This window comes from Anolis sagrei, chromosome 4 (genome assembly GCF_037176765.1).
Source record: "Anolis sagrei isolate rAnoSag1 chromosome 4, rAnoSag1.mat, whole genome shotgun sequence".
Taxonomy (NCBI): domain Eukaryota; kingdom Metazoa; phylum Chordata; class Lepidosauria; order Squamata; family Dactyloidae; genus Anolis; species Anolis sagrei.
In genome coordinates, this window is record NC_090024.1 from 2,986,159 (window position 1) to 3,058,247 (window position 72,089).

The window sequence follows — 72,089 nt, forward strand, 5'->3', positions numbered from 1 at the left end:
ATGCCTACATACATGGCATGCCTACATACATGGCACTAGGGAACTCGACTAGATGGCCTGTGGGGGCCCCTTCAACAGTGTTCTTAGATCTTTACATAGTGATCACATGGGTATCTTTTGGGAGTGCTTGAGTTGGGCATACCTACATGCATGGCACTAGAGGGCTGGACTATAGTGCCATTTAAGATTACAAGATTCCACAGTGTTCTTAGATCTTTAGAAAAGATGGACATCTTTTGGGAGTGCTTGAGTTGGGCATGTCTGCTTACATGACACTAGATGGTCTTTGGAGGACCCATCCAACTACAAGATTGCAAGACTCCTCAGTGTTCATAGGCCTTTATATACAGGTCAGATGGGCATCTTTTGGGAGTGCTTGAATTGGGCATACCTGCATGCATGGCACTAGGGATCTCGACTAGATGGCCTTGGGAGCTGTAAGATCCCAAGACTCAACAATGTTCTTAGATCTTTACAAAAGATGGGCATCTTTTGGGAGTGCTTGAGTTGGGCATACCTGCATGCATGGCACTAGAGGGCTGGACTAGATGGTCTTTGGAGGCCCCATCCAACTATAAGATTGCAAGACTCCACAGTGTTCTTAGGTCTTTATATAGAGGTCAGATGGGCATCTTTTGGGAGTGCTTGAGTTGGGCATACCTGCATGCATGGCACTAGAGGGCTGGACTAGATGGTCTTTGGAGGCCCCATCCAACTATAAGATTGCAAGACTCCACAGTGTTCTTAGGTCTTTATATAGAGGTCAGATGGGCATCTTTTGGGAGTGCTTGAGTTGGGCATGCCTGCATGCATGGCACTAGAAGGCTGGACTAGATGGTCTTTGGAGACCCCTTCCAACTATAAGATTGCAAGACTTGGCAATGTTCTTAGATCTTTATATAGGGATCAGATGGGCATCTTATGAGAGTGCTTGAGTTGTGCGTGCCTGCATGGCATAAGGGGGGTGGACTAGATGGCCATTGGAGGACCTTCCCAGCCCAAGGATTCTCGACAAGGCACTCTTTTGCCTGGGCAGAGTCAAATGGAGCAGTAGAGGTGCATAATATCCGTGAGAGTCGTGCCCCTTTGGTGGCCCACTCCCTCCGCTCTGCTTAGTCAATGGGCCGGAAGGTGAGCAAAGGGGGCTTCTCCGGCATCAGGATGAACCTGTAGACCGTGTTCAGATCCGCCTTGGAGACCGTGTCGATCTTGAAGTTGCGCAGGACCTGAATGAGAGAAAGAGAGGGGCCCAATTAGCCTATGAAGGTGCCAATCAAGGGGTGCCATGGCTCAATAACCACTTGAATTGCCATGGCTCAATGCTATGGCACCCTGGGAGTTGTGAGATCGGAGGTGACACCCCCCCCCTCTCCAGGACTCTGTAAAAGATAGTTCAAAATCAGAGAATTCATAGTTTTGCCAAGGACACCAGATTGGAATGATCCCATAATCCCCTATCTCTCCCCCATGTGGGAACCTAAGGCTTTTTCCATGGCCCCATGGCCCAACTCTTATGGACTTTCCATGAACTTTCATGAACTTTATAGGAACTCTTGCCAAACTTTATGAACTTTTATGGACTTTGCGGGGCTGACGTGACTTTCCCTTAGACCCTGCATGATTCTCCCTCTCTTCCTATGAATTCCTTGTATGTTCCCTCACCCCATTCCCCATCCCCTATGTGTCTGTGTGTTGTGACAGTGCGAGTGGTGCCACCTGTGTGTAGAACTTTAAAGTGCAAAGGTTTAAACTGTATAACATGCCCATACTTGCTTACTTTGTCAATGTATAGTTGGATTGATAGGTTATTTGTAGCTGTCAATCAATGTTGTTTGCATCTGTTGAATTGCCTCCCTGGCTTAATTGTTTGGCTCCTCCCCTTCCTGGGGAAGAGGGCAGGGCTTTCTTTTCATTCTACCATCAAACTTTCTATCGGATGGACGTGAGAGAGAGACTTGGCTCTAAAGTCCTTAATTAAGTTACTTCTCATCATGTTGAATTGCCTCCCTGCTTAATTGTTTGGCTCCTCCCCTTCCTGGGGAAGAGGGCAGGGCCTTCTTTTCATTCTACCATCAAACTTTCTATCGGATGGACGTGAGAGAGAGACTTGTCTCTGAAGCCCTTGATTAAGTTACCTCTCATCACCAATTCTAAGGTTTTTACCCTTGGGACTCATACTTCATGCCCAGATCGCCCTGGACAACGTTGAGGAGACCCAAGCGCCTTCAAACCGGTCCTTTGGCATCAAAAGGAAGACTTTGTGCCTTCAACATAGGCCATTGGACTGGGGGTTGTGTTTGTTCCGACCTTCACAGCCATTGAGAAAAGAGGGAACAGGAAAAGCTTCTCAGCTGCGAAATCTCCTTGGACCCAAGACAACCAGAGACTGTAATGTATATTTCCTTTACCCCTTTGAAACTTCCAGCTTATTGCCTTAAAGGAATAACTCTTTGTGAACAATAAAACCTATTTTGAGTTATCTACAGTGTTTTGGTCCTTGGGAGTTCCAGTTCTTAAAGGAAGGCAAGAAGCAATCCCCTGGGGGGAAGATGTCATGTCTATGTCTCTTTCACTAAGAGTTTTATAGCCCCCAGGCACGGCGGCATATGTGTTTATATGAAAAAAACCAGCAACTCTCATGGCTCAGGAAGTCCCTTCACGGCTCCTGAGCTGGTAATCCCTTAACAAATGGTTTCACCAAGCCCACTTGCATGGACAATAAGAATAAATGCTCTTATCAGACCAGATCTCGGTGGGCAAAAGGCTAGACCATCTGGAAAGAGAAGACCTATGGCAATGGTTCTCAACCTTCCTAATACCGCAACTCTTTAATACAGTTCCTCATATTTGTGGTGACCCACAACCATATAAATTATTTTCATTGCTACTTCATAACTGTAATTTTACTACTGTTATGAATCGCCATGTAAATATCTGATATACAGGATGTATTTTCATTCACTGGACCAAATTTGGCACAAATACCCATTATGTCAAAATTTGAATACTAATGGGGTTGGAGGGGGGGGGGAGGATTGATTTTTGTCATTTGGGAGTTGTAGTTGTTGGGATTTATAGTTAACCTACAATCAAAGAGCATGAGTTTTGGAGTTGTAGTTCACCTACATCCAGAGAGCACTGTCGTCTCAAACAAGGATGGATCTGGACCTAACTTGGCACAGATACTCAATATGGCCAAATGTGGAGTTTGGGGAAAATAGACATTGACATTTGGGAGTTGTGGTTGCTGGGATTTATAGTTCACCCACAATCAAAGAGCATTCTGAACCCCACCGACGATAGAATTGGGCCAAACTTCCCACACATAACCCCCATGACCAACAGAAAATACTGTGTTTTCTGATGGTCTTTGGTGACACCTCTGACACCCCCTGGTGACCTCCCCCAGGAGTCCCGACTCCCAGGTTGAGAAATGCTGACCTATGGACATTTGAATCACTCAACACAAAGGATGTCTTCCTATCTGCGAGGAACCAGGAATTTCACCACAGCCTTTCCATTGTATCAATCCCAACCGGCTGAGACCAACTTCAGCTTCATCCATGAACCCCATACCACAGGACTATGAAATAAAGGATCTAGTCCAGTGCTTCTCAACCTGGGGTCCCCAGATGTTTTTGGCCTACAACTCCCAGAAATCCTAACAGCTGATAAACTGGCTGAGGTTTCTGGGAGTTGTAGGCCAAAAACATCTGGGGACCCCAGGTTGAGAACCACTGATCTAACCCCTTGGGCGCTAGACAGAGATGATGATTCAAAAGATTAAAACAACAACTCAGATTCTGGCTTGAGAGCTAAGCTATCACTGTATCATTAGGCAAACATTGGCCACCTCAATCCTGACAAGTAGACATTTCTTCATTGTTTTCCTTGTTGACATTGGCTGAGAGGCCAAAGCAGGGCTTAGGCCACCATTGGCTCTCCTGCTGGTTTGCTGACATCACAGCCAATCATAACAAAGCCAGCTCGGAGAGGGGGGAGAAGGGTGGGCATGGGAACTTTTGAATCTGAATATTGTATAAATATTGTATCTTTTTGCCCAGTGGGCATGTCGATTTTGTTGGCAGATTACTGCAATCTTCATCCTTTTCAGCTGGAATGAAATAAATAACTTGGTGGTTTTCTCTTCAACTTGGTGAGATTAATTCTATAATATTGGCTTCTCTTTCTCACCAGGCAACCCACAATGGCTTGGGCCCATCCACAGCCATTCTAAATTGCTTGACAACAGTTGCAGCTTTGCAAGGTCTTCTCCTTGCAAAGAAGGCAGGTGCCTCTCCAAACCAGATGTCCATTGCAGAGCCAGGGCAGTGCAAGGCTGTTTGGTGCTCCCTCCATGCCCACAGGGACTCACGTGCATCAGGAAGAGCATCATCTCCGATTCGGCCAACCGCCGGCCAATGCACTGGCGTGACCCGAAGCCGAAGGAGAGGGCCTTGAAGTGATTGTCCTCCTTGCCCAGCCAGCGGGTTGGGTCGTAGCGCTCCGGGTGGCTGAAGACCTCAGGGCTCCGGCCTAGGACATACAGCCCCACCTGGCACAAGGTCTGCAGAAAGATACATGAAACAGGGATCAGTGGGGCCCCAAGGGACATCTAGTCCAACTCCCAATGCCAAGCACTCCCAAAAGATGCACATCTGACCTCTATTTGAGGATCCAGGAACATATTCTTGGAAGGGACCTCCAAAGGCCATCTAGTCCAGCCCCTAATGCATGCAGACATGCCCAACATAAGCACTCCTGACAGGTGGTCATCTGATCTCCAGTTAAAGGCCCAGGAACACAGTATTAGAAGCTTAGAACTGGAAGGAACCCCAAGGGCCATCTAGTCCAACTCCCCAATGTCATGTAGTGATGCCCAACTCAAGCACTCCAGACAAATCGCCATCTGACCTCTATTTAAAGCTCTAGGAATATAGTGAGGTCATAGATTCTTGGAAGAGACCTCCAAGGGTCATCTAGTCCAGTCCCTAATGCTATGCAGTCATGCCCAACTCAAGCACTCCAGACAAATGGCCATCTCACCTCTATTGAAAGCTATAGGAACACTGTGGAGTCATAAAATCTTGGAAGGGACCTCCAAAGGTCATCTAGACCAGTCCCTAATGCCATGCAGACATGCCCAACTCAAGCACTCCAGACCAATTGCCACCTGGCCTCTATTTGAAGATACAGGAATACTATGGAGTCATAGAATCCTGGAAGGGACCTCCAAAGACCATCTAGTCCAGACACCAATGCCATGAAGGCATGCCCAACGCAAACACTCCTGGCAGGTGGCCACCTGACCTCTATTTGAAGATACAGGACCACTGTGGAGTCATAGAATCTTGGAAGGTACCTCCAAGGGTCATCTAGTCCAGCCTCTAATGTTGTGTAGACATGCCCATCAGAAGCACTCCTGACAGAAGGCGATCTGACCTCGAGTTAAAAGCCTAGGAACAGATGTTGAGTCTTGGAATTTTAGTCTAATCTCTGAGTATCATGCAGCAAAGGCATTCCTGAAACTTGCCCATCCAATCTCTGCTTGAAGACACTTTAGAGTCATCAGGGACCCCCCCCCCCCCCCCGGGCCATCTACTTGAGTCCCTAATGCCCAAATAAAATACTCAAGACAGATGTCCATCTGTCCTCTATTTGAAAACCGAGGAACACTGTGGAGTCATAGAATCTTGGAAGGGATCTCCAAAGGCCATCTAGTCCAGACACCAATTCCATGCAGACATGCTCAACTCAAGCACTCCTGACAGATGGTCATGTGACCTTTAGCGAAAATCCTAGGAACACTGGAGTATGAGAAGTTTAAAGCTGGAAGGAACCCCAAGGGCCATCTAGTCTGACCCGCTAATGTCATGTAGTTATGCCCAACCGAAACACTGCCGAATCCAGCTTGCCACATCCTCCTCCAGATATTGGATTACAATTCCTGTATTGCCCATTACTAAACATCACGGCCAGAGAGGATGGGAGTTGTGATATTGTAACACCTGGGGGGCTGCAGTTTGTTCTGTTGAGTCAGGAGAGTGGAGTTTGAATTGCAGCAGCCATTGGCATTGATAGAGCTGAGGAAAGACTTCAAAAACACCTCCTTCTGTGAAATACTGACCCCGGCAGGTACACAGTAATTCTGGAGCACCATGTCTTGGGTCAGATGCCGCTGGACGGTGATGCCCACTGGGTACAGCCTGCAAGAGAGAAAACGGTCACAATGGAGATGGAAAGGGATCAAGGAGTTTGGGGGCCTGTTTTATACCAAAGAGGGACACACCCTTTCCTTGCCTCTTGAGACATTTGGTTGCCCATTTCATAGGATCCTAGGATCCTAGAGTTGGGACCGAGTCCAAAAGCTATGTAGGGTAACTTCCTTCTGCCACACAAAAAGACATCAACAGATGGCCATCCAGCCTCTGTTGAAAACCCTCTTGAGAAGAAGACTCCACCAGACTCCCATATTCCATTAATGAAGATCTCTTGGCATTGGGAGGTTCTTCTACATGTTGTGGTGGAATCTCTTTTCCTGCCAATTGAATCCATGGCTCCGTTGTGTCCCAGAAAACAAGCCTTGCCCCTTCCTTCTCAATGGGACCCTCTTCCCAATATTCAAACATGGCTCTCATGTTGCCTTCTCTCAACCTTCTCGTCTCCAGATGAAACATCCCTATCTCTTTCAGCCACTCCTCTTTAAGCCTTGGCCATTTGGGTCACCCTCCTCTGGACACTTTCCCTCTTGTTCACCTCCTTCCTGAATTGCTTTGCCCAGAACTGGACACTGAGTTATCACCCCAGGTGAGGTCTGACCTAAGGAGTCCACAGGCATTGCTTCTTGACCAAGCATGTAATGAAATACCTCTGTCTGTTGTAGAATCATAGAATCGTAGAGTTGGAAGAGACCTCCTGGGCCATCCAGTCCAACCCCATTCTGCCAAGAAGCAGGGATATTGCATTCAAAGCACCCCCAACAGATGGCCATCCAGCCTCTGTTTCAAAGCTTCCAAAGAAGGAGCCTCTGCCACAATCTGGAACAGAGAGTTCCACTGCTGAACAGCTCTCACAGTCAGGAAGCTCTTCCTAATGTTCTCCTTTCTAGTAGTTTGAAGCCACTGTTCCATTGCATCCTAGTGTCCAGCGCAGCAGAAATGAAGCCTGCTCCCTCCTCCCTATGACTTCCCCTAACATCTTGATCCATGGCCCTTATCATGTCTCCTCTCAGCCGTCTCTTCTTCAGGCTAACCATGCCCAGCTCTTTAAGCCGCTCCTCATAGGGCTTGTTCTGGACACATTCCAGCTTGTTGACATCTCCCTTCAATTGTGGTGCCCAGAATTGGACACAGTGTGATTGCAGGTGTGGCCTAACCAAGGCAGAGTAGAGCATGGGTAGTATGACTCCCCTGGATCTAGGCACTAGATGCCTATTGATATAGGCTAAAATCCCATTGGCTTTTTTTGCCACCGCATCACATCCCTGGCTCGTGTTTAACTTGTCCACGAGGACTCCAAGATCTTTTCCACACGTCCTGCTCTTGAGCCGGGCATCGCCCCACCCATTCTGTCTCTTTGCTTTTCCATTTCTTTTACCTAAGTGGAGTCTCTTGCATTTGTCCCTGTTGAACTTCATTGTGTTAGTTTTCGCCCATCATCTCTCTCATCTGTGAAGATTGTTTTGAACTCTGCTCCTGTCTTCTGGAGTATTGGCTCTCCCTCCCCATTTGGTGTCGGCTGCAAACTAGGTCACCCTCCTCTGTCCACCTCTTTCCTGAATTGCTTTGCCCAGAACTGGACACTAAGGAGGCCACAGGCTTTGCATCTTGGACAAGCGTGCAATAAAATGCCTCTGTCTACTGTCTTTGGTTCTAGGTGCGTCTTCGATTTGGAACTTTGGTGATTAATTTTGGTGAGCACCCTTGCCAGGCAGTTCACAACAGAGCTATTTTTCTCCCAATTGAAATCCATTGAGTGTGTTTTGGCCAGTCTGCTCTCTCACCCATGAAGGTTATTTGGATTCTGAGCCTGGAATATAGAATCCTAGAATCAAAGAGTTGGAAGAGACCTCATGGGCCATCCAGTCCAACCCCATTCTGCCAAGAAGCAGGAATATTGCATTCAAATCACCCCTGACAGATGGCCATCCAGCCTCTGCTTAAAAGCTTCCAAAGAAGGAGCCTCCACCACACTCCGGGGCAGAGAGTTCCACTGCTGAACGGCTCTCACAGTCAGGAAGTTCTTCCTCATGTTCAGATGGAATCTCCTCTCTTGTAGTTTGAAGCCATTGTTCCAATGCGTCCTAGTCTCCAAGGAAGCAGAAAACAAGCTTGCTCCCTCCTCCTCCCTGTGGCTTCCTCTCACATATTTATACATGGCTATCATCATATCTCCTCTCAGCCTTCTCTTCTTCAGGCTAAACATGCCCAGCTCCTTAAGCCGCTCCTCATAGGGCTTGTTCTCCAGACTCTTGATCATTTTAGTCACTCTCCTCTGGACACATTCCAGCTTGTCAATATCTCTCTTGAATTGCGGTGCCCAGAATTGGAGACAATATTCCAGGTGTGGTCTAACCAAAGCAGAATAGAGGGGTAGCATTACTTCCTTAGATCTAGACACTATGCTCCTATTGATGCAGGCCAATCTGGCATCACCCTGGGACCCCCGTTGCCCTTTGAATCCCCAAAGGCTTTCCCTCACCGCAGTGTCTCCTTGATGGCCCCTTTGAGCAGAGGCAGGCTGTTGAGGACCTTGGAGATCTCCCCGAAGCCCTGCTTCTCGGCCGCCTGGATCTCCTCCCGGATGGACGCCTGGACCTGGGGGTTGCGGGCCAGCTCAAAGAGCGAGAAGAGCAGCGGGACGGCCGTCTGGAGCCCAGAAAGGGAGACACAAAGCAAGACAAAGAAGGCAATGAGCATCAGTCCTGTTGAAGGCACCAACATCCCTTGCACCTGGGTGCATCTACACTTCGGACCTCTGTCCAGGTGTTTTGGACTGCAACTCCCACAATTGTGTTCTCTGTGGGAAGTTTGGCCAATTCTATTGTTGGTGGAATTCAAAATGCTCTTTGATTGTAGGTGAATGATAAATCCAAGTAACTACAACTCCCAAATGTCAGGGTCTATTTTCCACAAACTCCACCAGTATTATATTGTTGGAGGCTTTCATGGCCAGAATCACTGGGTTGTTGTGGGTTTTTTCGAGCTATATGGCCATGTTCTAGAGGCATTCTCTCCTGACGTTTCGCCTGCATCTATGGCAGTGGTTCTCAACCTGGTGTCCCCAGATGTTTTTGGCCTTCAACTTCCAGAAATCCTAACAGCTGCTAAACTGGCTGGGATTTCTGGGAGTTGTAGGTCAAAAACATCTGGGGACCCTAGGTTGAAAACCACTGATCTATGGCAAGCATCCTCAGAGGTAGTGAGGATGTACCTCACTACCTCTGAGGATGCTTGCCATAGATGCAGGCGAAATGTCAGGAGAGAATGCCTCTAGAATATGGCCATATAGCCCAAAAACAACCACAACAATCCACCAAGATGTCACATTTGGACATCTTGAGTATTCATGCCAAGTTTGGTCCAGATCCATCATGGTTTGAGTCCACTGTGCTCTCTAGATGTAGGTGAACTACAACTCCAAAACTCAAGGGAGTTCTGTGTGCCAAGTTTGGTTCAATTCCATCATTGGTGGAGTTCAGAATGCGCTTTGATGGTAGGCGAACTATAAATCCCAGCAACTACAACTCCCAAAGGACAAAACCAATCCCCCTTGTAATTGAACAATAAATCCCAGCAACTACAACTCCCAAATGATAAAATCAACCCCCACCTCAACCTCACTAGTATTGAAATTTGGGCGTATTGGGTTGTGCCAAATTTGGACCAATGAATGAAAATACATCCTACATATAAGATATTTACATTACAATTCATAACAGTAGCAAAATGACACTTCTGAAGTAGCAATGAAAATAATTTTATGTTTGGGAAGTCACCACAACATGAGGAACTGTAATGGACAAAGGTAGACTTGATTTTCTGTTTTGCATTGGCTTAGCCTTTGTCAGTGATGCATTAATTTGTGTTAATTCTATGTAATGTAAGTATATGAACATAATGTTATAGGTAAATTTCTGGTTTGTAAGGTAACCCTTTTATTCACCTCTACCATCTACCATTTATTTTTCAGTTATTGGTTTTGGGGGGGGGGGGCGCCAAAATACTGTTTGCTTACACTTGAAAATAAACTAGGGCCAACCCTGTGGGCATGTTACTGTTGCAACCCAGAGCAGGAAACTGGACCCTCAGACAACAATCCACCACACTTGACTTCAGGAAAACAATCCTTTTTTTGATGAAACATGAATACAAAATAGAAGAATTTTGCAAAGGTAAAGAGTCACAGTAAAAATCAGGAACAAGAAATGTCCACAAACCCACAAACAAAATCATGAAATCCACAGCAAAGTGCTGAATCCTGGAAACTGTTAGCAATGCACTAAGCATACTTGGTACAACTAGAAAACCTCCAAGGAACAAGGCCACTTGAATCAGGAGACCTGGAAAAGTTTGCACATGAATCTGAAATGATTCCTGGTCTGAAGCTGCATTCAGGCCAGGCATATTTAAGGCCGAGAAATCTATTGCGAGACACACCTGAAGATTTCATTTGCATTTCTCTCAATCTGGCTGACCTACGTAAACTTTGTGCTTCACCCCGGCTCTGCCAAATCTGCCCCCGCCTATCCTCATTAGGGAGACCAGGTGTCAGAATCTCTGGAGAACTAAGACTGGGAGGAAAAGGGCGTGAAACATCTCCACTCGGCTTGGAATGCATGTTCTCATGGGAATCTTGACTTTCACTTTCCAAGGCTGTAGGATTTTCACTACTCAAACCATCATCATCTAAATTGGCCTCAGAATTCACATTGACATCTACATGGGCTTCAGGAAATACAATCAGAGAATCAGGTTTAGGTTCACACACAGGCTGAACCCCAACAGTTACACAGAGTCCACTTTTTGCTGCTGCACACTACATTGGTCAGCAAATACTTTTTTGGTTATAGGGTTTTGAAAATTGAAGTGATCCTTAGATTTGATGGTGCATTAGGCTGGAGTAAATACAGGTATATTTGTTGTTATTCCAGGGAGATTTTGCCTCGCTTTCTTCTGAGGCTGAGAGAGTGTGACTCACACAAGGGAGGTCCGCTCACCGTGTCAACGCCACCGGCGGTGAACTCGGTCATGTTGGCCTTGATGGAGTCGAGGGACATTTCCTCCTGCAGCAGCAGTTCGGCCATGATCCCTGAATACTTGCGAGGCTGGCCCAGGCAGAACTCCTGGTAGATGTTCTGGATGCACTTGTCCGCTGGAGGAGGAGGCATAGGCAGGGCTCAAAAATCATTTCCATCTCCCATCCCATCATCTCCCATGCCCGCTTTCAGGCACACATAACCCAGGAACACTGGCTACTTGCTACCTCATCTTCCTTTACCTTGATACATTGCTTAATTATTTTAGTCACTGATCAAGTTGTTTGGCAGAAAAAATGAAATGCAAAGATACAGAATAGGGGACAGTGCCTGGCTCGAGAGCAGTACGTGTGAAAAAGATCTTGGAGTCCTCGTGGACAACAAGTTAAACATGAGCCAACAATGTGATGTGGCGGCAAAAAAAGCCAATGGGATTTTGGCCTGCATCAAGAGGAGCCTAGTGTCTAGATCTAAGGAAGTAATGATACCCCTCTATTCTGCTTTGGTTAGACCACATCTGGAATATTGTGTCCAATTCTGGGCACCACAATTCAAGAGAGATATTGACAAGCTGGAATGTGTCCAGAGAAAGAGGGCGACTCAAATGATCAAGGGTCTGGAGAACAAGCCCTATGAGGAGCGGCTTAGGGAACTGGGCATGTTTAGCCTGAAGAAGAGAAGGCTGAGAGGAGACATGATAGCCATGTATAAATATGTGAGAGGAAGCCACAGGGAGGAGGAGGGATCAAGCTTGTTTTCTGCTTCCTTGGAGACTAGGACGCATTGGAACAATGGCATCAAACTACAAGAGAGGAGATTCCATCTGAACATTAGGAAGAACTTCCTGACGGTGAGAGCTGTTCAGCAGTGGAACTCTCTTTTGGCCTGCATCAATAGGAGCATAGTGTCTAGATCTAAGGAAGTAATGCTACCCCTCTATTCTGCTTTGGTTAGACCATATCTGGAATATTGTGTCCAATTCTGGGCACCACAATTCAAGAGAGATATTGACAAACTGGAATGTGTCCAGAGGAGGGCGACTAAAATGATCAAGGGTCTGGAGAACAAGCCCTATGAGGAGCGGCTTAGGGAACTGGGCATGTTTAGCCTGAAGAAGAGAAGGCTGAGAGGAGACATGATAGCCATGTATAAATATGTGAGAGGAAGCCACAGGGAGGAGGAGGGAGCAAGCTTGTTTTCTGCTTCCTTGGAGACTAGGACGCAAGGGAACAATGGCTTCAAACTACAAGAGAGGAGATTCCATCTGAACATTAGGAAGAACTTCCTGACTGTGAGAGCCGTTCAGCAGTGGAACTCTCTGCCCCGGAGTGTGGTGGAGGCTCCTTCTTTGGAAGCTTTTAAGCAGAGGCTGGATGGCCATCTGTCAGGGGTGATTTGAATGCAATGTTCCTGCTTCTTGGCAGAATGGGGTTGGACTGGATGGCCCATGAGGTCTCTTCCAACTCTTTGATTCTATGATTCTATGATTCTATGCTGTCATATTTACTTATTTATTTATTTACAGTATTGATATTCCGCCCTTCTCACCCCGCAGGGGACTCAGGGCAAATCACAATGTCAACTGACCCATGGCCCACTGCTTGCCCTGACTGCCCCTTTGCTGACCGCTCACCCATGACCCTGACCGTGGGCAAAGATGGCGTCCCAGGCATCCATGTGGTCCTGCCAGAGCTTGGGGTTGACCCAGCGCACGACCCCCGGCGGGAGGAAGAGCAGGGGCAGTGTGGTCTGTAGCATGGTCTCCACCGCCACAATGAACTTCTGCGACTCCGGGTTGGGGTTCTCCTCCAAGAGTCCAAGGCGCTCCCCGTACAAGGCGTAGCTGCTGGCTGGCTCCGCAGGGAGGGCGTCCGGCAGGAGGGAAGTGGGAGAGAAGGAAGAGAAGGAGGGAGGGAGGGAAAAAACATCGCAATGAACATGCAGCAAAGGCAAGAGTTCGGAGGGGGGTCGCTCTCTATGTCTCCATTTTGCAATTTCAGTTCCCCAAATCGCAGGGTTCGGAAGCCCAGAGTGCTAAGCAGCCAGAAGGCCAAATCAGGACACAGTTGGGCATGAAGGCAAAAGCAGAGCTCTTTAAGTGATGAATGGATGGAATGAAATTGTACTGGGTTGCTGTGAGTTTTTCAAGCTGTAGGCCATGTTCCAGCAGCATTCTCTCCTGATGTTTTGCCTTCATCCGCGGCTAATGGCATCTTCAGAGGTTTGTTCAGAGGCCTGTTGGAAATGAGTCAAGTGGAGTGCACACACACACACACACACACACACACAGTATATATATATAATGTGTGTGTGTTTATTTATTTATTTAGTACACTTGTATACCGCTAATATACCGCTGTTGGAAATGAGTCAAGTGGAGTGCACACACACACACACACACACACACACACACACAGAGTATATATATATAATGTGTGTGTGTGTATGTGTATGGATTCCGAACACAATCGGGAAGTCTGATCTGGCCACAGTGGTCCATGCTCTTGTCACATCCCGTATAGACTACTGCAACGCACTCTACGTGGGGTTGCCCTTGAAGACTGTTCGGAAACTCCAACTGGTCCAACGAGCGGCAGCTAGACTGCTTACTGGAGCGACATACAGAGAACACACCACCCCCCTGTTATGCCAGCTCCACTGGCTGCCGATTCAGTTCCGAGCACAATTCAAGGTGCTGGTTTTGACCTACAAAACCCTTTACGGTTCCGGTCCAGCGTATCTGTCCGAACGTATCTCCCTCTACGTCCCATCTCGGAATCTGAGATCATCTGGGGAGGCCCTGCTCACGACCCCACCGCTATCACAAGTGAGGCTGGTGGGGACGAGGAGCAGGGCCTTCTCAGTGGTGGCCCCTCATCTGTGGAACTCACTCCCGGGGGAAATCAGGGCTTCAACTTCCCTCCTTGCCTTCAGGAGGAAGGTAAAGACGTGGCTCTGGGACCAGGCCTTTGGGCACCCTGACAATTAGATATGGAACCAGAATGATAGGACCGACAATGTGTGGAAAGTAGAACCTAACTATGAGTCGGTTAAATGCTGACCAGCAATGAGGTTTGTATTGTTTTTATTGTTTTAATTGTTTTTACGGGTTTATGGCTATTCCTGCCGATAATATTGATTGTTTACGTTAATTGTTATCAGTGTTATAATTATTGTTGTTATTGATGTTATGTTTTTGATGTTATGTTTCTGTAATACAGGCATCGAATTGTGCCTTGTGTGTGTAAGCCGCCCTGAGTCCCCCCGGGTGAGAAGGGCGGGGTATAAGCAACCGTAATCAATAAATAATAAATAAATAATGTCCAGGGTGGGAGAAAGAATCTTTATTTGTTTGAAGCAAGTGTGGTTGTTGTAATTAGCAAGCTTGATAAGTATTGAATACCCTTGCAGCTGCAAAGTCAATCAGTGAGAATGTAGTCGAAGGCTTTCATGGCCGGGATCACTGGGTTGTTGTAGGTTTTTTCGAGCTATATGGCCATGGTCTAGAGGCATTCTCTCCTGATGTTTCACCTGCATCTATGGCAAGCATCCTCAGAGGTTGTGAGGTCTGTTGGAACTAGGAAAATTGGAATGTCCAGGGTGGGAGAAAGAACTCTTGTCTGTTGGAGCTAGATGTGAATGTTTCAACACAGCTCCCAAACATGAATCAAGGAACATGAAAGGCGCTGCAGACTAAGTCAACCAGAGAAGTCAGCCATAGCAGAGCACCTGATGAACCAACCTGGACACAGCATATGATCTGAGAACACAGAAATGCTGGGCCACTCTCACAACCACCATGTCAGACTACACAGAGAAGCCACTGAAATCCACAAGAAGCATGTGGACAATTTCAACAGAAAGAAGGAAATCATGAAAATGAACACAATCTGGTTACCAGTATTAAAAAAACTCTAAAATTACAACAGCAAAACAACAGAGAGGAAACAATCAGGGGCATCTAATCACTGCTAATCAAGGTGGTCAGTTGAAACATTCACACCTAGCTCCAGCAGACAAGAGTCCTTTGTCCCACCCTGGTCATTCCACAGAGAAATCAACCCAATTTTCCCAGTTCCAACAGACCTCGCTACCTCTGAGGATGCTTGCCATAGATGCAGGTGAAATGTCAGGAGAAAATGCCTCTAGAACATAGCTGTATAGCCCGAAAAAACCTACAACAACCCAATCAGGGACATCTAATCACCTCTCAACAAAAGATTGCTCCAGGCACTGTCAGGCCATTATATCTAATCAAGGTGGTCAGTTGAAACATTCACACCTAGCTCCAGCAGACAAGAGTCCTTTGTCCCACCCTGTTCATTCCACAGATATATAAAACCTTTTTCCTAGTTCCAACAGACCTTACTACCTCTGAGGATGCTTGCCATAGATGCAGGCGAAACGTCAGGAGAGAATGCCTGTAGAACATGGCCATATAGCCTGAAAAAACCTACAACAACTCAATCAGTGAGGTTATTTGTTGGCTGCAAAGCCAACCCTCACTGATTGACTTTGCAATTGCAAGGCTACTCAATACTAATCAAGATTGCTAATTGCAACATCCACACTTGCTTCAAATAGACAAGGCCCTTGGTGTCTACCGGGGTCCCAGGATCGCCAAATCCATGGATGCTTAAATCTCATTATACGGAATATAGGAGGACAATGGCTCTGTGATGTCAAATTGCAAGATCAGAGCTTGTTTTTAAAAATATTTTTGAAGATATTTTCAAGCCATGGACGCAGAATCATGACTGAATAGGACAGAGGCCTGTGGAAAATCCTTGCTGCCTAAAGTCCAATGGCTCCAACAGCCAAAGGGGTTTCTGGGGCCACAGTCAATGTTTGTTTGGGGAGCCTTTCCTAGTCATTGCTTTGCCTACGAGGAACGAAAGAGGAGCACTGAGTGATTGAAAAGTGGATTTTGGCAAATAGTAGTCACCTTCCAGAGCAAAGCGGAAGAGGTCGTGGTAGAGGTCGACGGTCAGCGAGCGCCGGGCGTTCTTCCGGACCTGCCGGTGCATGAAGTCCACAAAGTCCTGAGCCACGGTGTTGAGGAAGGGCAGGAACTTGCGGGTTCCCAGCGGGCTGATCACCTCCTTGTTGAGGACCAGCCGGTCTGAGCGCCACTTCTCCCCATTCCTGCAAAGGAGGACATGCGCATGAGGAACCTCAAGGGGGTGCAGTTGTGATAAATACGATAAGTGGTTTGAGTGAAATTAAATGAAAAACGTATGGTTGGGGCCTTGAGATGCCAAGATGGAAGCCTAAAAAATTACAAAAGGAGAATTCATGAGCTGTAATTAAAAACTGCTGAACTGCTGACATGGATTTTTTTTTGTCGTGTCAGGAGCGACTTGAGAAACTGCAAGTCGCTTCTGGTGTGAGAGAATTGGCAGTCTGCAAGGACGTTGCCCAGGGGACGCCCGGATGATTTGATGTTTTTATCATCCTTGTGGGAGGCTTCTCTCATGTCCCCGCATGAGGAGCTGGAGCTGACAGAGGGAGCTCATCCGCCTCTCCCTGGATTCGAACCTGCGACCTGTTGGTCTTCAGTCCTGCCAGCACAGGGGTTTAACCCACTGCGCCACCGAGAGCTCCATTGCTGATATGGATGACCAGAGAGAAATGATTAACCGGGTTGTTGTAGGTTTTTTCGGGCTATATGGCCATGATTAACCCTTGGTGGAAAACAACATTTCTACATTACCAAAGACAATGGGTCTTTTAGTTAAGGAAGTGTTTACAAGGTTTCTTACATTAAGAAGGAATCAAAAGAAGCTCCTTAAGAAGGAGAACCAGTATCTGTCCAGGAATTGATAGAGTCAGGATGCTTCAGCTGGAAAACACCTGCCATTCATTTACAACTTTCATAACAACATCAGCAAGAAATATTCCTATATAAGAGACACTTTACTACTCCAAAAGTGTGGCAGATCAGAGGAGTGTGATCCACCCGCCATCTTCTGCAAGATACTCCACTTTGGCAGAAAAAATGAAATGCAAAGATACAGAATGGGGGACAAGGCCTGGCTCGAGAGCAGTACGCGTGAAAAAGATCTTGGAGTCCTCGTGGACAACAAGTTAAACATGAGCCAGGAATGTGATGTGGCGGCAAAAAAAGCCAATGGGATTTTGGCCTGCATCAATAGGAGCATAGTGTCTAGATCTAAGGAAGTCATGCTCCCCATGCTCTATTCTGCTTTGGTTAGACCACATCTGGAATATTGTGTCCAATTCTGGGCACCACAATTCAAGAGAGATATTGACAAGCTGGAATGTGTCCAGAGGAGGGCGACTAAAATGATCAAGGGTCTGGAGAACAAGCCCTATGAGGAGCGGCTTAGGGAACTGGGCATGTTTAGCCTGAAGAAGAGAAGGCTGAGAGGAGATATGATAGCCATGTATAAATATGTGAGAGGAAGCCACAGGGAGGAGGAGGGAGCAAGCTTGTTTTCTGCTTCCTTGGAGACTAGGACGCAATGGAACAATGGCTTCAAACTACAAGAGAGGAGATTCCATCTGAACATTAGGAAGAACTTCCTGACTGTGAGAGCCGTTCAGCAGTGGAACTCTCTGCCCCGGAGTGTGGTGGAGGCTCCCTCTTTGGAAGCTTTTAAGCAGAGGCTGGATGGCCATTTGTCAGGGGTGATTTGAATGCAATATTCCTGCCTCTTGGCAGAATGGGGTTGGACTGGATGGCCCTTGAGGTCTCTTCCAACTCTTTGATTCTATGATTCTATGATTCTATGATTCTCCAAAGGGATGGAGGAAGATGGTGTATTCACAGAATGGCAGATTTGCTGGGAACACAATTTGGCCTATGTTTGGCTCTATTTTTTCAGGAGAAGGAAGAAGAGATGGTAATGTACGTATGATGAATGAAAGTTTATATACCCTTGTACAGCAGAAATGGCATTGCAACCTCCGGCCACCAGGGGGAGCATGCTTCCAAACAAAAACTTTGCTAGGTCTTAATAATAATAATAATAATTAATAATAATAATAATAATAATATTTAATTAAAAATATTTAAAAATAATTAAAATATTATTATTATTAAAAATGGGAGCCCCCGATGGCGCAGTGGGTTAAAGCACTGAGCTGCTGAGCTTGTTGATCGAAAGCTCGCAGGTTCAATTCCGGGGAGCGGCGTGAGCTTCCGCTGTCAGCCCTAGCTTCTGCCAACCTAGCAGTTCGAAAACATGCAAATGTGAGTAGATCAATAGGTACCGCTCCGGCGGGAAGGTAACGGCGCTCCATGCAGTCATGCCGGCCACATGACCTTGGAGGTGTCTACGGACAATGCTGGCTCTTCGGCTTAGAAATGGAGATGAGCACCACACCCCAGAGTCAGACATGACTGGAGTTAATGTCAGGGGACTACCTTTACCTAATAATAATAATAATAATAATAATAATAATAATAAATAATAATACCTTGCCACCATCTCCCCCAATGGGGACTTGGGGCGGCTTACATGAGGCCAAGCCCGAACAACATATTACGGCAAAAAACCCAAAAACGTAACCAACAAGCAACATCATAATTACATTAAAAACATATGAATACATTAACAATATAACATTACAATAAACACAATCACAGTGACAGTGGGCGGGCCACATGCGCAGGACAAAATGTTAAAAAACTCGGGTGAGATAAGAAGAAGAGCATGTTATTTGCAAGAGGGAGCTCATGAAAAAAGGGTTATGGAACCAAGCTTTCCCACTTGGGGAGCGGGGGGTGTATTCCAGTGACAGAAGCATTGAGGGGAGCAGTAGTGTCATGTTGTGCACCTACTCACCAAAGGTGCAGCGGAAGAGCCAGGTTTTAAGGTTCCTTTTAAATGTTTCTAGGGTAGGAGCTTTCCTGATCTCTTGAGGTAATGAGTTCGAGAGTCAGGGAGCCACAGAGGAGAAGGCTCTCACCCTTGTGCCCGCAAGATGAGCTTGTGAAACTGCCAGGGGTGAAAGGAGGGCCTCCCCGAAGATTGAAGGGCCCGGGTTGTTTCATGGAGAGAGATACGGTCCCGAAGGTAGGTGGGTCCCAAACCATTTAGGGCTTTATAGGTGATAACCTGTACCTTGAATTGGGACTGGAAAATAAACGGCAGCCAGTGGAGCTCCTTAAACGGGGGATTGACTGCTCCCTGTAACTAACCTCAGTTATCAATCTGGCTGCCGAACGTTGGACAAGTTATTATTATTTATTTATTATTATTATTAACTTTATTTGTACCCCACTAACATCTCCCGAAGGACTCGATGCAGCTTACAAAGGCCAAGGCCCTTTAATAAAACAACAGCATAACAATGATATAACTCAAAGAAGGAGCCTCTACCACACTCCGGGGCAGAGAGTTCCACTGCTGAACAGCTCTCACAGTCAGGAAGTTCTTCCTCGTGTTCAGATGGAATCTCCTTTCCTGTAGTTAGAACGCGGAACAATGGCTTCAAACTACAGGAAAGGAGATTCCATCTGAACATGAGGAAGAACTTCCTGACTGTGAGAGCTGTTCAGCAGTGGAACTCTCTGCCCCGGAGTGTGGTGGAGGCTCCTTCTTTGGAAGCTTTTAAACAGAGGCTGGATGGCCATCTGTCAGGGGTGGTTTGAATGCAATATTCCTGCTTCTTGGTACAATGGGGTTGGACTGGATGGCCCAGGAGGTCTCTTCCAACTCTTTGATTCTATGATTCTATTCACGAGCAAACCAAAAACATTAAAGCAGTAACAGTAAAACAACAAAACAATACACCATGACACATTTAAAACTAGGGCTGGGCCAAATGTAATGGGTACAGTTAAAAGTGCTGGACATGACAGGTGAAGTGTAAGGATTCAAGGGTAGGTGCAATGTGCAAGCAATCTTACATCTCTAATAAAGTGCGTCTGGGACATGATGCTGGGAGTTTCCTATTCTGGGAAGGCACACCGGAACAGCCAAGTCTTCAAGCTCTTCCTAAAGACTGCCAATGTTGGGGCTTGTCTGATGTCCTTGGGGAGGGTGGTCCAGAGTTGGGGGGCCACCACAGAGAAGGCCTTGTCCCTTGTCCCCACCAAGTGCACTTGTGACGCAGGTGGGATCGCGAGTAGGGCCTCTCCTGATGAACGGAGGGAACGTGTGGGTTCATATACGGAGATGCGGTCATGCAGGTAAGCAGGTCCCAAACCGTTTAGGGCTTGTAGTTTCCGGGCCGTCTTCAAGGGTAGCCCCACGTAGAGTGCATTGCAGTAGTCCAGTCCAGAGGTAACTAAGGCATGGACCACCATGGTCAAGTCAGACTTCATGAGTTATGGTCACAGTTGGCGCACGGGTTACAATTGTGCAAAGGCCCTCCCGGCCACCGCCGATACCTGTGCATCAAGCGTCAGAGCTGAGTCCAAGAGGACCCCCAAACTGTGGACCTGTGTCTTCAGGGGGAGTGCAACCCCGTCCAGCACATGTTGCCACCCAACACCCCGGTCAGACGGGCAACTGACCTGGAGGACCTCTGTCTTGTCAGGATTGATCCTCAGCTTGTTCATCCTCATCCAGATTGTCACAGTGGCCAGGCACTGGTCCCGTATTGCAGGGGCTTCTTACTTTCAGGGGATGCCTTATATTTAGCAATTCAGCAAAACCTCTACTAGGTCTTATTTTCAGGGCATGTCTTATTTTCAGCAGTGGGTTAAAGCACTGAGCTGCTGAGCTTGTTGATCGAAAGCTCGCAGGTTCAATTCCGGGGAGCGGCGTGAGCTTCCGCTGTCAGCCCTAGCTTCTGCCAACCTAGCAGTTCGAAAACATGCAAATGTGAGTAGATCAATAGGTACCGCTCCGGCGGGAAGGTAACGGAGCTCCATGCAGTCATGCCGGCCACATGACCTTGGAGGTGTCTACGGACAATGCTGGCTCTTCGGCTTAGAAATGGAGATGAGCACCACACCCCAGAGTCAGACATGACTGGACTTAATGTCAGGGGACTACCTTTACCTAATAATAATAATAATAATAATAATAATAATAATAATAATAATTAATAATAATACCTTGCCACCATCTCCCCCAATGGGGACTCGGGGCGGCTTACATGAGGCCAAGCCCAAACAACATATTACAGCAAAATAAAACCAAAAACATAACCAACAAGCAACATCATAATTACATTAAAAACATATGAATACATTAACAATATAACATTACAATAAACACAATCACAGTGACAGTGGGCGGGCCACATGCGCAGGACAAAATGTTAAAAAAACTCGGGTGAGATAAGAAGAAGAGCATGTTATTTGCAAGAGGGAGCTCATGAAAAAAGGGTTATGGAACCAAGCTTTCCCACTTGGGGAGCGGGGGGTGTATTCCAGTGACAGAAGCATTGAGGGGAGCAGTAGTGTCATGTTGTGCACCTACTCACCAAAGGTGCAGCGGAAGAGCCAGGTTTTAAGGTTCTTTTTAAAGGTTTCTAGGGTAGGAGCTTTCCTGATCTCTCCAGGTAATGAGTTCCAGAGTCGGGGAGCCACAGAGGAGAAGGCTCTCACCCTTGTGCCCGCAAGGTGAGCTTGTGAACCTGGCAGGGGTGAAAGGAGGGCCTCCCCCGAAGATCGAAGGGTCCAGGTTGGTTCATGGAGAGAGATACGGTCATGAAGGTAGGTGGGTCCCAAACCGTTTTGCAGTACTTCTCAACCTGGGGTCCCCAGATGGTTTTGGCCTTCAACTCCCAGAAATCCTAACAGCGGTAAACTGGCTGGGATTTCTGGGAGTTGTAGGCCAAAAATATCTGGGGACCCCAGGTTGAGAAACACTGATTTAGGACTTTATAGGTGATAACCTGTACCTTGAATTGGGCCCAGAAAATAAACGGCAGCCAATGGAGCTCCTTAAACAGGGGGATTGACTGCTCCCTGTAACTAGCCCCGGTTATTAATCTGGCTGCCGAACGTTGGACAAGTTGTAGCTTCTGGGCTATCTTCAAGGGTAGCCCCATGTAGAGTGCATTGCAGTAGTCCAGTCCAGAGGTAATTAAGGCATGGACCACCATGGTCAAATCAGACTTCACGAGGTATGGTCGCAGTTGACACACAAGTTTCAATTGTGCGAAGGCCCTCCTGGCCACCACCGACACCTGCGCATCAAGCGTCAGCGCTGAATCCAGAAGGACCCCCAAACTGCGGACCTGTGACTTCAGGGGGAGTGCAACCCCATCCAGCACAGGTTGCCACCCAACACCCCGGTCAGATGGGCAACTGACCTGGAGGACCTCTGTCTTGTCAGGATTGATCCTCAGCTTGTTCATCCTCATCCAGATTGTCACAGCAGCCAGGCACTGGTCCCGTATCGGAGGGGCTTCTTACTTTTGGGGGATGCCTTATATTTAGCAATTCAGCAAAACCTCTACTAGGTCTTATTTTCAGGGCATGTCTTATTTTCAGCAGTGGGTTAAAGCACTGAGCTGCTGAGCTTGTTGATCGAAAGGTCGCAGGTTCGATTCCGGGGAGCGGCGTGAGCTTCCGTTGTCAGCCCTAGCTTCTGCCAACCTAGCAGTTCGAAAACATGCAAATGTGAGTAGATCAATAGGTACCGCTCCGGCGGGAAGGTAACAGCGCTCCATGCAGTCATGCCGGCCACATGACCTTGGAGGTGTCTACGGACAACGCTGGCTCTTCGGCTTAGAAATGGAGATGAGCACCACACCCCAGAGTCAGACATGACTGGACTTAATGTCAGGGGACTACCTTTACCTTTACCTTTTTAAGAAAATGTAGTTCCCTTTGTTTGTGTACTCAATGTAGCTAGAGTCGGTGTGTGTCTACTTTCTTTCTCTGTATGGCTCTGTAGTATTCTCTGTCTCAATGTGAACAAAATCAAAGAACCTTTTAAAGGCTTTCAAATGTTTCAAAAGTATTTATGACACGGTTGGGTCAGGGACCCTTTAGGGCACCTAGAATTACGGAGTCATTGATTGCAAAAAATCTCCGGAACAGCAGAAAACAAACCTTATAGAATCATAGAATCCTAGAGTTGGAAGAGACCTCCTGGGCCATCCAGTCCAACCCTATTCTGCCAAGAAGCAGGAATATTGCATTCAAAGCACCCCTGACAGATGGCCATCCAGCCTCTGCTTAAAAGCTTCCCAAGAAGGAGCCTCCACCACACACCGGGGCAGAGAGTTCCACTGCTGAACGGCTCTCACAGTCAGGAAGTTCTTCCTCGTGTTCAGATGGAATCTCCTCTCTTGTAGTTTGAAGCCATTCCCCCATTGCGTCCTAGTCTCCAAGGAAGCAGAAAACAAGCTTTCTCCCTCCTCCTCCCTGTGGCTTCCTCTCACATATTTATACATGGCTATCATATCTCCTCTCAGCCTTCTTTTCTTCAGGCTAAACATGCCCAGCTCCTTAAGCCGCTCCTCATAGGGCTTGTTCTCCAGACCCTTGATCATTTTAGTCGCCCTCCTCTGGACACATTCCAACTTAGAGTCAATATCTCTCTTGAATTGTGGTGCCCAGAATTGGACACAATATTCCAGGTAAAGTGGTCTAACCAAAGCAGAATAGAGCATGGGGAGCATGACTTCCCTGGACCTAGACACTATGCTCCTCTTGATGCAGGCCAAAATCCCACTGGCTTTTTTTGCTGCCACATCACATTCCTGGCTCATGTTTAACTTGTTGTCCATGAGGACTCCAAGATCTTTTTCACACGTACTGCTCTCGAGCCAGGCATTGTCCCCCATTCTGTATCTTTGCATTTCGTTTTTCCTGCCAAAGTGGAGTGTCTTGCATTGTCACTGTTGAACTTCCTCCTCAGTGGGACATCCTTCCAAATCATAGAATCATAGAATCATAGAATCAAAGAGTTGGAAGAGACCTCCTGGGCCATCCAGTCCAACCCCATTCTGCCAAGAAGCAGGAATATTGCATTCAAATCACCCCCGACAGATGGCCATCCAGCCTCTGTTTAAAAGCTTCCAAAGAAGGAGCCTCCACCACACTCCGGGGCAGAGAGTTCCACTGCTGAACGGCTCTCACAGTCAGGAAATTCTTTCTCATGTTCTCCAGGCTAAACATCTCCAGCTCCAAGAGATTTGTGTTTCTGAAACTTTGGGTCATTTTGCCCTCCCTGCCCTTTGCCCTCTGCTTACAAGAGGAAGATGCCCCGCTGGTGGTTCCTCATGGCGCGGTGAGCGGCCCAGGAATCGATGCCCATGCGGCGCGGGAAGATCCCCTCCGACTGGAAGAGCTGGGCGGCATCTCGGGGAAGGAAGACGTTGACCGTGTCGTAGGTGCCCACCGTCTCCCTGGCAAAAGAGGCGAAAGAGACATGAAGCTGTACAGTCAATCAGTGAGAGTTATCTGCACAGGGTAGCCTGGCTGCTGTTGCCTGGAGGCACCCTCTGTTTGGCCCTTGATTGCTTGCTTGCTGCCTGGAGTTGCTGAGTGATGTTCTTTATCTACTGTCTACTGTCTTGATTCTGGAGTTTTAAAACACTGATACAAACAGACAAAGGTTCTTTCTCCCACTTTGGACATTATTCCACAGGTGTCTTTGTATGTCTTTGTGTATATATTCACACATACATCACTTGCTACCTTTATGCATGTACCCTCACTGATTGACTTTGCAGCTTCATGGCTGCTCAATGCTTTTCAAGCTTGCTTACTGCAACATTGCAACTTGCTTCAGACAGACATGGGTTCTTTCTCCCACCCTAGGCATTATTCCACACACACACACACATATATAAATTACACACACTCCTCTTGCTACCTCTATGTAGGTACCCTCACTGATTGACTTTGCAGCTTCATGGCTGCGCAATGCTATTCAAGCTTGCTAATTGCAACACTCACACTTGCTTCAAACACACAAGGGTATACACACACACACATACACACACTCCACTTGCTACTTCTATGCAGGTACCCTCACTGATTGACTTTGCAGCTTCATGGCTGCACAATGCTATTCAAGCTTGCTAATTGCAACATTCATACTTGTTTCAAACAGACAAAGGTCTTTTCTCCACCTTGAACATTATTACACATACACACATACACACACACACTCCACTTGCTGCTTAATGCTATTCAAGCTTGCTAATTTCCCACAGACCTCCATGCACTTGCCTCATTTCCAACAGACCTCCATGCATGTACTCTCACGGATTGACTTTGCAGCTTCATAGCTGCTCAATGCTAGTCAAGCTTGCTAATTGCAACACTCAGACACTCAGACTTGCTTCAGACAGACAGGGTTCTTTCTCCCACCCTAGGCATTATTCCACACACACACACACACACACACACACACACATATATATAATCACTCCACTTGCTTCCTCTATGCAGGTACCCTCACTGATTGACTTTGCAGCTTCATGGCTGCTTAATGCTATTCAAGCTTGCTAACTGCAGCATTCCCACTTGCTTCAGACAGACAGGGGTTCTTTCTCCGACCCTAGGCATTATTCCACACACACACATACATACATACATACACACACATACATATAAATTACACACACTCCTCTTGCTACCTCTATGTAGGTACCCTCACTGATTGACTTTGCAGCTTCATGGCTGCTCAATGCTATTAAAGTTTGCTAATTGCAACATTCATACTTGTTTCAAACAGACAAAGGTCTTTTCTCCACCTTAAACATTATTACACATACACACACACACACACACACTCCACTTGCTACCTCTATGCAGGTACCCTCACTGATTGACTTTGCAGTTTCATGGCTGCTTAATGCTATTCAAGCTTGCTAATTTCCCACAGACCTCCATGCACTTGCCTCATTTCCAACAGACCTCCATGCATGTACTCTCACTGATTGACTTTGCAGCTTCATAGCTGCTCAATGCTATTCAAGCTTGCTAATTGCAACACTCAGACTTGCTTCAGACAGACAGGGTTCTTTCTCCCACCCTAGGCATTATTCCACACACACACACACACACACACACACACACACATATATATATATATACACAGTATAATCACTCCACTTGCTACCTCTATGCAGGTACCCTCACTGATTGACTTTGCAGCTTCATGGCTGCTCAATGCTATTCAAGCTTGCTAACTGTAGCATTCCCACTTGTTTCAGACAGACAGGGGTTCTTTCACCGACCCTAGGCATTATTCCACACACACACACATATATAAATTACACACACTCCTCTTGCTACCTCTATGTAGGTACCCTCACTGATTGACTTTGCAGCTTCATGGCTGCGCAATGCTATTCAAGCTTGCTAATTGCAACACTTACACTTGCTTCAAACACACAAGGGTATACACACACACACATACACACACTCCACTTGCTACTTCTATGCATGTACCCTCACGGATTGACTTTGCAGCTTCATGGCTGCTCAATGCTATTAAAGTTTGCTAATTGCAACATTCATACTTGTTTCAAACAGACAAAGGTCTTTTCTCCACCTTGAACATTATTACACATACACACATACACACACACACACTCCACTTGCTACCGCTATGCAGGTACCCTCACTGATTGACTTTGCAGTTTCATGGCTGCTTAATGCTATTCAAGCTTGCTAATTTCCCACAGACCTCCATGCACTTGCCTCATTTCCAACAGACCTCCATGCATGTACTCTCACTGATTGACTTTGCAGCTTCATAGCTGCTCAATGCTATTCAAGCTTGCTAATTGCAACACTCAGACACTCAGACTTGCTTCAGACAGACAGGGTTCTTTCTCCCACCCTAGGCATTATTCCACAAATATATATATATATATATATATATATATATATATATATATATCTCACTCCACTTGCTACCTCTATGCAGGTACCCTCACTGATTGACTCTGCAGCTTCACGGCTGCTCAATGCTATTAAATTTTGCTAATTGCAACATTCACACTTGTTTCAAACAGAAAAAGGTCTTTCCCCCACCTTGAACATTATTACACACACACACATACACACACACACTCCACTTGCCACCTCTATGCAGGTACCCTCACTGATTGACTTTGCAGCTTCATGGCTGCTCAATGCTATTCAAGCTTGCTAATTGCAAAATTCACACTTGCTTCAGACAGACAGGGTTCTTTCCCACCCTGGACATTATTACACAGGCATATATACACTCCACTTGCCTCATTTCCAACAGACCTCCATGCAGATACTCTCACTGATTGGCTTTGCAGCTTCATGGCTGCTCAGAATAGAATACCAAGCTTGCAAACTTTGAGTTTTGTTTGTTTGTTAAAATGCAATACAACTGTTTTGGTTTGCTCCTGACATGGTAAATAAATAAATGACAGTTCTGTGTGCCAAGTTTGGTTCAATTCCATCATTGGTGGAGTTCAGAATGCTCTTTGATTGTGGGTGAACTATAAATCCCAGAAAACAACAACTCCAAAATGACAAAAGCAATCCCTTCCCCAACCCCACCAGTACCCAAATTTGGGTGTATGGGGTATTTGTGCCAAACGTGGTCCAGTGAATGAAAATACATCTTGCATATCAGATATTTACATTACTATTCCTAACAGGAGCAAAATGACAGTTCTGAAGTAGCACAAAAATAATGTTATGGTTGGGGGTCACCACAACATGAGGAATTGTATTAAGGAGTCACTGCATTAGGAAGGTTGAGATGCCACCTAAATGATTCATAACAGGAGCAAAATCACAGTTATGGAGTAGCAACGAAAATAATGTTATGGTTGGGGGTCACCACAACATGAGGAACTGTTTGCGGCTTTTGGAAGGTGGAGAAACACAATTATAGGACTTGAACCCAGTGACAAAGCTGGGACCATCTAACTTCTACTTCTAGTGAAGCAGAGGTGACTTGTTACATGACAATTCCTAACAGGAGCAAAATGAAAGTTCTGAAGTAGCAACGAAAATAATGTTATGGTTGGGGGTCACCACAACATGAGGAACTGTATTGAGGAGTCACTGCATTAGGAAGGTTGAGATGCCACCTAAATGATTCCTAACTGTAGCAAAATCACAGTTATGGAGTAGCAACGAAAATAATGTTATGGTTGAGGGTCACCACAACATGAGGAATTGTATTAAGGAATCACTGCATTAGGAAGGTTGAGATGCCACCTAAATGATTCATAACAGGAGCAAAGTCACAGTTATGGAGTAGCAATGAAAATAATGTTATGGTTGGCGATCACCACAACATGAGGAACTGTATTAAGGAGTTGCGGCATTTGGAAGGTGGAGAAACACAATTATAGGACTTGAACCCAGTGACAAAGCTGGCACCATCTAACTTCTACTTCTAGTGAAGCAGAGGTGACTTGTTACATGACAATTCACAACAGGAGCAAAATCACAGTTATGGAGTAGCAACGAAAATAATGTTATGGTTGAGGGTCACCACAACATGAGGAACTGTATTAAGGAGTCACTGCATTAGGAAGGTTGAGATGCCACCTAAATGATTCATAACAGGAGCAACATCACAGTTATGGAGTAGCAACGAAAATAATGTTATGGTTGAGGGTCACCACAACATGAGGAACTGTATTAAGGAGTCACTGCATTAGGAAGGTTGAGATGCCACCTAAATGATTCATAACAGGAGCAACATCACAGTTATGGAGTAGCAACGAAAATAATGTTATGGTTGAGGGTCACCACAACATGAGGAACTGTATTAAGGAGTCACTGCATTAGGAAGGTTGAGATGCCACCTAAATGATTCATAACAGGAGCAACATCACAGTTATGGAGTAGCAACGAAAATAATGTTATGGTTGGGGGTCACCACAACATGAGGAGCTGTATTAAGGAGTCACTGCATTAGAAGGGTTGAGATGCCACCTAAATGATTCATAACAGGAGCAACATCACAGTTATGGAGTAGCAACGAAAATAATGTTATGGTTGAGGGTCACCACAACATGAGGAGCTGTATTAAGGAGCCACTGCATTAGAAAGGTTGAGATGCCACCTAAATGATTCATAACAGGAGCAAAATCACAGTTATGGAGTAGCAACGAAAATAATGTTATGGTTGAGGGTCACCACAACATGAGGAACTGTATTGAGGAGTCACTGCATTAGGAAGGTTGAGATGCCACCTAAATGATTCATAACAGGAGCAAAATCACAGTTATGGAGTAGCAACGAAAATAATGTTATGGTTGAGGGTCACCACAACATGAGGAGCTGTATTAAGGAGTCACTGCATTAGAAAGGTTGAGATGCCACCTAAATGATTCCTAACTGTAGCAAAATCACAGTTATGGAGTAGCAATGAAAATAATGTTATGGTTGAGGGTCACCACAACATGAGGAGCTGTATTAAGGAGTCACTGCATTAGGAAGGTTGAGATGCCACCTAAATGATTCCTAACTGTAGCAAAATCACAGTTATGGAGTAGCAATGAAAATAATGTTATGGTTGAGGGTCACCACAACAGAACGAACTGTATTAAGGAGTTGCGGCATCTGGAAGGTGGAGAAACACCATTATAGGACTTGAACCCAGTGACAAAGCTGGTACCATCTAACTTCTACTTCTAGTGAAGCAGAGGTGACTTGTTACATGATAATTCCTAACAGGAGCAAAATGATAGTTATGAAGTAGCAACGAAAATAATGTTATGGTTGAGGGTCACCACAACATGAGGAACTGTATTAAGGAGCCACTGCATTAGGAAGGTTGAGATGCCACCTAAATGATTCCTAACTATAGCAAAATCACAGTTATGGAGTAGCAACGAAAATAATGTTATGGTTGAGGGTCACCACAACATGAGGAGCTGTATTAAGGAGTCACTGCATTAGAAGGGTTGAGATGCCACCTAAATGATTCATAACAGGAGCAAAATCACAGTTATGGAGTAGCAACGAAAATAATGTTATGGTTGAGGGTCACCACAACATGAGGAGCTGTATTAAGGAGTCACTGCATTAGAAGGGTTGAGATGCCACCTAAATGATTCCTAACTGTAGCAAAATCACAGTTATGGAGTAGCAACGAAAATAATGTTATGGTTGAGGGTCACCACAACATGAGGAGCTGTATTAAGGAGCCACTGCATTAGAAAGGTTGAGATGCCACCTAAATGATTCCTAACTGTAGCAAAATCACAGTTATGGAGTAGCAATGAAAATAATGTTATGGTTGAGGGTCACCACAACATGAGGAATTACATTAAGGAGTCACTGCATTAGGAAGGTTGAGATGCCACCTAAATGATTCATAACAGGAGCAAAATCACAGTTATGGAGTAGCAACAAAATAATGTTATGGTTGAGGGTCACCACAACATGAGGAATTGTATTAAGCGGGGTTGCGGTATTAGGAAGGTTGAGAACTGCTATATGGGATGTAACCAGAGCGTGAACTACTGTGGCCAAGTCAGACTTCTGAAGGTACGGGCGCAGCTGCCGCACAAGCTCCCCTGGTCTCCGCCGAAAACTGGGGTTCTAGGCTCAGCGATGAGTCCAGGCTCACTTCCAAGCTGTGAACCTGCTCAGGTTGAGCATCCTTCTCCACTAAGATAGAACCTCTCTCTAGGAATCTATAAGTTCTGCAGTGCCTCCGCTTCGCCAAGCTCAACATTAGGATCTGAGGCAGACACTGACCTGTAAATGGGCCCCAGGTTCTGGAAGTTCCTCTGCATGACGCGGTGGAAGTTCTGGAAGCTGTTGGTCCTCCAGAACTGGTAGAGGTTGACCCAGGCGTTGCTCCCACTGCGGGGAATGGCCTCGAAGGGCAATGCCTTGGTAGCCACGGCGGGGGCCACTGAATGGCAAGGCTGGCCCGACCAGAACGAACGGGGGAAGGACCTCTGAGAAGCAGCCCAGGACCTCAACCGCCGACCGGCCCCCATCTCCACCAAGGCTCTTCTCTGTCTGCAGTTCCACCGTGGGTCCCCAGCCCCATAGGGAGGCCCCTTATATCCCCACAGCCAAGGACAGCCACCGCCAAGGGCAGACTCCCCTCCGCCTCCTCCTCCTTCTGCCGTTGCTGAGGGGAAAGTCCTGCGTCAAGCTGTAGAGAGGGAAGGGGCACCTCGAGGACATCTAGTCCACCTCCTAGGAACATTATAACACAGGCATGGGCAAACTTCAGCCCTCCAGGTGTTGTGGACTACAACTCCCACAATTCCTAACAGCCGATAGGGTCAATCCATTCGAACCCCATTTGACCAGGCAGGAAGACACAATCCAAGCCCTCCCAACAGACATCCCACCCTGAATCAGCTCTTTTTTATCCTCAGGAAGATGTTTCTAAATTTTTCAAATGTTGTTACATAGTGTGATCCTACAGACGGAAAGGAACCCCTCCAGTACAACCCCCACTGCCATAAAGGGGGACACTATCTAAGCCTTCCCGACAGATGGTCATCCAGCCTCTGTTTAAGAACCCCCAAAGACCACGAGGCCTTCGCCCTCCAAGGCAATCCATTTAACTATCAAACAGCTATTACAGTCATGACATTGTATTGTCGAAGGCTTTCATGGTCAGAATCACTGGGTTGTTGGTTTTTTCGGGCTATATGGCCACCTTCTAGAGGCATTCTCTCCTGACGTTTTGCCTGCATGTATGGCAAGCATCCTCACAGGTTGGGAGGTCTGTTGGAACTAGGAAAAAGGGGTTTATATATCTGTTGTATGACCAGGGTGGGACAAAGAACTCTTGTCTGTTGGAGCTAGGTGTGAATGTTTCAACTGACCACCTTGATGAGCATTTGATGGCCTGGCAGTGCCTGGGGCAATCTTTTGTTGAGAGGTGATTAGATCATAGTATCATAGAATCAAAGAGTTGGAAGAGACCTCATGGGCCATCCAGTCCAACCCCATTCTGCCAAGAAGCAGGAATATTGCATTCAAAGCACCCCTGAAAGATGGCCATCCAGTCTCTGTTTAAAAGCTTCCAAAGAAGGAGCCTCTACCACACTCCGGGGCAGAGAGTTCCACTGCTGAACGGCTCTCACAGTCAGGAAGTTCTTCCTCATGTTCAGATGGAATCTCCTCTCTTGTAGTTTGAAGCCATTGTTCCATTGCGTCCTAGTTTCCAGGGAAGCAGAAAACAAGCTTGCTCCCTCCTCCTCCCTGTGGCTTCCTCTCACATATATATCCATGGCTATCATATCCCCTCTCAGCCTTCTCTTCTTCAGGCTAAACATGCCAAGCTCCTTAAGCCGCTCCTCATAGGGCTTGTTCTCCAGATGTCAAATAATATACTGTGTCCAGGTTGGTTCATCAGGTGTTCCGCAATGGCTGACTTTTCTGCAGTGCTTGATGGCTGAGTTAGTCTGCAGTGCTTCCATCTTCTTTCATTCGTGTTTGGAACTTTCCTAGTTCCAACAGACCTCCCAACCTCTGAGGATGCTTGCCATAGATGCAGGCGAAACGTCAGGAGAGAATGCCTCTAGAACATGGCCCTATAGCCCGAAAAAACCTACAACAACCGAGTCATGACATTCTTCCTAATGTTTAGGTGAAAGCTCTCTGAATCTGCTCTTGGTTTTAGCCTGAATTTTAAAGGCGCTCTCCTGGGTACTGAATGCAAACCCCTCCAATATTTTCTATCTACTTGTCCGTGTATGTGTACCCATAAGCAAACCTTATTGAGTTCCATGGGACTTGATCCCAGATGGGCTGAAACCATGGATCCCGTGGAGGAAGTCCAGGGTGTTTTGCTTGGAGTTAAAGAAGGTTGAAGCAGGTTTCTGTATTTGGAAGGAGGTCTTCTAGAGTAGCACTCTGGAAATGGGAGTCCATGGACTAATCTGGAAAGAAGGAAGGAAGGAAGGGAAGGGAAGGGAAGGGAAGGGGAAGAAAGAAAAGGAAATAAATAAAGAGAGAGAGCTGAAATTAGTGAATACTAATATGAAGCTGATCCTTAGAATGTTTCCAGGGGAAGGAAGGAAGGAAGGAAGGAAGGAAGGAAGGAAGGAAGGAAGGAAGGAAGGAAGGAAGGAAGGAAGGAAGGAAGGAAGGAAGGAAGGAAAGAAGGGGAAGGGAAGGGGAAGAAAGAAAAGGAAATAAATAAAGAGAGAGAAAGAGAGAGAGCTGAAATTAGTGAATACTAATATGAAGCTGATCCTTAGAATGTTTCCAGGGGAGGGAGGGAAGGAAGGAAGGAAGGAAGGAAGGAAGGAAGGAAGGAAGGAAGGAAGGAAGGAAGGAAGGAAGGAAGGAAGGAAGGGGAAGGGAAGGGGAAGAAAGAAAAGGAAATAAATAAAGAGAGAGAAAGAGAGAGAGCTGAAATTAGTGAATACTAATATGAAGCTGATCCTTAGAATGTTTCCAGGGGGGAAGGAAGGAAGGAAGGAAGGAAGGAAGGAAGGAAGGAAGGAAGGAAGGAAGGAAGGAAGGGGAAGGGAAGGGAAGGGAAGGGAAGGGAAGGGGAAGAAAGAAAAGGAAATAAATAAAGAGAGAGAAAGAGAGAGAGCTGAAATTAGTGAATACTAATATGAAGCTGATCCTTAGAATGTTTCCAGGGGGGAAGGAAGGAAGGAAGGAAGGAAGGAAGGAAGGAAGGAAGGAAGGAAGGAAGGAAGGAAGGAAGGAAGGAAGGAAGGGGAAGGGAAGGGAAGGGAAGGGGAAGAAAGAAAAAGAAATAAATAAAGAGAGAGAAAGAGAGAGAGCTGAAATTAGTGAATACTAATATGAAGCTGATCCTTAGAATGTTTCCAGGGGAGAAAGAAGGAAGGAAGGAAGGAAGGAAGGAAGGAAGGAAGGAAGGAAGGGGAAGGGAAGGGGAAGAAAGAAAAGGAAATAAATAAAGAGAGAGAAAGAGAGAGAGCTGAAATTAATACTAATACTAATATGTAGCTGATCCTTAGAATATTTCCAGAGGAAGGAAGGAAGGAAGGAAGGAAGGAAGGAAGGAAGGAAGGAAGGAAGGAAGGAAGGAAGGGGAAGAAAGAAAAGGAAATAAATAAAGAGAGAGAAAGAGAGAGAGCTGAAATTAGTGAATACTAATATGAAGCTGATCCTTAGAATGTTTCCAGGGGAGAAGGAAGGAAGGAAGGAAGGAAGGAAGGAAGGAAGGAAGGAAGGAAGGAATGCGTTGTAGTTGGTGAGCACATATATGAAGCAGATCCTTGGCAGGTTTCCAGGAAGGAAGGAAATAAGGAAAGGGAAGGGGAAGGAAGAGGGGAGAGGAGAGGGGAAGGAAGGATAGAAGGTAAGAATGAAATAATTGAAGTCAGTGGGTACAAGCAAAGCTGATCTTTGGCAAGTTTCAAGGAAGGAAGGTGGGAAGGGGAAGGAAGAAAGGAAGGTGGGAAGAGGAAGGAAGGAATAAAGGAAGGAGAGGGGGTGGGGAAGGAAGAAGGAAGGAAGGAAGGAAGGAAGGAAGGAAGGAAGGAAGGAAGGAAGGGTAGTTGGTGCACAAATATGAAGCTGATCCTTGGCAGGTTTCCAGGAAGGAAGGAAGGAAGGAAGGAAGGAAGGAAGGAAGGAAGGGGAAGGAGAAAGGGAGAGGAAAGGGGAAGGAAGGATAGAAGGTAAGAATGAAATAATTGAAGTCAGTGGGTACAAGCAAAGCTGATCTTTGGCAAGTTTCAAGGAAGGAAGGTGGGAAGGGGAAGGAAGAAAGGAAGGTGGGAAGAGGAAGGAAGGAATAAAGGAAGGAGAGGGGGTGGGGAAGGAAGAAGGAAGGAAGGAAGGAAGGAAGGAAGGAAGGAAGGGTAGTTGGTGCACAAATATGAAGCTGATCCTTGGCAGGTTTCCAGGAAGGAAGGAAGGAAGGAAGGAAGGGGAAGGAGAAAGGGAGAGGAAAGGGGAAGGAAGGATAGAAGGTAAGAATGAAATAATTGAAGTCAGTGGGTACAAACAAAGCTGATTTTGGCAAGTTTCAAGGAAGGAAGGTGGGAAGGGGAAGGAAGAAAGGAAGGTGGGAAGAGGAAGGAAGGAATAAAGGAAGGAAGTAGCAGTTGGTGAGCACAGATATGAAGCTGATCCTTGGCAAGTTTCCAGGAAGGAAGGAAAGAAGGAAAGGGAAGGGGAAGGGGAGAGGAGAGGGGAAGGAAGGATAGAAGGAAAGAATGAAATAATTGAAGTCAGTGGGTACAAACAAAGCAATCTTTGGCAATTTTCAAGGAAGGAAGGTGGGAAGGGAAAGTAAGAAAGGAAGGTGGGAAGAGGAAGGAAGGAATAAAGGAAGGAGATGGGGTGGGGAAGAAGGAAGGAAGGAAGGAAGGAAGGGTAGTTGGTGCACAAATACGAAGCTGATCCTTGGTAGGTTTCCAGGAAGGAAGGAAGGAAGGAAGGAAGGAAGGGGTGGGGGAGGGGAAGGGGAAGGAGAAGGAGAAGAAGGGGAGAAGAAAGGGGAAGGAAAGAAAGAAAGAATGGAATAATGAAATAATTGAAGTCAGTGGGTACAAACAAAGCTGATCTTTGGCAAGTTTCAAGGAAGAAAGGTGAGAAGGAGAGAGTGAGGAAGAAAGAAAGAAAGAAAGTTGAAGTCAGTGGGTACAAATCTGAAGCTGATTCTTGGCAGGTTTCAAGGGAGGGATGAAGGAAGGAAAAGGAGAAGGGGAGAGGAAAGGGGAAGGAAGGATTGAAATATAGATAGATGATAGATAGACAGATAGATAGATAGATAGATAGAAAAAGTTGAAGTCAATGGGTACAAATATGAAGCTGATCTTTAGCAGGTTCTCCTCCAAAGAATAAAACATGAACCAATGGGTTCCTTTTCCAAAAGATAAGGAAGATTCCAACTAAACCTAGAGTCTGACTGAAGGAGTGGCATCTATTGGGAGTGCTCTAGTTGTGTCTTCCTGCCTAGGAGGCTGGAGCTGGGCTGGATGTCCTTTGGGTGTCCCTTCCAACTCTCAGGTCCTTTCCAAGGCCAGCCCAAGGCCTTCTGTTGGAGGACATCCTGGGCTTTGAAGACCCACCAGCCATCCTTGCGATGGGAAAAAGCTGACCCCCAGAAAAGGGCAGCAGGGCTGCGAGGGAGTGACGCAGAAGGTGCCCGAGGGAGCTAAGAATATCCCCAAAGGCAACGGGGGCAAGGCCTGGAGGGGAAGCGCTCTCCCTCTCATCTATTTCTGGGTGGAAGGACGCAGCCTGGTTTCCATTGGGCTGGGCCTCACCCTCAGGGAGGGGATGATGGGGTTGAGTGTCCAGGCAGGACTCCGGGGCCAGACTTTTTCTGACGCTTTGGTTTCCACTCCTAAAACATTCAGACAAATTGATCAAAGGACACAATCTCAGAGTCTGGACTTTGGTTGCATCTACAATGAAGATGCCCCCTTTCCAAAACCTCATAAAACAATAACTCCCAGGAACCCATAGTGGTGTCGAACTGCATTAATGCCACAGTGTAGAGGTGCTCCCCTTGGTTTATGACTTCATGGGCAGAGGATGCATCTCCACTGCAGAACTGATGCAGTTTGACACCTCGTGAACTGCTGTGACTCCACGCTATGGAAGCCTGGGAGTTGCAGTTTTGCAAGGATAAAGTGGCTTTGAATGCTTCCCAGAAGGCTTTAATGTATATATGAAGGATAAATGGACCTTGTATTGAGACTTGTCTCCAAGATATCTAAAAAACTCATAGGGGGAAAAAAACTAATGGGTCCTGAGGGTTTTGGAGAAGGGCATCCTTGAGCTTTGGGTCCCCGAAGGCCGTTTCCAAGCGAGACCCGAAGAGGAGGACAGAGAGGGAGCCGGTGACGGATGGGAGCCTCTGATAAGAGCCATAAAAATAGCCTTTGCCCAATGCTTTGGGGATGATGGATGGGGCTGGAGAGGCCTTGGGAGGAGGGCTTTACGCATTGGGGCCAAGGCACGGACGCCTGAAAAGGGGGGCAGTCACTAAGTCTATGTAGGAATGACAAAGGCTCTCCAGCCAGACAGAGAGGCCATTCACTTTCCCAGAACATTGCACCCTGACGAACAAAATACAAACCTAGAAAATAAATAAAATTTCAGTAAGATTTCAGGAAGGCCTTCTTGGACAAGGTCCCCCATGACCTTCTGGCAAGGAAACTAGTCCAATGTGGGCTAGGCAAAACTACAGTGAGGTGGATCTGGAATTGGTTAAGTGGACGAACACAGAGAGTGCTCACTAATGCTTCCTCTTCATTTTGGAAAGAAGTGACGAGCGGAGTGCTGCAGGGTTCAGTCCTGGGCCCGGTCCTGTTCCACATCTTTATTAACGACTGAGATGAAGGGCTAGAAGGCAGGATCATCAAGTTTGCAGACGACACCAAATTGGGAGGGAGAGCCAAGACTCCAGAGGACAGGAGCAGGACTCAAAGGGATCATGACAGATTAGAGAGATGAATGGCCAAAACTAACAAAATGAAGTTCAACAGGGACAAATGTAAGATACTCCACTTTGGCAGAAAAAATGAAATGCAAAGATACAGAATGGGTGACAATGCCTGGCTCGAGAGCAGGACGTGTGAAAAAGATCTTGGTGTCCTCGTGGACAACAAGTTAAACATGAGCCAACAATGTGATGTGGCGGCAAAAAAAGCCAATGGGATTTTGGCCTGCATCAATAGGAGCATAGTGTCTAGATCTAAGGAAGTAATGCTCCCCATGCTCTATTCCGCTTTGGTTAGACCACATCTGGAATATTGTGTCCAATTCTGGGCACCACAATTCAAGAGAGAGATTGACAAGCTGGAATGTGTCCAGAGGAGGGCAACTAAAATGATCAAGGGTCTGGAGAACAAGCCCTATGAGGAGCGGCTTAAGGAGCTGGGCATGTTTAGCCTGAAGAAGAGAAGGCTGAGAGGAGATATGATGAGAGCCATGTATAAATATGTGAGAGGAAGCCACAGGGAGGAGGAGGGAGCAAGCTTGTTTTCTGCTTCCTTGGAGACTAGGACGCAAGGGAACAATGGCTTCAAACTACAAGAGAGGAGATTCCATCTGAACATTAGGAAGAACTTCCTGAGTGTGAGAGCCGTTCATCAGTGGAACTCTCTGCCCCGGAGTGTGGTGGAGGCTCCTTCTTTGGAAGCTTTTAAGCAGAAGCTGGATGGCCATTTGTCAGGGGTGATTTGAATGCAATATTCCTGCTTCTTGGCAGAATGGGGTTGGACTGGATGGCCCAGGAGGTCTCTTCCAACTCTTTGATTCTATGATTCTATGATTCTATGAAAAGCCTAAAAATGAAAGCATTGGACTTCTAGAGCAGCACTTCTCAAACTGGGAGTTGGGGCCTCTTTGGGGGGTTGCAAGGGGGTGTCAGAGGAGTTGCCAAAGACCATCAGAAAACACAGTCTTTTCTGTTGGTCATGGGGATTTTGTGTGGCAAGTTTGACCAATTCTATCCTTGGTGGGGTTCACAATGCTCTTTGACTGTAGGTGAACTATAAATCCCAGCAACTACAACTCCAAAGCACTTCTGGTCCTGAGGGTTTTGGAGAAGGTCTGTTTCGAGGTCTATTTTCCCCAAACTCCATCTGTGTTCATATTTGGGCCTATTGAGTGCTTGTGCCAAGTTTGGTCCAGCTCTATCATTGTTTGAGTCCACAGTGCTCTCTGGATGTAGGTGAACTACAACTCCCAAACTCAATGTCAATGCCCACTAAACCCTTCCAGCATTTTCTGTTGGTCATGGGAGTTCTGTGTGCCAATTTTAGTTCAATCCATCGCAGATGGAGTTCAGAATCCTCTTTGATTGTAGGTGTACTATAAATCCCAGCAACTACAACTCCCACATGTCAAGGTCTATTTTCCCCAAACCCCACCAGTGTTCACATTTGGGCATAATGAGTATTTTTTCCAAGTTTGGTCCGGATCCATCATTGTTTGAGTCCACAGTGCTCTCTGGGTGAACTACAACTCCAAAACTCAAGGTCAATGCCCACCAAACCCTTCCAGTATTTTCTCTTGGTCATGGGAGTTCTGTGTGCTGTTTGGTTCAATTCCATCGTTGGTGGAGTTCAGAATGCTCTTTGATTGTAGGTGAACTATAAATCCCAGCAACTACAACTCTCAAATGGCAAAATCAATCCCCTCCCCAACCCCACCAGTATTCAAATTTGGGTGTATTGGGTATTTGTGCCAAATGTGGTCCAGTGAAGGGAGCATTCAGAACCCCACCAACAATAGAATTTGACCAAACTTCCCACTCAGAACCCCCATAACCAATGGAACATACTGTGTTTTCTGATGGTCTTTGGAGACCCCCATGACACCCCCTCGTGACCCACCCAGGGGTCCCAACCCCCAGGTTGAGAAACACTGATCTAAGCCATTAATAGAGATCCAGGAAGGAACCCTGCTGATGGCACTCCACTCTTCCCTTCTTTCCAGGATGAAGAGGAAGCATTGGGGAGCACCCACCTTGGCCAAGAGCAATGGCCACCTGCAAAACAGGGAGGTGAGTCTCCTCTTAATTAACCTTTTCCTGCCCTATGACCTTCCTTCACCAAAAAAGCCTGGCTGTGGCATGCCTTGTGGTCATTTGCCATGAAGCCAGCTTCAATTCAGGCCTGCAAGAGACCTTTTGGACATCTGCAGCCCATTAGCTTCCTTTGGGAGAGATAACGTGGGGAATAAATAAGCATTATTATTATTATTATTATTATTATTATTATTATTATTATTACTGAAAGGGTCTTTGAGTGAAATTTGCAAATGCTAAGCAAGGGGCTGTGAATGAAATTAACAGCAAAAGAGAAATATATTCTTTCTCTGTAGAAAAGGAGCAACACAGAAGAAAATGTTTTTAAGACATGTGTGTGGTGTGGAGGCTCCTTCTTTGGAAGCTTTTAAACAGAGGCTGGATGGCCATCTGTCAGGGGTGATTTGAATGCAATATTCCTGCTTCTTGGCAGAATGGGGTTGGACTGGATGGCCCACGAGGTCTCTTCCAACTCTAGGATTCTATGATTGATTCTATGATTCTAAGAAACAAGAAGTGACATGTAGAGGTCCTACAAAGTTCAAGCCTACATAGGTAGTAGTTGTGTTGTGGTTAAGTTCAAAGGTTGTGGTTAAGCGCAGAGTCTGCAGGTACAAGAAGGTACTTTCCATCAAAAGGTCAAGGGAGAGGGGCTGGAAAGAGAGTACTTTCCATGACCTATAACTTGAGTATAAAGGTCAGCAGAAACAGAGGAGGGGCGCGGCAGTCTTTGAAAGCACAAACAGAAGTGTTTCTGTCCGTCTCATGTTGATCAGCTTGATTAAATGGTGTCTAACATGAACCAATTGGACGCTGTGGATTTCTTCAAAAAGGGACTCCGCACCCTAAACCTGTGATCCCTTACATTACGACCTACTATTATTATGCTGGGGGAAATGGAAGGAAAAAGGAAGAGGGGCCGACCAAGGGCAAGATGTCTGGAAGCTCTGTCGAACTGGCTACGTGCTAGCAGACTGAAGGTGAACCCGGCGAAGACTGAGATTCTCTGGCATGGCCACCCAGCAGGTCTGACTCCTCTGTTGCCCACCTTCGATGGTGCTGCCGTATCTCCATCGCCCACTGTTAAGAGCTTAGGTGTCATCCTGGATTCGCAGCTGACAATGGAAGCTCCGGTCGCTGCTGCCAGCAAACAGGCCTTTTTCCATCTATGACAAGCGAGGCAACTGGCACCCTCCCTATCTGACGAGGCTCTGGCAACAGTCATCCATGCCACGGTCACGTCTAGGCTGGACTATTGCAACACCTTGTATGTTGGCCTTCCAATGTCTACGACCCGAAATGTCTACATGAAGCTGCTGGGCGAGATCATCCGGAGTTTCGGAGTCCGATGTCATCTGTACGCGGATGATGTCCAACTCTGTCACTCCTTCCCACCTGCTACTAAGGAGGCTGTCGAGGTCCTGAACCGGTGCTTGGCCGCTGTGACGGTCTGGATGGGGGCGAACAAATTGAAATTGAATCCAGACAAGACAGAGGTACTCCTGGTTAGTCGCAAGGCCGAACAGGGTATAAGGTTACAGCCTGTGTTAGACGGGGTCGCACTCCCCCTGAAGACGCAGGTTTGCAGTTTGGGTGTGATCCTGGACTCATCGCTGAGCCTGGAACCCCAGGTTTCAGCGGTGACCAGGGGAGCATTCGCACAGTTAAAACTTGTGCGCCAACTGCGACCGTACCTTGGGAAGTCTGACTTGGCCACGGTAGTCCACGCTCTGGTTACATCCCGTCTTGACTACTGCAACGCTCTCTACGTGGGGTTGCCTTTGAAGACAGCCCGGAAGCTCCAATTAGTCCAACGGTCGGCAGCCATGATACTAACAGGAGCGGGGCGCAGGGAGCATACAACTCCTCTGCTGCACCAGCTCCACTGGCTGCCGATCTGCTACCGGGCTCAATTCAAAGTGCTGCTAGATCTAAGGAAGTCATGCTACCCCTCTATTCTGCTTTGGTTAGACCACATCTGGAATATTGTGTCCAATTCTGGGCACCACAATTCAAGAGAGATATTGACAAGCTGGAATGTGTCCAGAGGAGGGCGACTAAAATGATCAAGGGTCTGGAGAACAAGCCCTATGAGGAGCGGCTTAGGGAACTGGGCATGTTTAGCCTGAAGAAGAGAAGGCTGAGAGGAGATATGATAGCCATGTATAAATGTGTGAGAGGAAGCCACAGGGAGGAGGGAGCAAGCTTGTTTTCTGCTTCCTTGGAGACTAGGACGCAATGGAACAATGGCTTCAAACTACAAGAGAGGAGATTCCATCTGAACATGAGGAAGAGCTTCCTGACTGTGAGAGCCGTTCAGCAGTGGAACTCTCTGCCCCGGAGTGTGGTGGAGGCTCCTTCTTTGGAAGCTTTTAAGCAGAGGCTGGATGGCCATTTGTCAGGGGTGATTTGAATGCAATATTCCTGCTTCTTGGCAGAATGGGATTGGACTGGATGGCCCTTGAGGTCTCTTCCAACTCTTTGATTCTATGATTCTATGCTGCCGTTGGCCTTTAAAGCCCTAAACGGTTCTGGCCCAACTTATCTATCCGAACGTATCTCAACCTATCAGCCCACCAGGACCCTAAGATCTTCTGGGGAGTCCCTGCTCTCTATCCTGCCGGCTTCACAAGTGCGGCTGGCGGGAACGAGAGACAGGGCCTTTTCTGTGGTGGCCCCTCGGCTTTGGAACACCCTCCCCATAGAGGTAAGATCAGCCCCCTCGCTGATGGTGTTTCGGAAAAGATTGAAGACATGGATGTTTAAACAAGCATTCGGTTAATCCGTTGCAACGAATTATGATGACTAAAGGACTGGTAATCATGGACGATGAATTTGGATTGCGACTCCAGTTACGAGATGCATTGGATGGTTATTGGTGGCCCAATAATTTGTATTATATATGTGTTTTATGCTTTTAAACTGAATATTGTTGTTTTTTAAGTGTTGTAAACCGCAATGAGTCGCCGATTTAGGCTGAGATATTAGCGGTATACAAGTGTACTAAATAAATAAATAAATAAATAAATAATAAAGCTCCGTATTGTTCAGAACGCGGCAGCCAGGTTACTCACAAGAACGCCCATGAAATGCCATAGAACACCTTCAGTGCTGCAACATTTACATTGGCTTCGAAATGAGTCCCGTGGCCTGTCTAAGATGCTAGTTCTGACCTTTAAAACTCTTTACGGCCAGGGTCCATCGTACCTTAGGGACCACCTCTCTTTCTCCCATCATCGGAGGTCGCAACGACCAGCCCAATGCGACTTACTCCATATACCGGGTCCTAGAGAAGTGCCCTTGGAAAGGACCAGAAACGCAGGTGGGCTTTCTCCATTTCTGCCCCTCCTGCCTTATTTTTTTTAAAGTCTTTATTAGTTTTCCATTATAAAAAACATACATAGACAACACATACAAAAACAGTACAAATCTCACTTAAAAAAAAGTACGGTCTTACTAGTATTCATACCTAGCAATTTATCTTGTAATATTTTTTCTTTTCTTTTGGGTCCAGTTCTATGCCCTATTGTACACTCTACTACCCCCCTAAGTTACCCTCACCTCCCCCCCTCCCCCCTACCTACAAACAAAAGTACAAAACACATACCAACGACTATCACAGACGGGTTCGGATTGACTTCCAGGGTCGTCTGCGTACACATTGTCCAGTTGTCACTAACTAAGTTTTTTATTTCTCTGGTCTTGCTGAATCTAGAGGTCCTTTGCTAACCTGTTTTGAGTATCCCCCGTGGGCAGATTTTCTTAGTATTCTACTAGTACTTGAACCGACACGGACATTAAGATCGTCCGGGGAGGCCCTGCTCTCGGTTCCGCCTGCGTCACAGGCACGGCTGGCGGGAACGAGAGACAGGGCCTTCTCGGTGGTGGCCCCTCGGTTATGGAATGCCCTACCAAACGACATCAGACAGGCCCCTTCGTTGCTGGCATTTAGGAAGAAGCTCAAAACCTGGCTTTTTGAGCAAGCGTTTGGCTAATCAGCGCAATGGTACACAGAATGACGGTAAACTGAATATAGGAACGGCATAAGGATATGAGACTGGATCTTGGTTGCGATCGAGGCATTGTATGAATGGTTGTGTGTGTGCTATTGGATATGCTGTGTTTTAATTGTTATTGTTGTGATAATTAATATTGTGTAAACCGCATTGAGTCACCTATTATAGGTTGAGAAACGCGGTATAGAAATAAAGCAAATAAATAATAATAATAATAATAATAATACTTTATATTGTTTTTCTTTAGGAAGGTTATGAATTTACTCCAGTCTGTTTTATTGTTCGTCATTTCATTTTTCCTTAGTAATTGGGTTAACTGATCCATATTCATAATTTCTGTGGCCTTGATGATCCATGAGTTGTATGTTGCTGTTTCCTTGCTTTTCCATATTCTGGCTATACAGATTCTAGCCGCGGTGGTCAGGTAGAAAAGGATTTTTTCATCATTCCTATTCATGTCTTGATCAAGAGAGGAGATTCCATCTGAACATTAGGAAGAACTTCCTGACTGTGAGAGCCGTTCAGCAGTGGAACTCTCTGCCCCGGAGTGTGGTGGAGGCTCCTTCTTTGGAAGCTTTTAAGCAGAGGCTGGATGGCCATTTGTCAGGGGTGATTTGAATGCAATATTCCTGCTTCTTGGCAGGGGGTTGGACTGGATGGCCCTTGAGGTCTCTTCCAACTCTTTGATTCTATGATTCTATGATTCATTCCTAGTAGAAATAATTCTGGACAGAATTTTATTTCGGTTTCTAGTATGTCTTTAATTTTTTGGTGTATCAATTTCCAGAATTTCTTGACCTTCTTGCACTCCCACCACATGTGACTGAATGTTCCTTTTTTCCTCTGGCATCTCCAGCAATTCTTGTCCGATTTTCCTTTACTGTATTTTGCTATTTTCTCTGGGGTCTGGTACCAAAGGTAAAACATTTTGATCCAATTTTCTTTGATTTCGGTGGCGTATGCATATTTGAGTTTTTTATTCCAAATTTCTTCCCACTCTGACATGGTAACTGTTCGCCCGATCATCTTGGCCCATTTGATCATAACTTCCTTGACCTGTTCTTCTTCGGTCGCCCATACTAAAAGTTGTTGGTAGAGTCCTTTGATCGTCTTTCTCTCCGTTTTTAATATCTTGTCCCATGCTTTGTCTTTTGTTTCGAACCCTATTTTTTTGTCTTCTTTGAAGTTTTCGCTAACCTGCCAATATTGAAACCATGAAAGTTTGGGGTGTAATTGCCTTATTTCTTCAAGTGGTTTTAATTTGATCTCTTGATTGTCTATCTTTGTTAACTGCCTATAAGTCAGCCACTTTTCATTCAGTGTTTCTCTCCGCTGCTCTGCCCCTCCTGACTTATTGTGGAATTCCTTGCCACCCTACATGAGAGCCATGAGGGACTTAGGGCCTTTTACTCTCGCACTTAAGACCTGGCTGTTTACTAGAGCATTCAATCTCTGTTGATTTTTAATTTTTGTATGTATGTATTTTGTCTTTTACAATTTAGCTGTAAATCGCCTAGAGCATTCTCGGATGGAGGGCGATTAATAAGTTATTAAATGATGATGATGATGATGATGATGATGATGATGATGATGATGGTATCCTTGAAGTGACTGGACTGACCTTGAAGGAGCTGGGGGTGGTGACGGCCGACAGGGAGCTCTGGCGTGGACTGGTTCATGGGGTCACAAAGAGTCGGAAATGACTGATCGAATGAACAACAACAAACTATTATTATTACATTATGTACATTATGGAGATGTGAGATGCGAGCTGTTGTGGTTCAGCACCAACTTGATGGGAATGGGAGTGAGGAGAGTGCAGATGGGATTGAGAATAGTGCAGATGTGGGCTCTCAGCTTTCTTCCCATGAATTTAGAGACAGGTCTGTGTCTTCAATGTCTTCACAAGATCGGAATGTGGGTGATAAGACAGTTGCTGGGAAGCAAGGTCAGACGGTCGGTGGGATGCAAGGCCGCGCAGGACAGGTGGTGCGAAGGAGTGCGCGGCTGGCAGAGAAGTGTTGACCTCATCTGTGGGAAAACTGCTCGTTAAGGCTTGTTTGATGTTTGCTGTTTTGCTGTGAAACGTATAAGTAATCTGCCTGGACAGTGATCCTGTGCTAGTTTCAACGTTGCAATATGGCTTGCAGTAGCCCAGTTCGGGGCTAGGGATTTAGCAACGGCCTGCTTCCTGTAACCTTAAGCTGCTTCCTGGTTTGGGCTTCTTGTTTTGCTTCATGTCTTCTGCTTAAACTTCAAAGGATTATATTGGACTTTTTACCTTGTAACCACTGAACTTTTTACTGCTTTTATTCTGATTGTTTCAATAAACTTCCTACCTCTCAAGATTGGCTGGTTTTGTCAGAGAAAGCAAGGTGAATCTATTCTGAGGCACAACACGAGCATTAATGTAATAATAATAATAATAATAATAATAATAATAATAAATATCATAATAATGTTTATTTATTCCCCATGTTATCTCTCCCAAAGGGGACTCAAACCAGCTTATGATTAAAGGTAAGACCACATAATATGAATTATACAAATATTCAAACATTCAATCAGAATTAAACAGAGAAGAATTAAATATTCACCGTTATCTTCCATCTCCACCTAGTGGCCTAAAGCCTCACTGCAGCCTGACCTCGATGACCTTGAAGGGAGCTCTGGCACGCAAGCCTTTTTTGCACTGTAAGCTCCAGCATTCCCTTGCCAGCATGGTAACTTGGAGTCAAAAGAAGTAACTTTCCTAACATCTGGGTGAGCAGAACTAAGGAAGACTTAGCTTCACTTCTTCCCAACTCTGAGAGTTGGAAGAGACCTGGTGGGCCATCCAGTCAGGGGCGGCTCGTCCATTACGCGAAGTAAGTGGTCGCAGAACACTTTTTTTCGCCAGGGGCGCAGAGGCACCTCTGTAAATACTCCTCGACTGCCACTTGAGGAGCGCCCCCTCAGCTCACAACAGCCCTAGCAGTCTGGGGGGAGCCTCAGCTTTCTTGCCTCATTGTTGGGCGATCCTCTTCCCAAAGGGGCCGGGCCCTTGAGCCTCGCCTAGCCCCTCTCGTTCCTGCTGCACCTGGCCACCGGGTGCTCGAGCAGAGCCGGCGCTCAATCATTCTCCGTGTTCGATCCCTTCCCCATGACCGGCTCCCTTTCCCGACCCCCCGGCGCTCCACCCGCCTCCTCTCCTCTCCCCAATCCGCGGGTGGGCCAAGAGGCGGAGCCGCCACACCTCGCCTGCTTCGGGTCCGGAGGCGTGTCTCAAGACTCCAGCATGCGCACCAAAAGTCGCCTCTTCTCCTGACATTTTCTTCAGCCATTGGGACCAAGAGAGAGAGAGAGAGAGAGAGCCCCTCCGGCTGGAGATATCTCCCACCTCCGCTCCCTCCTTTGTTTTTGCGCCTACCTCCAGGAAAGGTGGGCATCTCCACCTCTCTCTCTCTCTCTCTCTCTCTGTCGGTCCCAATGGCTGAGGAGAAAGTCAGGAGAAGAGGTGACTTTTGGTGCACACGCCGGGGTCTTCAGGCACGCCTCCGGAACCAAAGTGGGCCAGGCAAGGGAGCAAGTGCGGCAAGTGTATTTACTGGGATGTATAGTTCACCTACAATCAAAAAGCATTCTGAACTCCACCAATGATGGAATTGAACCAAATATGGCACACAGAACTCCCACGATGAACAGAAAATATATATCAAGGATTGGTTGGGGGGGGGGGGCGCCAAAATACTGTTTGCTTACCATTGAAAATTACCTAGGGCTGCCTCTGCGCATAGCCTCTCTCTTTTTGGGGGGCCTAGTCTTCATCCTCTAGAACTGCAGCCGCAAAGGTGAAAATTACCTAGGGCCGCCTCTGCATCCAGTCCAACCCCATTCTGCCATTCAGTCTTCCCTGGAGACTAGGACGCAATGGATCAATGGCTTCAAATTACAAGAGAGGAGATTCCATCTGAACATGAGGAAGAACTTCCTGACTGGGAGAGCCGTTCAGCAGTGGAACTCTCTGCCCCGGAGTGTGGTGGAGGCTCCTTCTTTGGAAGCTTTTAAGCAGAGGCTGGATGGTCATCTGTCAGGGGTGATTTGAATGCACTGTTCCTGCTTCTTGGCAGAATGGGGTTGGACTGGATGGCCCATCAGGTCTCTTCCAACTCTTTTGATTCTATGATTCTACGTTCAGCAGTGGAACTCTCTGCCCCAGAGGGAGTGTGGTGGAGGCTCCTTCTTTGGAAGCTTTTAAACAGGGGCTGGATGGCCATCTGTCAGGGGTGATTTGAATGCAATATTCCTGCTTCTTGGCACAATGGGGTTGGACTGGATGGCCCAGGAGGTCTCTTCCAACTCTTTGATTCTATGATTCTATGACACTCGCTGGAACACCTCAGCAAGTGAGAGTCCAAAAGTGGCAGGCTCAAACCCAGAACTGATGCCAAATGAGAGACTCCCCCCTGGGCACACAGAAGACTGGGTGACTTGGAAGGCGCTGAACAGATTGCGCTCTGGCCCCACGAGATGCAGAGCCAACCTTCAGAAATGGGGCTACAGGGTGGAATCCTCGACGTGCGAGTGTGGAGAAGAGCAAACCACTGACCACTTGCTGCAATGCACCCTGAGCCCTGCCACATGCACCATGGAGGACCTTCTTGCGGCAACACCAGAGGCACTCCAAGGGGACAGATACTGGTCAAAGGACATTTAATAGAATACCAAGCTTGTTAACTTTGTGTTTTGTTTGTTTGTTTGTTTTGTTCTGTTAGAAATGTAATACAATTGACTGGTTGCCCTGACATGACAAATCAAAACACCTCCTTCCAGTCTGGACAATGGTCATCATCTGGAAAACCCTGCTGTGGCCCCCGGATGCTGGTGCGCTCAAGTGCAGACCAAGGGGAAGCCCGGCTCCTTATCTCCTCCATTGCAGCCCCACAATGGGATTAGGAGGCCGGCTGTGGAGGGGGAAAGTGGCTCAGGAGGATGCCTCTGGGTGCAAAGGGAGCGGCCTAATCCTGTTTGCAGATTAAGAGGGAAACCCAGCTGCAGAGGGTGAGTGAGAGAGTGAGAGAGAAAGAGAAGGGGGGCAGTAGCAGGGTCCTTTGCAAGGGGGGTGGCTTCCCTTCAACACTTCTCAGGCCTTGAGATGGGCAAGGAGGGGATGCTGAGGCTCTAGGGAGCAAATAGGCATGTGGTTCCCTATCTTGGGTTTGCAGGCAAAGCCTAATCCCAGGCAAGGGATCCCTTTGAGAGCTGGGCCCAAACTCACGCTAGAACAGTGGTTCTCAACCTTCCTAATGCCACGACCCCTTAATACGCTTCCTCATGTGATGGTGACCCCCAACCATAAAATTTGTTTCATTGCTACTTCATAACTGTCATTTTGCTGCTGTTATGAATAGTAATGTAATATCTGATATGCAGGATGTATTTTCATACACTGGACCAAATTTGGCACAAATACCAAATATACCCAAATTTGAATACTGGTGGGGTTGGGGAAGGGTATTGATTTTGTCCTGTGGGAGTTGTAGTTGCTGGGATTTATAGTTCACTTACAATCAAAGAGCATTCTGAACTCTAATGATTGAACTGAATCAAACTTGGCACACAGAACACCCATGGCCAACACAAACTCCTGGAAGGGTTTGGTGGGCATTGACCTTGAGTTTGGGGGTTGTAGTTCATCTACATCCAGAGAGCACTATGGACTCAAACAATGATGGATCTGGACCAAACTTGACACAAATTCTCAATATGCCCAAATGTAAACACTGGGGGAGTTTGGGGAAGATAGACCTTGACATCTGGGAGTTGTAATTGCTGGGATTTATAGTTCACCTACAATCAAAGAGTATTCTGAACTCTAATGATTGAATTGAATCAAACTTGGCACACAGAACACCCATGGCCAACACAAACTCCTGGAAGGGTTTGGTGGGCATTGACCTTGAGTTTGGGGGTTATAGTTCACCTACATCCAGAGAGCACTATGGACTCAAACAATGATGGATCTGGACCAAACTTGACAAAATTCTAAATATGCCCAAATGTAAACACTGGGGGAGTTTGGGGAAGATAGACCTTGACATCTGGGAGTTGTAATTGCTGGGATTTATAGTTCACCTACAATCAAAGAGCATTCTGAACCCTACCAATGATTAAATTGAGCCAAACTTCCCACATAGAACCCCCATGACCAACGGAAAACACTGTCTTTTAAGATGGTCTTTGGTGACCCCTCTGACACCCCATTGCGAACTCCCAAGGGGTCCCGACCCCCAGGTTGAGAAACACTGATGTAAGGCATGTATTTTTTTTAACTAGGAAGCTTACACCCAGAGGCGGCCCTAGGTAATTTTCAACAGTAAGCAAACGGTATTTTGGCACCCCCTCCCCCCAACCAATCTTTGATATATATATTTTCTGTTCGTCATGGGAGTTCTGTGTGCCATATTTGGTTCAATTCCATCATTGGTGGAGTTCAGAATGCTTTTTGATTGTAGGTGAACTATACATCCCAGTGACTACACTTGCCGCACTTGCTCCCTTGCCTGGTCTGCTTTGGGTCCGGAGGCATGCCTGAAGACCCCGGCGTGTGCACCAAAAGTCACCTCTTCTCCTGACTTTCTCCTCAGCCATTGGGACCAAGAGAGAGAGAGAGAGAAAGAGAGAGACAGAGGTGGAGATGCCCACCTTTCCTGAAGGAAGGCGCAAAAACAAAGGAGGGAGCGGAGGTGGGAGATACCTCCAGACGGAGGGGCTCTCTCTCTCTCTCTCTCTCTCTCTCTCTCTCGCTCTCTCTCTCTTGGTCCCAATGGCGGACCCGAAGCGGGCCAGGCACGGTGGCTCCACCCCTTGGCCCACCCGCGGATTGGGGAGAGGAGAGGAGGCGGGTGGAGTGCCGGGGGATCGGGAAAGGGAGCCGGTCATGGGGAAGGGATTGAATGCGGAGAACAATTGAGCGCTGGCTCTGCTCGCACACCCGGTGGCCGGGTGGAGCAGGAACGAGAGGGGCTTGGCGAGTCTCAAGGGCCCGGCCCCTTTGGGAAGAGGATCGCCCGGCAGCGAGGCAAGAAAGCCGAGGCTCCCCCCAGACTGCTAGGGCTGTTGTGAACTGAGGGGGCGCTCCTCAAGTGGTGGTTGAGGGGCATTTACAGAGGCGCCTCTGCACCCCTGGCAAAAAAAAGTGTTCTGCAACCGCTGTTGCAATCCAGAGCAGAGAACGAGGCCCTAAGAGAACTATCCACCACACTTGGCTGTGAAAAACAATCCTTTTTTATTGAACAAAAATGGTTACAAAATAAAGGAAAAATGCAAGTCAAAAGCCACAGCAAAATCAGCAAACATGAATTTAAATGGACAAAGCAAAACCAAAAGCCTCACTGGGAAATGCTGGAACCTGTTAGCAATCCACTAACCGTACTTGATATCCTAGAAATCTTCCCAAGCTATGGCCAGGGAACCAGGAGAACTGCCAAGGTCTTCATCAATTCTGAAACGATGCCTGAACTGAGACAGTCAGCCTGGCGTAAGGCAATTAAAACTCAAGAATGGGTTCCGTGAACCGCCCTTCTGTTTTGAAGCCAATCTTTTTAATTCTTGAATTCGGGAGGATCGACGCAAACTGAGTGTTTTATTTCTGTCTTCCCAAATTTGGCTCCTTCTGTTGTCATTACATTTTCCAAATCTACAGAAGTTCCTTCCTCACTAATTTCAGGGACATTGGCATTTTCCAAACCTACAGCAGTTTCTTCCTCACTAATTTCAGGAGCATTGGCATCAAAAAGTACATTTCCATTAGCATCAGTAAATATACTTTCATTAGCATCAGGAGGAACAAACAGAGAATCAGGTTCAAGTTCAAACTCAGGCTGAACCCCAGCAACCGCTTACTTCGCGTAATGGACGAGCCGCCCCTGCTTACACCTTCATTTTTCCTTTAGGGAATTAAATTCTTAACAGGTCTGATACCTGGCCGGTGGCCAGAGAGATTTCCCCCACTAAATCCATAGGGGAAAGCGATAGGCAGCTTTGGCAAGACACTCTTTGCAAAAACATGACAAATACCAGAAGAGCTCTTTGCAGGCAGTGGGCAAGGAAGGTCCTTGCCAGGGCTGCAGCAGGCACGCAGGCAGGCAACCCCATGGCCGCCCTGCAGTGCTGGGCAAGGATCCAATGCCCAAGGGGGGGGGGAGAGGAAGGGGGGAAGATCCTCCTGCCTTGCTCTGATTGGCCAACCCGCCCCCTCCCTCCCCCCTCCCCCTCCCTCCCTGTTGCAGTGGCCAAGGCTGGACTAAGCTGACCCTCTTTCTTTCCCCTGCTGCAGCCCCGAAGCATTACTCAGCAAAGCCCTGACAAGGAGGGGAGGGGGAGAGGGAGGGCAAGGAGGGGGTGGGCTACAGGGGGAGGGGGTTCCCCTGCCTCTCAGCCCCCTCCATTGCTCCCTCCCTCCCTCCATAAGGGATCCCCCCTTCCTTTCCCCTTCCCTTCCCAGGCTTCTCTTGTGTTGTGTGCAAACCTGGCAAGGGCACAGCGCGGCGTGACTTTGGCGCATTCATTCACACGCAACAACAACACGCCGCACTCCGCAGAATCCTTTCCAGGGCAGCAACAGACCCTGCAGAAGGGAGGGGAGGGGGGAAGGGAAGGGGAGGGGGGGCTCTGCACCGCAACGGAGGATGCAAACTGCAGCTGAATTGCAGCTGAGTTGCAGTTGAGTTGCAGCCAAGTCGGGAGGGAGGGAAAGAAGGAAGCCTTCCCTCCTCTGAATCTGCAAAACACAAACCCGCCCCCTTGGCATGCCCCCCTCCCTCCCTTTCCCCAAATTGCAGGGCTTGAGCCATGGGGAAGGGTTTTGAGGAGCTTCTGCTGCAGAGCTGCACAAGGCGCCACAGGTGCGCCTCCTCCCCTTGGGCCACCTTGGAGCACAGCAGACACTCCGCATCACGCCGCAACATGCCCACAAGCAGGGGCCCTGGCCCCACTTCCTCCACGGGCATTGGGAGGGAAGAGGGGCCCCAAGGGTCGGGCACCCCAGCCCTTTCTGCTAGACCTGCTGCAAGAGGAGTCTAGCCTGCTGTTGGGGTTCAGCCTGAGTTTGAACTTGAACCTGATTCTCTGTTTGTTCCTCCTGATGCCAATGAAAGTATATTTACTGATGCTAGTGGAAATGTACCTCTTGATGCCAATGCTCCTGAAATTAGTGAGGAAGGAACTTCTGTAGGTTTGGAAAATGAAAGTATCAGTGTTCCTGAGAATGTTTCAGAGGGAGACCAAATGGGCCAAAACTAACAAAATGAAGTTCAACAGTGACAAATGTAAGATACTCCACTTTGGCAGAAAAAATGAAATGCAAAGATACAGAATGGGGGACAATGCCTGGCTCGAGAGCAGTACGTGTGAAAAAGATCTTGGAGTCCTCGTGGACAACAAGTTAAACATGAGCCAGGAATGTGATGTGGCGACAAAAAAGGCCAATGGGATTTTGGCCTGCATCAAGAGGAGCATAGTGTCTAGATCTAAGGAAGTAATGCTACTCCTCTATTCTGCTTTGGTTAGACCACATCTGGAATATTGTGTCCAATTCTGGGCACCACCATTCAAGAGAGATATTGACAAGCTGGAATGTGAGAGGAGATTCCATCTGAACACGAGGAAGAACTTCCTGTGAGAGCCATTCAGCAGATGGCCCAGGAGGTCTCTTCCAACTCTAGGATTCTAGGCTGCATCAAAGGAGGGAAACCATGATCCCACTCTATTGGGTCAGACCTCAGTGTCCACTTCTGAGCAAAGCAATGCAAGAAGGATATGAACAAGAAAGGCAACGGGCGGCTAAAACAGAGACCTGGAAGCCATGGATCCCTCTTTAGGCTGACTCAAACAGGGATGGAGCTGGACCAAACTTGTCACAAATACTCAATATGCCCAAAAGCATACACTGGTGGAGTTTGGGAAAAATAGACCTTGACATTTGGGAGTTGTGTCTGCTGGGATTTATAGTTCACCTACAATCAAAGAGCATTCTGAACCACACCAACAATAGAATTGGGCCAAACTTCCCACACAGAAGCCCCGCCCCCATAATTAACAGAAAATATTGTGTTTTTTATGATCTTTGGCGACCCCTCCAGGGGCCCCGACCCCTGGTTGAGAAAAGCTGCTCGAATCCTATCTCTAGTCTAGCTACTCAATGAGGTCTGGAAACTTGATGATATAAGAGACTTGTGCAGTCCAGGGATGAAACCAACAGAAGGAGGGAAGGAAGGAATCATAGAATCAAAGAGTTGGAAGAGACCTCCTGGGCCATCATCCAGTCCAACCCCATTCTGCCAAGAAGCAGGAATATTGCATTCAAATCACCCCTGACAGATGGCCATCCAGCCTCTGTTTAAAAGCTTCCAAAGAAGGAGCCTCCACCACACTCCGGGGCAGAGAGTTCCACTGCTGAACAGCTCTCACAGTCAGGAAGTTCTTCCTCATGTTCAGATGGAATCTCCTCTCTTGTAGTTTGAAGCCATTGTTCCATTGCGTCCTAGTCTCCAAGGAAGCAGAAAACAAGCTTGCTCCCTCCTCCTCCCTGTGGCTTCCTCTCACATATTTATACATGGCTATCATATCTCCTCTCAGCCTTCTCTTCTTCAGGCTAAACATGCCCAGCTCTTTAAGCTGCTCTTCATAGGGCTTGTTCTCCAGACCCTTGATCCTTTGAGTCACCCTCCTCTGGACACATTCCAGCTTAGAGTCAATATCTCTCTCTCCTGGAGCATCTTTGGTTGTGTTTTGATTTGGACTTGGTTGCCTTTCATAGAATCACAGACTCCTATAATTGGAAGAGACCTCATGGGCCATCCAGTCCAACCCCAATCTGTCAAGAAGCAGGAAAATCACAAAGCACCCCCAACAGATGGCCATCCAGCCTCTGCTTAAAAGCTTCCGAAGAAGGAGCCTCCACCACACTCCTGGGCAGAGAGTTCCACTGCTGAACGGCTCTCACAGTCAGGAAGTTCTTCCTCATGTTCAGATGGAATCTCCTGTCTTGTAGTTTGAAGCCATTGTTCCCTTGCGTCCAGGGAAGCAGAAAACAAGCTTGCTCCCTCCTCCCTGTGGCTTCCTCTTGACCCCGAGGGCCGCTAAGGTCCCTGCTTTCAAGTTGGTTTGAACTGCAGCAGAGAGTTCCACAGTTCCTGGTAGCCACAATTGGGACAAATTGATGAAATGTGCCCCAACAGACAGCTCAAACTAGGACTGCATTCAGCCTCTATCGCTTTTCCCCAAGCCCTGACTTTGTATCTAATCCCTAATAAAAATACTTCAGAATTGCAACTTTTATCTTTTCTGCTTGATACTTTGTGTCCTTCACTTGCCTGAACCAACAAATGCATGAAATTAACCTCTTTCCAGGCTCCGGGGAACCGTGAGCCTGCCTGGGATGCCTTTCTGGCGTCCCGGGGAGGCCAGATCCACGTCAATTGGAACCGCGGATACGGAAATCGCCCTTTTGGGCCCCTGTATCCGTTAAAATCTCTAAATGGCAGATCGGCTCCATTTTAATGCCATATTTTTCCATGCTTGATTCTAAACTAAACTGCTATCTCGCTTTTCTCATTTTGGACCCCTATGCCCGTGAAATAACCTTTTTATTTTTGAGAATATAATTTGACAGAAAACAGCTGATTGCCAGAATCACCAGTTCCGTGCAAACAGCCAACTTCTTCCCGCTGCCGCTTGCTCCTGCCTAGCTCCGGACCCAGGGACTTGATGAGGTTCCCCCCATAGGACCTCGGAGAAGGGACCGGGCAGGGATCCCAACCCTTGGGACGGAATTATAGTTTCCCAAGGACTAAGCTATGAAATTGCAGCAGAATCCATCTGCTGATCTTTGCAAAGGCAAAATGACTCTCTGCTATTTATTTTGGGCTGCGAGACGCATCTATTTCCATGAACTTTCTCAAAGGAACACTGAACTCCGAGTTTTCAAATAAAGATCAATTCTTTTATTAAATATTTGGGATGTGGGATGGGGACGGGGTCTTTCTATATGAATTATGTACTGATGATATATGTATGAAATATTACTTGCCCTTCTGCCTTTCCCCTTGCCTTTTGCCCTAGAAAAATTGTGACCAGGGATTGCTTAATGCCTGAGGGAGGGCCATAGCCTCCCTCGAAACTAGCCTGATCATCCAACATTTTGCATGGACAAAAACAAGTTGAAATATCCTTTGTTTGCTTTCTGAGTTCGTCTGGCAGGCAGGGAAGTTTCTTTGGACATTTTGATTGAATCACAAAGGGACGAGGGCCTGGCTCTGTTTGTTCCTTTCACAAGGTCCATCAAAAGACACACCTTATCAGATCTAAGGCAGGAAAACCATTCTTAATGCAATCAAGCCTTGCCGGCCAAAACAATGCCTCGAAACTCCAGCTGGCCAGCAAAAGGATAATCCCATTTCCTTTTCATTGTTCGCGCTCATCCCGCCTCCTCTCTCCTGATTCGTCCATCCTCGGAAGCGAGAGGAGCGCACTGATTGGTCCCCCAGAGGTGGGAAGCCTGCTGATTGGTCCAGAGTGAGGCGGGCCACCAAGCCTCCTCCCAGCTGTTCAAACTGTCAGCCAATCAGCGAGGAGCCGGGCGGAGAGGGGCGGGCGGGAAATTTGAAATGTTTTTCTGTATTTTGCCTATAAAAATGCCTGTAAATTCTGTGTTGGTATGCTTGTGGTGGAACTATCTCTACAATTGCATCCGATCTCACCTGAATCGCTAATAAAAAGCCTCAGTTGCCATCTTCTTCCGCTTGGTGAGATTTTATTATTTTTGATATTTTTCGCTGCAGGAATTCACTTCTCTGATCTCACCAAGGTCCAGAGACCCTCTTTGGTCCGGTCTCAGGAGTCTCTTCTACCGGGGAGAACCTTCCAAATTCAAGCTCGATATCACTCTCACATATTTCTACATGGCCTTCATCATGTCTCCTCTCAGCCTTCTTCAGGCTAAACATGCCCAGCTCTTTAAGCTGCTTTTCATAGGGCTTGTTCTCCAGACCCTTGATCCTTTGAGTTGCCCTCCTCTGGACACATTCCAGCTTGTCAATATCTCTCTCTCCTGGAGCATTTTTGGTTGTGTTTTGATTTGGACTTGATTGCCTTTCATAGAATCACAGACTCCTAGAATTGGAAGAGACCTCATGGTCCATCCAGTCCAACCCCATTCTGCCAAGAAGCAGGAAAATCACATTCAAAGCCCCCCCCCCCCCCAACAGATGGCCATCAAGCCTCTGCTTAAAAGCTTCCAAAGAAGGAGCCTCTACCACACTCTGGGGCAGAGAGTTCCTCTACTGAATGGCTCCCACAGTCAGGAAGTTCTTCCTCATGTTCAGATGGACAAGTTTGGTCCAGATCCATCTCTGTTTGAGTCAGCCTAAAGAGGGATCCATGGCTTCCAGGTCTCTGTTTTAGCTGCCCGTTGCCTTTATTGTCCATATCCTTCTTGCATTGCTTTGCTTAGAAGTGGACACTGAGGTCTGACCCAATAGAGTAGGACCATGATTTCCCTCCTTTGATGCAGCATAGAATCATAGAATCCTAGAGTTGGAAGAGACCTCATGGGTCATTCAGTCCAACCCCATTTTGCCAAGAAGCAGGAAAATCGCATTCAAAGCACCCCCAACAGATGGCCATCCAGCCTCTCTTTCAAAGCCTCCAAAGAAGGAGCCTCCACCACACTCCGGGGCAGAGAGTTCCACTGCTGAACGGCTCTCACAGTCAGGAAGTTTTTCCTAATGTTCAGATGGAATCTCCTCTCTTGTAGTTTGAAGCCATTGCTCCATTATGTCCTAGTCTCCAGGGCAGCTCCCTCCTCCCTAGGACTTCCCCTCATGTATTTATACATGGCTATCATGCCTCCTCTCAGCCTTCTCTTCTTCAGGCTGAACATGCCCAGCTCCTTAAGCCGCTCCTCATAGGGCTTGTTCTCCAGACCCTTGATCATTTTAGTCGCCCTCCTCTGGACACATTCCAGCTTGTCAACATCTCCCTTCAATTGTGGTGCCCAGAATTGGACACAATATTCCAGGTGTGGTCTAACCAAGGCACTAGAATAGAGCATGGGAAGCAGGACTTCCAGGGGTCCTCAAACTTTCTAAAAAGAGGGCCAGGTCACAGTCCCTCAAACTGTTGGAGGGCCAGATTAGAATTTGAAAAAAAAAAACCATGAATGAATTCCTATGCATATTGCACATATCTTATTTGTGGTGCAAAAAAAACCCCACTTAAAAACAATACAATTATTGTATTGTCGAAGGCTTAATAATACAATTATTAAAATGAAGAAGAATCTTAACAAATATAAACTTATTACTATTTCAATGGGAAGTGAGGGCCTGCTTTTGGCTGATGAGAAAGGGTTGTTGTTGTTGTTGTTGTTGTGTGCTTTCAAGTCATTTTAGACTTAGGTTGTCCCTGAGCAAGGGCCGGGTAAATGACTTTGGAGGGCCATATCTGGCCCTCAGGCCTTAGTTTGAGGACTTCTGATCTAGACACTAGGTTCCTATTGATGCAGGCCAAAATCCCATTGGCTTTTTTTGCGGCCACATCACATTCCTGGCTCATGTTTAACTTGCTGTCCACGAGGACTCCAAGATCTTTTTCACACGTCCTGCTCTCGAGCCAGGCCTCATTGTCCCCCATTCTATATCTTTGCATTTCGTTTTTTCCACCTAAGTGGAGTCTCTTGCATTTGTCCCCGTTGAACTTCATTGTGTTAGTTTTGGCCCGTCATCTCTCTAATCTGTGAAGATCATTTTGAATTCTGCTCCTGTCTTCTGGGGTATTGGCTCTCCCTCCCAATTTGGTCCTGTCTGCAAACTTAATGATCATGCCTTTTAATCCTTCATCTGGGGATCACAACCAGACACAGTGAAGACACCTGCCCTTGCGCTGTGCTACTCTGCTGCTGAGTACGCATGCCCAGTGTGGAACACATCTCACCACACTAAAACAGTAGATGTGGCTCTTAATGAGACATGCCACATTATCACGGGGTGTCTGCGCCCTACACCAATGGAGAAATTACACTGTCTAGCCCAGTGTTTCTCAACCTTCCTAATGCTGCGACCCCTTCATACAGATCCTCATGTTGTGGTGACCCCCAACCTAAGGCACTCTCATAGGCTTTAGTTGCCCACAATTGTTCAGAGGGAGTTTGCTGTTGCCTTCCTCTGACACTGAGAGAACCTCCATAGCTGAGGATTTGAACCCAGGTCACAGTCCTGCACTCCAACAACTATGTCTTTGGGTTGCTGTGGGTTTTCTGGGCTTATGTTCCATAAGCATTCTCTCCTGATGTTTTGCCCACATCTATGGCAGGCATCCTCAGAGGTTATGAGGTCTAGGTCTTTATCCTGGTGAAAACAAACTAGATCTCCCAGCCCTTGTCCCCAGGAAAGAGCCAAACAGAGGCGGCCCTAGGTAATTTTCAACTGTAAGCAAACAGTATTTTGGTGCCCCCTTCCCCCAACCAATCACTGATATATATTTTCTATTGGTCATGGGAGTTCTGTGTGCCATATTTGGTTCAATTACATCATTGGTAGAGTTCAGAATGCTCTTTGATTGTAGGTGAACTATACATCCCAGTAACTACAACTCACATCTGTCAAGGTCTATTTTCCTTAAACTCCACCAGTGTTCAGATTTGGGCATATTGAGTTTTTGTGCCAAGTCAACTATACTGCAAAGGCTTACTTTGCGTAATGGTTGAGCAGCCCCTGGAGCCAAAGCAAAGCAATGGGTTCCTGAGCATGTGCAGAGAGACCCAAAAGGGGGAAACTGAGTTGAAGGAGTGGGAAAACCTGAAGGAAAGCAATGGGTTCCTGAGCATGTGCAGAGAGACCCAAAAGGGGGAAACTGAGTTGAAGGAGTGGGAAAACCTGAAGGAAAGCAATGGGTTCCTGAGCATGTGCAGAGGGACTCAAAAGGGGGAAACCGAGTCCAAGGGGAGGAAAAATCTGAAGGAAATAAATGGGTTCCTGAGCATGTGCAGAGAGACCCAAAGGGGGAAACTGAGTTAAAGGAGTGGAAAAACCTGAAGGAAAGCTGGTGCTGGTGATGGGCCAAAACTAACAAAATGAAGTTCAACAGGGACAAATGCAAGATACTCCACTTTGGCAGAAAAAATGAAATGCAAAGATACAGAATGAGGGATGCCTGGCTCGAAAGCAGTATGTGTGAAAAAGATCTTGGAGTCCTCGTGGACAACAAGTTAAACATGAGCCAACAATGTGATGTGGCGGCAAAAAAAGCCAATGGGATTTTGGCCTGCATCAAGAGGAGCCTAGTGTCTAGGTCTAGGGAAGTCATGCTCCCCATGCTCTATTCTGCTTTGGTTAGACCACACCTGGAATATTGTGTCCAATTCTGGGCACCACAATTCAAGAGAGATATTGACAAGCTGGAATGTGTCCAGAGGAGGGCGACTAAAATGATCAAGGGTCTGGAGAACAAGCCCTATGAGGAGCGGCTTAGGGAACTGGGCATGTTTAGCCTGAAGAAGAGAAGGCTGAGAGGAGATATGATAGCCATGTATAAATATGTGAGAGGAAGCCACAGGGAGGAGGGAGCAAGCTTGTTTTCTGCTTCCTTGGAGACTAGGACGCAATGGAACAATGGCTTCAAACTACAAGAGAGGAGATTCCACCTGAACATGAGGAAGAACTTCCTGACTGTGAGAGCCGTTCAGCAGTGGAACTCTCTGCCCCAGAGTGTGATGGAGGCTCCTTCTTTGGAAGCTTTTAAACAGAGGCTGGATGGCCATTTGTCAGGGGTGATTTGAATGCAATATTCCTGCTTCTTGGCAGAATGGGGTTGGACTGGATGGCCCATGAGGTCTCTTCCAACTCTTTGATTCTATGATTCTATGATTCTATGACCTATAAATCCCTAAACAACTCCGGCCCAGTTTACCTGTCCGAACGGATTCTCCCCTATGAACCATCAAGGTTTTTAAGATCTTCTGGAGGGGCACTGCTCTCGGTCCCACCTCCCTCGCAAGTGCATCTGGTGGGAACGAGGGACAGGGCCTTCTCGGTGGTGGCCCCTCGGCTCTGGAACTCTCTCCCACTGGAGATTAGAACTGCCCCTTCCCTCCTGACCTTTAGAAAACTGGTGAAAACTTGGCTCTGGAATTTAGCATTTGATGAGTGAGTCAATAACCCTTGAACACACGGACGGATGGTGATGAATTGTGATTTCATTCTGACGACCTGTCCTTATGTAATTATATGATTGTATTTTAATGTATTTTATGTATTAGTGTATTATGTGATGTGATGTTTTAAACTATTCTTATGAATCTTTTGTTGTGAACTGGCCTGAGACTGGTATATAAAAGTTCCAAACAAACAAACAAATAAATAAATAAAGCAATGGGTTCCTGAGCATGTGCAGAGAGACCAAAAAGAGTCAATGAGGCAAGGTCTGATGGGAAGGCGCTCCCAAAGGGAAACTGAGACCACAAGAAAAACCAAGACCAAAACAACAGATGTATTGCAAGTTTTTCCTCTCTTTTTTATTATTATTATTATCATAATTATTATCATCATCATCATTATCATAATTATTATTATTATTATTATTGTGAAGTGCTCCAAGACACCTTGTGCTAATTGTGCTTTACATCATTCAAATACTGGCTCAAAAAATTATTAGCATGATTAGGATTATTCTCCTCCTTTTATTTTTCTTTTCTTGTCCATCATTTCTGTCTTTTCTTCCACGGAAAAGTCTATATTTGTTGTTGTTGTTGTTCTTTCCTCCACAAACAGGCTTCAAGGGTTTTGTTTTTGTTTTTGTTTTCTTTGCAGCTTGTAAAAATTCATGTAAATTGATTTTTTTCCAAACGGTTATTTACAAAGCTTCTTGCAATAAATATACAGAATTCCCTTTTTTTGTCGTATTTTTGTGTGTCTTCTTTCTTAAATCAGTCTTAAGCAGAGGGAGTATTACTAGCAGTATTATTATTAGTATGAGAAGTCATCGTTCTAGTAGCATTATTAATTAATAAGTATCTTAAGTACAAAAAACAGGAGGTCCTAGCTAATACAAGCTCCTTCTACCTGAATTCTATTAAGGTTTATTATTATTATTTATTTTTTTAAATTCTTTTGTGCTGTTTATTTAAGTTATTCTTAAAAGGGGGGAAGACCTAAAAGGAGAGGAAGAGGAAGAGGAAGAGGAAGAGGAAGAGAGGACTGTCCACCTGGCTTCCCTAAAAAATTATTTTGAATGGCATGTTTTGGAAGTAATAAAAATGATGAGGCTAGTGGTGGGCGGAGCCAGAGATAGCTCCACCCACTCCTGATTGAGATACCTGTCTTCTCTAAAGGTAAACGGGAGGTGGATTTGGGGGAGGCTCCCAAGCTTCCTTGCCCTTGTAGCAGAAGAAGGGGATGGGGGGATATAAGGGGGTGAGGGACCCCCAGAATGGCTTCTCGTTCTGCCTTCGGGCAGGAAGGAGGCGGGCCCCAAATCCAGCATTTAGACCCATTAAATCCATGGGAAGTGTGTCAGTCAATGCTAGAGTAGGCCCATTGAATCCTTGAGAGATTGGGAAGTCAACACCATGGAAGGTCTGAAGAATCTATGGGAGATTGGTAAGCCAGCATTCAATAGACTCATTGAATCCATGGGAATTTAGGCATCTTAACACCAGATTTGAATCCATGAGAGCTTGGCAGGCCAACATCATGGAAGATCTGCAGAATCCATGGGGTCATCCATGGAAGATCTGCAGAATCCATGGGTAAGCCAGATTTCAATAGACTTATTGAATCCATGGGAATTTAGGCATCTTAACACCGTATTTGAATCCATGAGAGCTTGGCAGGACAACATCATGGAAGGTCTGAAGAATCTATGGGAGATTGGTAAGCCAGCATTCAATAGACTCATTGAATCCATGGGAATTTGGGCCTCTTAACACCATATTTGAATCCATGAGAGCTTGGCAGGCCAACATCATGGAAGATCTGAAGAATCTATGGGAGACTGGTAAGCCAGAATTCAATAGACATTGAATCCATGGGAATTTAGGCATCTAACACAATTATTTGAATCCATCAGAGCTTGGCAGGCCAACATCATGGAAGATCTGAAGAATCTATGGGAGATTGGTAAGCCAGAATTCAATAGACTCATTGAATCCATGGGAATTTAGGCATCTAACACCATATTTGAATCCATGAGAGCTTGGCAGGCCAACATCATGGAAGATCTGCAGAATCCATGGGATCTTCCATGGATTCTGCAGATCCATGGAAGATCTGCAGAATCCACGGGTAAGCCAGAAATCAATAGACTCAACAAATCCATGGGAATTTAGGCATCTTAACACCATAATTGAATCCGTAAGAGCTTGGCAGGACAACATCATGGAAGATCTGCAGAATCCATGGGAGACTGGTAAGCCAGAATTCAATAGACTCAACAAACCCATGGGAATTGAGGCATCTAACTCCATAAATGAATCCCATTGAAGCTACGGGAGATTGGCAAGTCAACACAGTGGAAGATCTGCTGAAGCCATGGGAGATTGGTAAGCCAGAATTCAATAGACTCAACAAATCAATGGGAATTTAGGCATCTAACACCATATATGAATCCCATTGAAACTATGGGAGATTGGCAAGTCAGCACCATGGAAGATCTGCAGAATCCATGGGAGATTGGTAAGTCAGCATTCAATAGACTCATTGAATCCATGGGAATTTAGGCATCTGACACCATAAATGAATCCCATTGAAGCTATGGTAGATTGGCAAGTCAACACAATGGAAGAACGGGGTCAACCCACACTAGAGTAGGGCCATTGAATCCATGGGTATTTGGGCAACCAACACCATCCCAAGACCCACTGAATCAATGAGAGATTGGAAGCTCCATTATTCAAACCATATTTGAATCCATGAGAGCTTGGCAGGCCAACATCATGGAAGATCTGCAGAATCCATGGGAGGTTGGTAAGCCAGAATTCAATAGACTCAACAAATCCTTGAGAATTTAGGCATCTAATACCATAAATGAATCCAATTGAAGCTATGGGAGATTGGCAAGTCAACACGATGGAAGATCTGCAGAGTCCATGGGAGATTGGTAAGCCAGCATTCAATAGACCCATTGAATCCATGGGAATTTAGGCATCTTAATACCATATTTGAATCCGTGGGAGCTTAGCAGGCCAATATCATGGAAGATTTGCAGAATCCATGAGAGATTGGTAAATCAGAATTCAATAGACTCAACAAATCCATGGGAATTTAGGCATCTAACACCATAAATGAATCACATTGAAGCTATGGGAGATTGGCAAGTAAACACGATGAAAGATCTGCAGAGTCCATGGGAGACTGATAAGCCAGAATTCAAGAGACTCAAGAAATCAATGGGAACTTAGGCATCTAATACCATAAATGAATCCCATTGAAACTATGGGAGATTGGCAAGTCAACACGATGGAAGATCTGCAGAGTCCATGGGAGACTGGTAAGCCAGAATTCAAGAGACTCAACAAATCCATGGGAATTTAGGCATCTGACACCATAAATGAATCCCATTGAAGCTATGGGAGATTGGCAAGTCAACACAATGGAAGATCTGCTGAAGCCATGGAAGATTGGTAAGCCAGCATTCAATAGACTCATTGAATCCATGGGAATTTAGGCATCAAACATTATAAATGAATCCCATTGAAGGTATGGGAGATTGGCAAGTCAACACAACGGAAGATCTGCTGAATCCATGAGAGACTGGTAAGCCAGCATTCAATAGACTCAACAAATCCTTGGGAATTTAGGCATCTAACACCATAAATGAATCCTATTGAAGCTATGGGAGATTGGCAAGTCAACACAGTGGAAGATCTGTGGAATCCAAGGGAGATTGGTAAACCAAAATTCAATTAGACTCATTGAATCCATGGGAATTTAGGCATCTAACACCATAAATGAATCCCATTGAAGCTATGGGAGATTGGCAAGTCAACACAATGGAAGAACGAGGTCAACCCACACTAGAGTAGGGCCATTGAATCCATGGGAATTTGGGCAACTAAGACCATCCCAAGACCCACTGAATTAATGAGAGATTGGAAGCTCCATTGAATGAATGAGAATCTGGGAAGTCAGCACTACCCAAAGCCCCACTGAATCCAGTGGTGAAATAACACTGATATGCTGTTGAAGGGTTTCATGGCCGGAATCACTGGGTATTTTGTGCTATACGGCCATGTTCTTGAAGCTTCTTTTACCTGCATCTATGGCAGGCATACTCAGAGGTTGTGAGGTCTCACAATCCCGTGAAACGTCAGGAGAGAATGTTTCTAGAACATGGCCATACAGCCCGAAAAACCTACAACAATCCAACACTAAGATCCATTGGATGGATTTGAAATCAGAAAATCAAGGCTAGAGTGGATTCACTGAACTCATTGGAACTTGGTGAAATCAACCAACCAAAGTCCATTGAGTTCATGGGAGGCTTGTCAATCTATGCTGAGTAGACCCATTGAATCCATGGGAGATTGGCATGCCAACACTATGGAAGATCTGCTGGATCCGTGGGGGATTGGTATAGACCCACTGAATTCATGGGAATTCAGGCAGCTAACACCATCCTAAGATTCATTGCATCCATGAGAGAATGGTAGCCCCATTGAAAGAATGGAAATCTGGGGTCAACATGATAAAGTCCTACTGAAATAACACTGTCCAAGATCCATTGAATGGCGGTGAGATCAAGGCGAGAGTGGATCCATTGAACTCATTGGTAAATAAACCAACCAAGACCCATTGAGTCAATCAACAATAGAGAAGATGCATTGAATCCATGAGAATTTAGGCAGCTAACACCATTCCACGAACCATTGAATCCATGAGAGATTGGAGAAGCCAATACTAGAGTGGCCCCATTGAATGAATGGGAATCTGGGAAGTCAACACAATCCAAAGCCTCACTGAATCCATTGATGAAATAACACTATCCAAGATCCATCGAATGTATCTGAGATCAGGAAATCAAAGTTAGATTGGATTCCTTGAACTAACTGATGAAATCAACCAACTAAGGCCCATTGAGTCAATGGGAAATGGGTCAATCCACACTAGTGTAGCTCCATTGGGAATTCAACATCCTCCAAGCCTCAATGAATCCATGGGAGCTGGGTAGGACAATGAATGAGTAGACCCATTCAACCCATGGGAATTTAGGAAGCCAACTCTATCCATGACCCACTGAATCAATGGGAGGTTGGTAAGTCAATTCTTGAGAAGAGCCATCAAATTCATTGGAGCTTGGTATAATAACACTATCCAAGAGTCACCGAAATGAGGGGAGATTGGCAAAACAACACCATACAAGATCCCTTGAATCAATGGGAGTTTGGTAGGCAGACTTATGAGTAGACCCATGGTGAAATAACACTATCCAAGACCAGTTGAATGTATGGGAGCTTGGTGAAATAATACTAGTCAAGACCCATTGAATCCATGGGAACTTGACAGGCCAACAACAAATAGACCCATTGAATTCATACAAACTTCAGTCAACACCGGAAAGCCTATTGGATGTATTTGGGGGTTTGGTAAACCAACACTAGACTTGGTAAATCAATGCTTTCCAAAATCTGCTGAATCTATGGGACTTAATAAGCCAACCATGAATAGACCCACTGAATTCCTTGGGAAACCAACACTATGCATCATCAATTGACTCAATGGGCAACTGTGAGGATAACACACAAGTAGATCCATTGAATTCATTGGGAAGCCAACCTTAATACAAGAGTCATTGAATCCATGGGGCCTTCCTTAGTGAGCCAACACACAAGTAAACCTATGTGGAATCCATGGGGCCTTCATAAGCCAACACACAAGGGAACTCATGGAATTTATTGGGAAACCAACTCTATGGATCATCAATTGACTCAATGGGCAATTGTGAGGATAACACACAAGTAGACCCATTGAATTCATGGGAAGCTAACCTTAATACAAGAGCCATTGAATCCATGGGGCCTTCCTTAGTGAGCCAACACACAAGTAGACCTATGTGGAATCCATGGGGCCTTCATAAGCCAACACACAAGGGAACACATGGAATTTATTGGGAAACCAATACTATGGATCATCAATTGACTCAATGGGCAATTGTGAGGATAACACACAAGTAGACCCATTGAATTCATGGGAAGCTAACCTTAATACAAGAGCCATTGAATCCATGGGGCCTTCCTTAGCGAGCCAACACACAAGTAGACCTATGTGAAATCCATGGGGCCTTCGTAGGCCAACACACAAGGGAACACATGGAATTTATTGGGAAACCAACTCTATGGATCATCAATTGACTCAATGGGCAATTGTGAGGATAACACACAAGTAGACCCATTGAATTCATGGGAAGCTAACCTTAATACAAGAGCCATTGAATCCATGGGGCCTTCCTTAGCGAGCCAACACACAAGTAGACCTATGTGAAATCCATGGGGCCTTCGTAGGCCAACACACAAGGGAACACATGGAATTTATTGGGAAACCAACTCTATGGATCATCAATTGACTCAATGGGTGATTGGGAGGAGGACCCATGAGCAGATTCATTGGGAAGCCAACCTTAATCCAAGGCCCATTGAATCCATGGCATTCAATGCATGGGGAAGGCAATGCCATCCAAGCCCCACCGGATCTGTAGGCCAACACATGAGTAGGCACATTGAATTAATTGGGAAGCTAACACCATCCAAGACCAATTGAATTCATGGACCCTTCCTTGGTAAAACCAAAATACAAGTAGACCCATTAAACTCATTGGGAAGCCAACCCTAATCCAAAGCCCATTGACTCCATGGGATTTTATGAGGATAACACACAAGTAGAGTCATTGAATTCATTGGGAAGACAACACCATCCAAGACCGATTGAATCCTTGGAGCCTTCCTTGGTAAAGCCAACACTGTGGAAATCATGGGACCCATCTAAGATCCATTGAATCCATGGGATCGAGGTAAGCCAACACATGAGTAAGTTTTGGAAGACCAAGCTTCACTGTGAATGCGACATCTGCGTAAATTCCCATGACCCAATAGGTCTATTCTACTTGGGAAGGTGCTCATCATTGGGTGGGCAGAGTCAGTGGGACGGGGCCCTGAGTGTTGGAGGTGGGTGGGGGCGGGCCCTCATTTAGCCCCGCCCCTCTGTTGCATCACGTACCCAAAGCCCCTCCCCTTCCAGGAAGTGCTTCTGGGAAGTGCTTTCAGGAAGTGCTTTCAGGAAGTACTTCCAGAAGTGCTTCCAGGAAGTGCTTCCAGGATATGCTTCCAGGAAGTACTTCCAAGAAGTTCTTCCAGGAAGTACTTCCAGAAGTGCTTCCAGGAAGTGCTTCCAGGATATGCTTCCAGGAAGTACTTCCAGGAAGTGCTTCCAGGATGTGCTTCTAGGAAGTGCTTCCAGGATATGCTTCCAGGAAGTACTTCCAGGAAGTGCTTCCAGGATGTGCTTCTAGGAAGTTCTTCCAGGAAGTTAATCCAGGAAGTTCTTCCAGGAAGTTAATCCAGGAAGTTCTTCCAGGAAGTGCTTCCAGGAAGTGCTTCCAGGAGGTTCATCCAGGAAGTGCTTCCAGGAAGTGCTTCCAGGAAGTGGAGGTAATTGCTGGTTTGGCTTTTGTTTTGCTTCTGTGGACAGTCCTGGGGTTTTGCTAGGAAAAGGAATGAGGGGGTTATATTTGGGGAGGGAGGGTTTGTCTTAATTGCTCGTCGTCATTCTCGGGGCCAGGCAAGCGCTACGAGCCCGGAGAGTCGTCTAAGCTACTCGGAAGTAAGTCGAAGAAGAAGAAGGCAGGCAGTGTGCATTCATCCAAGAAGAAAGAGAGGAAGAGGAAGAGATAGAGAGGAAGAGAGAGAAGAGAGGAAAGGAAGGTCCGCCGGATATGGAGGCGAGCTCGACTACATTGGCAAAAGTCCCTGATATCCATTGCTATTAAGAATATTGGATTAAAAGGTACCTGATTCCTCAGTTAAATACTATTTTGTCTTAAAAATAACATGCATTTACGGTCATTATTGCTTCTATTAAAGTCCAGTAGGAGAATATTGCCCTCAAAGAGATCTAAAAGTTTGGCAAAGAACCAAAAAACATAAAATCGAAAGGAAGTTCCAAACCATCCTTATTATATTCCATCCGCATTTAAAAAAGCATCCTCAAATTGGCATAGATTTCTTATTTAAATACATTTGTTCCTGCATGCAAAAAACGTCCCGGGGGGCGGGAAAGGAGCCCCCAAAAGCCACCGAAAAGGAAGGAAGAAGGAAGCCCCGTAGAAACAGCAATCATCATATTGTCAATCACCATTGAAAGGACCCAAAAGCAACCAAAGGGGACAGGGAAACCCACCAAAAATAATACTAGTTGTTGTTGTCGTCGTTGTTGTTGTTGTTGTCAGCCACCTTTGAGTCCCTAAATCCGGAGAAAGGTGGCATGAAAATAAAGCTAAATAAAGTAAACCATCATATCCACAAAAACATCCCAAAAGGAAGAAGGAACGCGTCCTCCAACAACAACAACAACAACAATTTGTTGTTAGTCACCTTGAATCGCTCTAGTGCAAGTATGGGCAAACTTGGGCCCTCCCTCCAGGTGTTTTGGACTCCAACTCCCACCATTCCTAACAGCCGGTAGGCTGTTAGGAATGGCTGTTAGGAATGGTGTTAGGAATGGCTGTTAGGAATGGCGGTAGGCTGTTAGGAATGGTGGGAGTTGAAGTCCAAAACACCTGGAGGGAAGGCCGAAGTTTGCCCATGCTCACACTAAAGAGAGAAAAGGTGGGATAAAATTAAAATAAAATAAATTCCATAATTATAAGTCCCCAAAAGCAAGTCCCCACCCTATAATAAATAAATAAATAGATAAATAAATAAATAAATATTTGTTGTCATTAGAATCATCATAAACTCCCCCAAAGCAAGTCCCCATCCCCCAAAATAATATGCATTATTATTATTATTATTATTATTATTATTATTATTATTATTATGTTAATAGCTGCCTTAAGTCCCTAAATCGGGACGCAAATAAATAAATAAAATAAATAAGTAACAAGGAAGCCCCACAATAATAATAATAATAGTCCCCTGCTATAACAAATAAATAAATATTTGTTCAATGTATTGTCGAAGGCTTTCATGGCCGGAATCACTCAGTTCTTGTGGGTTTTTTCGGGCTATATGGCCATGTTCTAGAGGCATTTCTCCTGACGTTTGTTGTATTTGTTGTAAATAAAATAATCATAACTCCCCAAAAGCAACTCCCCTCCAAAAATAAGATTTATTATTGTTGTTGTTGTTGTTAGCTGCCTTAAGTCCCTAAATTGGGAGAAAAGGCAGGATGCAAATAGATTATTATTATTATTATTATTATTATTATTATTATTATTGGTTGTAGTTAGCTGCCTTAAGTCCCTATATTGGGAGAAAAGGCAGGGTGCAAATTAATAATAATAATAATAATAATAATAATAATAATAATAATAATAATAATAATAATTTGTTGTTAGCTGCCTTAAGTCCCTACACTGGGAGAAAAGGCAGGATGCAAATAGATTATTATTATTATTATTATTATTATTATTATTATTATTATTATTTGTTAGCTGCCTTAAGTCCCTAAATTGTGAGAAAAGGCAGGATGCAAATAATAATGTTAATAATAATAATAATAATAATAATAATTTGTTGTTACCAGCCTTAAGTCCCTACACTGGGAGAAAAGGCAGGATGCAAATTAATAATAATAATAATAATAATAATAATAATAATAATAATAATTTGTTGTTAGCTGCCTTAAGTCCCTAAATTGGGAGAAAAGGCAGGATGCAAATTAATAATAATAATAATAATAATAATAATTTGTTGTTAGCTGCCTTAAGTCTCTAAATTGGGAGAAAAGGCAGGATGCAAATAGATTATTATTATTATTATTATTATTATTATTACATGTTGTTAGCTGCCTTAAGGCCCTAAATTTGGAAAAAGGCAGGATGCAAATTAATAACAACAACAACAACAACAACAATTTGTTGTTAGCTGCCTTAAGTCCCTACACTGGGAGAAAAGGCAGGATTCAAAGAAATAATAATAATAATAATAATAATAATAATAATAATAATAATAATTTCTTGTTATTAGCTGCCTTAAGTCCCTAAATTGGGAAAAAAGGCAGGATGCAAATAAATAAGTAAGTAAGCAAATAAATAAATAAATAAATGGCTCATAAACAAACAAACAAACAAACAAATAAATAAATAACAAGGAAGCCCAATAATAATAATAATAATAATAATAATAAATATTAATAAATAATAATAATCAGAATTGGTGGGTCTCCAGAAAGCAAACCCATAGCTTCAAGGCCAGTCTGTTTAACCCCCTCCCACCCCACTCCCTCCCCCCCCCCAGCCCCCCAAAAGTGACGTAGACTTTGGCATAGTAAAGAAGTCTTGGCAACAAATTGGAAGTCAACCGCGGTGCAAAAGCGTAGTAGGCTCTTTTGGGAAAAAGAGGCAAATACGAATCAAAACAAACAAACAAACAAACAAATAAATAAGTACAAGGAAAAGAAAGTGCAACAACGTAAATAAGGTAAACAGCTGGAAGGAAGCGAGGGAGGGGCTCTACTCCCCCCCCCCCCACTTTGACATCAAATCAATCAATCAATCCATTGATAACAACGGCTCCACCTTAAAGAATAGATAGTAGATCATATACTTTCTACAGTTTGCATTCTTTGTTTCCTGGAAGAAAAAAAAAAGGGGGGGGGACTCAAAAATAGGAAAATAGTAAACCAGACACTTCTTTGTGTTCGTTCTTTTACAAAAAAAATAAGGGTGTTAAAAAAATTCCCGAAAGGAAATCAAGTTGTTTGTTTGTTTTTCCAAAAAGAAGACTCAATATTATTAATTTTTTTTGCATTTCAAAAGAAAGAGGAGGAAGGAAATGGGGAACCGAATAGATAGATAGACGTCTTGGCCCTTTTGGGGAAAGGGGAGGCCTGAGGAGGGGGTCCCACTGGGGATGATGGGAGGAGGAGGAGGAGGACGAAGACGACTGAGAGTCCCAGAATCCCCTCCTCTCCCGCCATAGGGTGCAGCTGGAACATGGCTGATAGGGGATTCTGGTGGCTGTGCTGCATGCAACCCTAAATAGAGTGGGATGGGGTCTCTAGAGGTCATCCAGCCCAACCCCCTGCCCTCCAAGGGAGACCCCACCCAGCCTCTAGATATCTGGCCTCCTTTCCCTCCCTGCTCCACTCAAGAGAGCCCAGCTTGGTGCATGGCTATTGCAGATGACCCCCTTCTTCTTTCTTGCCCAGCCTCAGGGGATTCTGGGGGTGGCAGTCTGCCGCAAGGGATGCAAGGGAGGCCTCGTGCAGCCATTTTGAG

The 72,089-nt window shown here is 46.0% G+C and overlaps 1 protein-coding gene across 1 annotated transcript; it reads right to left on the reverse strand.

The window, feature by feature from the left end:
* Positions 1 to 971: 971 nt before the first annotated feature.
* On the reverse strand, positions 972 to 31,105 carry LOC132773556 (cytochrome P450 11B, mitochondrial-like). The gene is made up of 9 exons (XM_060772798.2): positions 30,858 to 31,105; positions 24,386 to 24,541; positions 16,203 to 16,402; positions 12,904 to 13,107; positions 11,219 to 11,373; positions 8,701 to 8,867; positions 6,128 to 6,206; positions 4,376 to 4,567; positions 972 to 1,226 (listed from the first exon to the last, which is right to left on the reverse strand). Exons 1-9 carry the CDS (start codon positions 31,103 to 31,105, stop codon positions 1,113 to 1,115), a joined length of 1,515 nt encoding a protein of 504 aa, XP_060628781.2. The 3' UTR covers positions 972 to 1,112.
* Positions 31,106 to 72,089: the final 40,984 nt, after the last annotated feature.

Coding starts and splice junctions, on each gene's coding strand:
- LOC132773556 (XM_060772798.2), bottom strand. CDS start 31,105: ATGGGGGCCGGTCGGCGGTTGAGGTCCTGGGCTGCTTCTCAGAGGTCC. Junction 13,108..16,202: donor CTTCCGCTTTGCTCTGGAAG/GTGACTACTATT, acceptor CTGCGGAGCCAG/CCAGCAGCTACGCCTTGTAC. Junction 1,227..4,375: donor TGATGCTCTTCCTGATGCAC/GTGAGTCCCTGT, acceptor TCTCTCATTCAG/GTCCTGCGCAACTTCAAGAT.